This window comes from Nicotiana tomentosiformis, chromosome 2 (assembly GCF_000390325.3).
Source record: "Nicotiana tomentosiformis chromosome 2, ASM39032v3, whole genome shotgun sequence".
In the NCBI taxonomy this organism is placed as follows: domain Eukaryota; kingdom Viridiplantae; phylum Streptophyta; class Magnoliopsida; order Solanales; family Solanaceae; genus Nicotiana; species Nicotiana tomentosiformis.
In genome coordinates, this window is record NC_090813.1 from 114982691 (window position 1) to 115043638 (window position 60948).

Sequence of the window (60948 nt, forward strand, 5' to 3'; positions counted from 1 at the left end):
TTAATTCTAACGGATTATTTCTCAAAATGGGTAGAAGTAGGTGCCTTTAAACAGGTACGAGAAAAGAAATTTATGGATTTTATTTGGAGAAATATTATATATCGATTTGGAGTCTACAAAAGAGAACGTCTGTGACAGTGGCCCACAGTTCATAAGTGCAAATGTTACTGACTTTTTCCAAAGCTAGTAGATTAAACGAATCACTTATGAACCTTACCACCCAATGGCTAATGGGCAAGCCGAATCGACAAATAAGGTTATCATTGGCAACTTAAAAAAGTGATTGGAAGAATCAAAAGACAAATGGCTAGAAGTGCTACCTGGTGTGCTATGAACTTATCGAACAACGACAAAAACTAGTATGGGAGAAACCCTATTTTCACTTGTGTACGGAACAGAAGCTCTAATTCCGGTAGAGATAGGTGAACTAAGCATGAGGTACACACATACCGTTGAGGCATCAAATAAGGAAGAGCTATGAGTAAATTTGGATTTGACGAAATAAAGGAGGGAAGCAACATTATTTTGGATGGCTGCTCAAAAGTAGATGATTGAATGATACTATAACAGGAAGGCCAACTTGAGGTACTTCAAAATTGGGGACTTCGTCCTCAAAAAGGTATTTCGCTCAACAAAAGCGGCAAATGCAGGAAAGTTGAGTCCAAATTGGGAAAGCCCATATAGGGTTAGAGGCATTGCTAGAAAAAGAGCATACGAGTTGGAAACCATGGATGGCAAGGTGTTACCATCACATTGAAATGCAGTCCATTTGAAGAAGTATTACTTCTAAAAGAGGTTAATACCCACTGTCAGGTATTATACAAGTTTGATTTTATTTTGTTCATTTGAATTCTACTAACCATTTTAGATGATAGGAAAAAAGCTGGCCCGCACCAAATGATGATATTAGATCCGAAAGACACGTGGAAAACTAAATTATTCCCGGTGTAGGTTACAACATTTCTGGTGGCAAAAGTGTTATGCAATCATCATCTAAAAGATTATCTCTGAGTCCCGTATGTATTTCCCTTTGCAAGAAAAGGACCAAAAGTAAGGAGTTGATCCAGTGTTAGATATCTCATGCTTCAATGCTCTAACACTGGAGGGACTATGTATATAGAAGGATACGCAAGGAAAGAAGATGTATAACGAGAGAATAGTTCAGCCAGAATTAAAACCTTAAAGAAACCCTTGAAGAAAAAATGTCAAAGGCGTTCAAGCTCACAGAAAAGATATGCAGTAAAAAGGCCATAAATATTCCCACGAGCTTCTAGGTTAAGGCCATAAATTTAGACACGGGAAGATATAACGAATTTGTAAACCTGCTACAAAGAAAGTAGTTGTGAAAATATTGTACAAACTTATTTATTTGAAAGTTCAAAAAATGAAGCTTCCTCAAATTACTTGTTTCATATCTTTGCACCAATATAAAGATGAGACGTCATCTTCATCAGTGTAGTTAATATAAAAGGGCCATCTTTTATTTTAAAAAAAACCATGCATATTGAAGTCACGATCCACTAAAACATTTTAAATATAAGTATAAGCTCAAAAACTAAAAGAGCAAAAAGCATAATATGCAGCAAAGAGATATTTCAAAAAGAATAATATACAGCAAAGAAATATTTATATCATCACCCCAAAAACAGGGGCGGAAAAGTTTCCAAATATTATCCAAAAAACAAGAAAAGAATTACAACAAAAAATAAAAATAAACAACTTCAACAAAAGTCAAGAGGAAAAAAACTAGGGAGCATCATCCAAGGGAGAAGAAGGATTAACTTGAGAAGATGAGGGTTGAACATTAGCTTCACCAGGAGTAAGTCCATCACCATCACCTTTGAAACTTTCATCCTCGGGTGTAGAGAAGCTTTGACGCTGCTGAGTCTGTTCAATCATCTCTTTAGCCTTTGCAATTTCATCATTGAGGTCAAAACCCTCATGGCTAGCTTCAGTTAGAGTCTCGAAGCAAGTGTTCAAAAAGGCCCAACTAACATCAAGTGCTAACTTGTCTTCAAGGGCCTCGTAATCTTTCTTCCACTGCTTGATCTCAGATTTCAACTCTTCTTTTTTTGCTTCTAAGGCTTCATAAGCTACCTTTAATGGAGTAAGAGAACCCTCAAGGAACTGAATTTTGTCCGTAGAGGCAAGGAGGTCTTCTTGAGCCTGAGTGAGCATCTATACCAGATCACCCGCATACACCTCTTTTTTATTGAGGAGCTCTTTCAAACTCCTTATCTCTTCAATTGCCTTGGAGTGTTGTTCAGCAAAAGATGATTTTAATTTATCCTTGTCTTTTTTAACATTATTGGAAGAAGCTTTTAGAACCGCTAGTTCAACGGTGATCATTCCTAGTTATTGTTCTAAAGCTCCTTTCTCCTCAGCAAGAACGTCTTTCTCCAGTTGAAGGCCTTCAAATTGCTCTTTCCAATTATCAGCTTCGATGCATAACTCAATCACCTGCTGATCTGTCCAAGAAATGCTTCTCATATGCTCCGTACTGTCAAATTGATCTGTAAAAAGACAAAAGGGGAGTTATGAACGAGAAAAGAATGATAGAAAAATAAGTAAGTAAAGATATACCTTAAGGGAAGAATGGATGATGTCATTCATCAAGGTCAAAGAACTGTGACCTCAAATGTTTTCCTTTTCATGGGTCTAAGCAATGGTTTTAACCACACAGCAGCTTGACCTGACTTTATCAACAGATTCCCACCATCGGGGACTTTAATTAGAACTTTTTTCATACCCCGCCTGCCGCTAGAAGGCTCAGCTTCTTCATGAGGGGAAGCAACGGGGCAACCACTGGGGCGACTGTAGGCGGAGAAACAAGAGGATTAACAGTAGGTGTAAATGACGACAATGGATTAGAGGCAAGTGGCGGTTCTTCAGAAACAAGACCAAATTCTTCTTCACCCTCAAAACCTTGAGAGAGGGTTTTGAGATATCCAAATGGACATTCTCTGAGTCATCAACGAGACTAAAATGAATTGAACTTGAAGGGGAATCTTGAGAGACATGGGTTTCATTATCCGAAATCATGAGCCCTCTGACACGTTGTTTCCTCACTAAGGAACCTTCTTCGGTATCCTCTTCACCTTCGGACCCACATGCTTCAATAGTTTTCCTCTTGGAGGAAGATACACTTAAAATTTATTCTTGTACAGAGCTTACAGAAAGCCTCGCAGAGGGGACAGAAGCGGGGTTGATGCCACGAATGGCAAACCTTAATTAAAAAAAAGGGAAAAAGTATATGTATTAAAAGGAAGGAACAAGCAAAGAGGAAGGAAACCATATGAATAAAAAGTTAGCGCGAGTCTTCACTTTCCATCCAAATTTCTGTGAAAAAAATTTCCAGGATCTCTTATCCATGGGAGCAACAGTCAACATTTTTTTTACCCAAACACGGAAGTCAGGAATTTCTTCGAAAACTCCCATGGTTGCTGAAAAAATGAACATACATTCATATAAAGAAAATCAAGACATCAAGAAAATTAAAGAAAAGAGGAAAAACACTTACATGTAAAGTTTTATTTTTCAGGGAAATGCATGTTTTCATCACCCACTAATCTACTAGTGGGAGCACCAATAAATCGAGCATACCAACCACGGTCACAGTTATCCTCGGGGCTGACTAAAACCCTTTTACTTCTAGCCACGAGGGAAAAGACACCTTCACGAAACAGTTTTGGAGAATAAAGGTGGAGGAAGTGACGGAGAGTAAAAGGGGCGGAAACCAAACCCAACAAGTAGCGAAGGCAAGCAACTGCCCTCCACACGATGAGACCTATTTGACCAAGGCAGACATTGAAGTAGCGATAGGAATCAATAATCATAGGGTTAATGGGAGATTTAAACCCCAAACAAAAGAAGTGATTCTTTGATTAGTACCAGGAATCAATACTGGCAAATCCTCTTTCCATAACTTTCACGTCAAACTAAAGAAATAAGTCCTGAAGTAATCAAGCTCGGGTAATGTTCAGTGAGGTTAAGAGATCCTATAGAAGAAACCTATTTTTTATAGCTTCGCGGTCTGATATGAAAGAAAACTTTTGAGGGACAATCTCAGAAACTGTAGGCTCATGCATGGGTTCATTCTGATCCCTTCCCTTAGAAGAAGATCGAGGGGTTAAGGGAGCTTTAGCCCTAGAAGAAGTTGGTTGGCCAGTACTACTTTGAAGAGTAGAACTACGAGTAGACAATGAACCTAAACTACGAATTCTGCCACCTCTCCTACTCCTGGTAGGGGCAGTAGCAGGAGCAAGTTCATCAATAATTACCACTTTACGTGAGGCTGGTATTGAAGAAGACATCTTTAATGAAGGAAATACAGGTAAATGATGAAGACATACGAGGAAAGGTTAGGGAGATGAATGCAAGGAAGAAGGAAAAGATTTTCAAAATTAAGTATGATAAGGTATTTATAGGGGAAAGCAACTGTCATAAGAGTTGATCATTGTAAACTGTCATCATGGAACCGTCACTTTGTGACTGATGCAGCCGCAGAAAAATTCTAAAAAAGTGCTAAAAATCACAGAACCAATCATAGGGAAACATGTGTCTTGAGCATTAAATAGACATGACGTATGTTACATCGGTTCTGAAAAAGACAATATGTCACTCGAGAAATGACGGCAAGGAATTCCCACCATAAATTCTTACCACTTCCCGAATATTCAGTCGAGAATATTCAGAAAGTGGGGGGACTATCTGTATTGGTGAAAAAAAGGCATGACACGTGGACTACCATCAAGGTGACAGGCCACGACATATGTACTACCATCAAGGTGACAAGTGGAACTTCCAATTAAACGAATTAAATAATTCAAGAAGGCACGGGAGAAATACCCCCAGAGTTTCTCTAGGAAAGGAACCGACCCTGACAGCTGGAAAAGAAGGAATAAGAGCGGAATAGATAAAGACCATGAAGAGGGAAGATGCGCAAATCTGTTATAAATAAGAAAGGGAAATTGATATTAATCGTGGTTATAGAAAATCTTCAGTCATAAATGCTTCCGTTACAATTATATATGTTAATGGATAATTAAGGTAATTAATACCATAAACAAGCCCAAATTAAGTAAGCAAACCATTATAATTATGTACTCTTATATAAAGGCCTAGTCCTCATTTGTAATGGTATTTGATTTTTGATCAATATATGCAATTATTCTTTTACTTTATTCAAAAGGTTCCAACCGCAATTCTGGGAGAGAATATCAATTTGATTTGAGTTTTCTTTCCTTGTCAATTATTTGCATTATTTGTCTTATTCTTCAAATTACTAAGAAAGTGAAGTAATATTTGGTTATTAGTAACTCGATTTCTTTTTGATATTGATTTTGACCGAGAAATATATTTTTGAGTTAAACAAAGATAACCATATTTCTTGCATGCACGCAATATGAATAACTCTCAGTTACAACCCAAAATAATAATAACTGTCTATGGAATCTCTATGACACAAGGATAGAATAAATACATGGGACAAACCCCAACTAGAAATAACACGATTAACACGGTAGCTGACACGAAATAGAAGTGGTGCCTCATTATATACCTTGAAAAGAGAGTCATCCTAGTCTCATCCGCTCATCACATGTCACGTCTCATACTGAAAATATGTAAAGAAAGTGGGGCCTTGGAGAGGGACCTCTGCAGGCTGAATACACCACTATGGTAATCAATAAGTGCCATAGACTCTCTTTAACTCGAGTTCCTATGATAAGGCTTTATAAAATATAGTCAACCAATATTTTATATGAAGCAATAAACCATTGCACAAGTTCATACTCTTTATTATTTTAAATAAAAAGACTAGTAAAATGTAAATCATGATACAAACTTTTAAAATATTTATATCAACCCATGATTCTAATAAAATCATGCAAAACTATTTCAACTTTATTAAGTCATTGAAATCATTTTCGGCTCATTAGGCCTATACATAAAAAAATCATGTTTTACTTTTCACCAATACAAGAAGGTCAACTAGGTTATGTACCTAGCGAGAAGTATCATATACCCTAATTGCTCAGGTTGTTTCATCACAATGTCGTACGAATCGACTCAACCATACTATTAATAGCAGAATATAACATCTCTCAAGGAGGATACCCTATCGTAGTCTATACCACAAAGTGGCCATCTACGCCTACACCGGCATGTATAGTTTCATGATAACGAACAGGATATATTTGAAGCCAATCTCGATGAATAAAAGTAACTTCTAAAATATTTGATAGTCCAAAAATAGATTCATAGCCAAATTGCCTCAAAGTATCTGTTTTATCAAATCATGATGTTTATAGCCAACCAAAATCATTTGAATAAAATCAAATAAGATCCTTCTTCATGTCATATTATTCATGTCATATTAAGCAATTGACAAAATGAGATTTCAATCCTTAAAGATTTTGCAAGTGCTACTTCGAAATATAAAAAGTTTTGAAATATTATATTTCTCATTTTATAAAATAAAGGTAATAATAGAACTCAAACATTTAATCCCTTTATCATCAACATAAGTTTTTAACAAAACTTATAACATTTGCCTCAAGTGTCATTTGCTAACAAGTTTTTGAAAATAAGATTTTTGAAAACAACATGACACCACTTCATATACAACACGACTCAAAAATACATGGTGATATCCTTTCCCGCTTGTCCTTATGAGTACGACGGATATACATTTACGAACAATCTCATGTAACAAGTCAAAATATATGTTTAGAGAAAATTTCTCAAGTAGAGTAAATTTTAATCAACTTACCTTAAGTCCAATCTCCAAAATAGTACTATAAGGCTCCAATTCATTTAGAACTCTCAAACGTTGCCAACAAGCTAATATCTACATAACAACTCATATTCATCGATATGTTATGATAACACCAATTAAGTCAACTAAGTGTTCAACACTTAGGTCCAACTTTACAAGTCTAGTAAAAATCGATATTCCCACCATAGAAGTTGGTTCTTGAGTTTTTTTACTTTAAATCTCTCATTGTATACACAACAATACGATATTCAATAATTGAATTGCAATATCATTTAACTCATTTTCACCAAATCGACACTATTCACCGTCTCTATCTACTAGTCAATCTTATTCATAATACCCATTTCTAGGGTTCATCTCCTAACTCAACTAAACTATGATTTTTACTCCAAATCACCTTCTATATACTTATTTATACACGATAGATGAAAATTGAGTAGTGAGATTACCTCTTGAAGACAAATCTTGAAAATATCTATATGTGTGTTCTTGGAGGATTTGGAAGAATCTATTTTCATGGTTGAATCTTGTTACTAGTGATGTTAATCAACTTGAATTAACATAAAATTTGAATAAAAACTCACCTTGTATGATCTTAGTGAAGCCTTGGTCGAAATCCTCTTAAAGCCCTAAAGAACTCCCAAAATTTGACCCCAAATCATCTCTCCCCGACATAGGGGTTATTTAAAACCTTCCCAGGTGCGCTGTCGTGCATCTGGGTGCGCACTTGGGGCAGCCGACTTCTTCAGGTGCGCTCTCAGGTGCGCGGCAGCGCAGTCGTATGTGCATCGGACAATGCTTACTAAATTGGTCATAGATTTGTGAACAAAAGTCCAAATGATAAACAGTTTGAACCGTTGGAAACTAGATTTAAAGATCTTTCATTTGATAGGCTGAACTTAGTATAACTCATTATATACATGGATATATGGTCATTTGAAATTAGGTCATGTGCGACCTTGAGCGCCTCCTTCCTTGTAATAATTGCAACTTGTTCCAAACTACTTTTCCCCACTTCTAAATGTCCTTATAACCCTTCAAACCTTGTCCAACATATGCTAACATATCAAATGGATTTTATTCAGAGCTTTTGCCGTTGTTTGCATGCAATTGCTACGTTTAGCTCTTAATGACCTTCTAATGAGGCCTTCAACAATTGAGAATTTGGGGCGCTACACTATTGATAATAATTGAATCAAATAGTGATGAATAATTTAAGGACTCAATTAAAAATAGATTATTTCTAATATAAAATAGATTCTTATACTTAGCAAAAGAAAACTAACAATCAAACTAGATTATAAAGGCAAAGAACTAGATTATTATAATAGCAAAGAACTAGACTAATAGTGAAAACAATTAACATGTACCATAAAATTTAGAAACTTTGTATAAAAATATACATATATATAGGTGTAATAATAAATTTTAAATAGCTACTTCTATAGTCAGTTTGGTTTGGATTTTTTTCGATTTTTTTTATTAAAGTCAAAACCAAACCAAATTTGATCGATTTTTTAAATTTAAAAACAAAATCAAACCAAACCAAAAACGTATCGCTTTTTTTTGGTCGGTTTGGTTCGATTTTTCGGGGTTTTTATGAACACCCCAATATCTGACACTGCTTAGCAAAAAATGTGTGAATAATACTTTTCAAAAGATATGTATATATACACTATGCTCCCTCGAGGAAAACCTTTTGAGATCTTGGTACTAAGTATGTACTAATCAAACCCCTTCTGTTAGAGAAAAAAGTTATCCTTTACTCATCATTTGGAAGTTTTCCAGGAGCTTATGATTTCTTGGGTTACTTTACTCAAAACCTTAAAGGCAACAAGTATAACTATAACAAATTTGATTATTAGTGATAAATTATTTTGTCTAAAATTCATATTTTGTAACAGAAGACTTTTTGTGACAATTTGTTTTTATCAAACTTTTGTTCCTAAAACACTGTCACAAATAATCTGTAAAGATAATTTTATGTTTCATCGCTAAATAAAGTTATATTAACTACAAAATCTTTTTTTTTTGTCTTCAATTGCGTAGTACGTATGACGAACATGTTTGTGATAAAAACTGTAAAAAAAATTGTAGTTAAATTTACTGTGTCGTCGCTCAAAAGGTCTTTAATACCGACTAGTCTAATTATCACTAATTACAATTTTAATGATTGAAAAAGCTAATTGTCTTTAAAGCTATGTATAATTTGTAGTTAAAAGAATGTGATTATGTCACCAAAAGGTTATGCTTTACGTACAAAAGAAAATATTCGTCTCTAAATAGATAATTAGCGACAAATTCGTTAGTCCAAGAATGCAACAATTTCGTATTTGAAACTATTTTTGTCTCTCGACAAATAGTACTATTAGTGATAAGACTAATTTTTCATTATATGTGGTTTTAATTAGTGACAATTTCAATTGTCATCAAATATAAAGTTAATTGTAGTTAAATATGTTTATCTTATTAATCTGAAGGGCAGTTCTGGCAAAATGTTTTTTTGTCACTAAATGTATCAATTTGTGACGAATAAAAATGTAGCAGTATCATTTACATTCTGTGGATAAAAAGATATTTTTATGACGAAAATTTGATTTTCCTAAAATATATTATTATCTAAAGATTAAAAAACATTCTGACAAACTATGTATACATTTAACGCTTTGTAATCACATTATTCAAATCTGTAGTTAAATAGTTTGTTATTAATTACATGTCTATTCCAATTTCTTAAAATTAGCTTATGTAAATTTAAAACATCACGAAAATAAAAGAGGAACAAAATACCAAAATTCATACAAAATCATATACTACTACATCTATAATTATTCAAAGATAACATGTGAGTACAAACTCATTGAGTAAATAAAGTGAAATCATAAAAACATAATATGTCTAATTAAATGAAATACGTGAACAATGGTAAACTAAAAAAGACAAGTATATTTGTATACGGGTAAACTCGTGGTCAGCACACAAATGAAGTAGGAAGTATGAATGTATGAGATAAAGACTGAATCTCAGAATCTTTGAATCGAGGCTGGAACGGGGCGCTTTCCACCGGGCCTGGCAAGACAACACCCCCCGAACCCGAAACAAGCTCCAAGACCCTGAAAAGCACTACAAAAGGTTGCACACAACTAACAGAGACCGTGATATCCGCGCCTAATCGGATATCACCGCGCGGATCTCGCCCGATGTCGGTAGCGTATCAGTTATTGATGTATAAGGAGAATTTTTACTTTTTTTAAAATTGCACTAGGGGTAAAAGTCTCCTACTATATAAAGGGAAAGTTTCTTATTCAATAGACATATTGTAACACGCATATTAAGGCAATACAAACTTACTTCTCTATTTTCTAGCTATTGAAAGGTTCTTATTTTAATCATAGTTCTCCATACACATTTGGCTTCGAATCGAGTGTCCAGTCGAAGGCAAAACTATTGTTAAGCTTAAATCCGAGCCCGGACTCAACGTCACAACTGGTTTGATTATTTATCTTATCTTTAATTCGTTTATCTAACATTCTTGATTACTTATGTTGAATCAATCCACATATCCTTAAAATCACGTGCAAATTTAATTGTTATCCGTTTTAAGGGTAAACAGTTTGGCGCCCACCGTGGGGATAAGGATAATAGTGGTGGTTTAATACAATTTTTCATAACACACTCTATTTTACACTTGTTCTTTAAGGTCTCAATTTTAGGTCAACTTAAAAATGTCAAATTCTCAGTCTACTCACGTGAACGTTGAGGCTGAGTCTAGCCATCATGGCGAAAACAACAATCTGATGCGTAGCAATGTGGTGCCCCTGTTGATCCCAACAGAGTCCCAGTTGCAGACCCAGTCGATGCTAACTTGCAGGTGGCCATCAACGCCAACCTGCCCACCGACCCCGAGAATAGCGTTCGCGGAGGAACCCATCCAATGGCTCGAGAAGAGCCCGAAGGCGAAGGCGACAGGGACAGTCTACGATTAATCTTCGAAATGTTGCAGGTTCAACAAGCGGCAATAGTGCAGCTGCAAAATCAAAGCCACGCCCCCCATCAGAGTTGAGCCCGAACCGTCCCGGAAAAATACCCGAAAAAATGAGCAGATTACCGAAAGGCCGGGTGAAACTGAGTCCGGTTTCACTCCCAAAGTAATGAAAATTCTCGAAGCATTGACGAAATGGGTGGAATCAGGTGAAAAGAAAATTGAGGCAAACGAAAGGAAGGTAGAGACATATAATTCCCAGGTCGATCAAATCGAAGGAGCGCCCATAATATTGAAAGGCCCGGACTCCAAAATATTTGTCCAAAATCCTTTTTCTCCGAGCAAAGCATCGAATCTAATCTCGAAGAAGTTTTGTATGCCCGATATTCCAAAATATAACGGAACCACGAATCCAAATCAGCATGTGACCTCCTACACATGCGCCATCAAATGTAACGACTTGGAAGACGACGAAATTGAGTCAGTGTTATTAAAGAAGTTCGGGGAAACTCTGTCAAAAAGAGCGATGATATGGTACCACAACTTACCCTTAAATTCCACTGATTCATTTGCTATGCGCGCGTATGCTTTTGTAAATGCTCATGTCGGGGCCATCAAGGTCGAGACCAGAAAATTAGACCTTTTCAAGGTTAAGCAAAGAGACAACAATGTGCTCAGGGAGTTCGTGTCAAGGTTTCAAATGGAACGGATGGACTTGCCTCCAGTTGCGGAGGATTAGGCCGTTCAGGAATTCACTCAAGGACTTAACCCCCAAAGCTCCTTAGCTTCACAACAGCTAAAACAAAATTTGGTAGAGTACGCAGTGGTAACTTGGGCCGACGTCCACAATAAGTACCAGTCAAAAATTAGAGTCGAGGATGACCAACTCGGAGCCCCTTCTGGGTCTGTTTATCCCATTAGAATCGACAAAAGGCCTAAGAGAGTCGTCGATCATAAATCAAGGTCGGTCGGAGATCGGTATCAACCATATAGAGGACATCAAAGGGGAAACGAGCCCGGGCGTAACCCCACGAGGAACGAGAAGAGAAGCGACTGTGTGACCAATAGTTGAGGTCTGATGAGCAAGAATGGTTTTGACAGGCCGCTCGGGGGAAGGGAATCATCAAGATTATCAAAGTATAACTTCAATGTTGATGCAACTAGCATCGTATCGGCCAAGGGGCGCATCAAGGAAACCAAGTGGCCTTGACCATTGCAATCTGATACTACCCAGAGAGATCCTAAGCTGATATGTAAGAATCATAACACTCATTGCCACTATAACAACCCAACCTACCATTTTGAGCTCTAGCACGTCGTTAGGCAGTTTGAGGCCTTGAGTAGCTCCACTTCATGTATTACGACTCATACGTGTGGTCGAAATTTGGATTTTGGGAAGTCCGGAGATGATTCGGAAAAAGAATTCTAATTTCAGAATCTTTAAGTTGGAAGAATTGACTAAGGTTTGACTTTTGAACAAAACAACCTCAAAATCAGGATTTGAAGGTTCCAATAGGTTCGTATGATGATTTCAGACTTAGGCGCATGTTCGGGTTGAGTATCGGGTGATTCGAGAGCATTTCGGCGCTTATTGTGGTAGTTGGCATTGTGAAGATTTTAAGAATTTCTTAAGTTTGATTTGAAGTAGACATTGGTGTTATCAAAGTCCGTTTGGTATTCTGAGCCTTGGGATAGGTTCGTATTGAGATTTATGACTTGTACGCAAAGTTTGGCATCATTTCGGAATGTTTTGATAGGATTTGGTTGCGTTCGTCGAAGTTTGGAGGTTTGAGAATTTAAAGAAAGGTTTTGGACATCGATTCATAAGATTTTATGTTGTTGATGTGATCTTAGGTCTCGAGTAGGTCCTCCATGTATTTTGGGACTTGTCCGTATGTTCGGACGGGGTCCCGGGGGCCCCAGGCTAGAATCTGATTGAAATCGATAAATGTTGGATTTAGGTGATGTTGGAGCTGCTGAAGTTCTGGTGTCATCGCACCTGCGGTGGGTTTGGACATAGGTGTGGACACACAGGAGCGAGGGAGGTCATCGCAAAAGCGAAGAAGGCCAGCCAGGGGAAGGGTCACATGTGCGGAGTTTGGGCGCACAGAAGGCACCGCAGATGCAGAAGCTGGGCATTTGCTACTAAACCGCAGGTGCGGTCGTACGTCGCAGATGTGGGCTCATGTGAGCGGTCAGTGCTCCGCAGAAGCGTGACCGTAGGAGCGGATTTCGTTTGCAGAAGAGGATTTTCATGGGCTTAGAGAGAACCACACATGTGATGGATTTTTCCGTAGGTGCGGAGTCACAGGTGCGATAGTTTGGCCGTAGGTGCGAAGGTCGCTGGGCAGTGGAGTGATTTTAAATCCGAGACGTAGCCCATTTCTCTCACATTTGCATTTGGTAGGGCGATTTTTGGAGCTCTTGGAGGGAATATTTTCATCATGTATGTCAAGGTAAGTAGTTCCCACATATTGTAAGTTAAACACATGGTTTATATGTGGATTTGAACATGAAAATTTGTATAAATTTGGGATTTTGATAGAAAACCTAGAAATTGGCATTATTAGATTTTGACCACGAAATTTGGAATAAAGTATATATTTTAGTTCGTGGTGTTATGGGTAAAGTTTATCTTCAAACAATTTCGGAATCTGGGCACGTGGGCCTGAGGGTTGACTTTATTGACTGTTAGAGCGGAGTTGGAAATTGTTATAAATTGATTAATTATAAGCATTGGGGTATATTTTGATTGAATTGCACATTGTTTGACTAGTTTCGGATCGTTTGGCTTGAATTGAAGAGTTAAAGAGGCGTTGGAGCCGGTTATGGAACTTCGAAGCAAGGTAAGTATCCTGTCTAACCTTGTGAGGGGGAAACCACCCCCTAGGTAATATAATTGCTATGTGATATTAGTTGTGGGTTCTACGTATGCACGAGGTGATGAGAGTCCGTACGTAGCTAAATCATGTTTATGTACGGGTAGACTTAGGACCTTATCATGTAATATTTGAATTATTTGAACTCATTCTATTGCCTTAATTATTTGAACTTATAATTGAAATTGATTTAGAAATAAATATATGTATACTAGGCCGAGCCTTATCACCTTGAGTTATTGGTTAGTTATTTGAGAAACGGTAAAGATTATATTCACTTGTGCTCACGTACTATATTGTAAGCATGTGTCTCGTAATTTAGTAACTTCCTTCCCTTCTTATGGAGCAGGCCGAACGCCTCGGCAGTATAATAGATGCATTTATGGTTCATGCTGCTCGGCCCTAGAAAGTGTACATATTATTCTAGATCGGGCCGAACGACCTCGGCATAATCGTGTGTTATATCGTGGGTAGTCCAAACATTTACGAGATTATCTTTCCACTAATGCCCAGCATTTTATATGATACTTCTTATCCGTTTGTTACTAGTACTTGATGCATCTAAGCCGATGAGGTAGAATACAAGACTGAGAAATTCATACTTTAAAAGAAATATTTGGAAGACTAGGTAACTTACAGATTTACCCCATTATTGTTGGGTGCTTCACATATGCTTATGATTTATTATATTTCTTTGTTGGACCTCTAGTAAGTGTCGATGTCAACCTCTCATCACTAATTCTCCAGGGTTAGGCTAGATACTTACTGGGTACGCGTTGATTTACGTACTCATACTACACTTCTGCACTAAATGTGCAGGATCTGACATGTTCAATTGGTGGTCATTTTAGCGCACAGGCGCTGCTGCTGAGGAGACTTTATGGTAATCTACATTTCGGGCTACGTATCACAGCCCACAGAGTCTCTGTCATACTATTTCCTTTATCCTGTCTTACTTACTTTCCGGACAAAGGTTCTATTATTTCCGTACTCCCTAGTAAAGCTCATTCACTTGTGATACCGCGTTTTGGGGTGTTTTAGAATTTGTTATGGATTGTTTTACACTGATTCACTTTCACTTGTTATTTTAATAAAATTGTACGTAACTGCGATTTATTTTTATGCACTGACTTTGTTATCCAAGAAAGATTTATGACTTTTTTTAAAATGAAAAATTAAGTGTTGGCTTGCCTAATGGCGATGTTCGGCGCCATAACGACTTATAGTGGATTTTCGGTCATGACAACTTGGAATCATAGCTCTAGATTCACTTGGGTCTCACGAGTCATGAGCATGTCCAGTAGAGTCTTGCGGGTTTGTACAGAGATGTCTGTACTTATCTTCGAGAGGCTACAGGGCTGTTAGGAGCACTTCCCTTCTTAATTCCTCGTCGTGCGATTTGATTCCTTTGAGGCTTATGCCTTTATTTCCTTTCTTCTCAATCTTATGCGACATGGAGCGCTTGTTGTCAATTGAGAAATGAGGAGTTATAGTGGTACTGCAGATGTGGTGCAGGATATTTTTCCCTACGTACTCAAGCGAGTTATTATCGTCGTCTTATGGAAGGGGTTCTTTCGTTTCATGCACTGTATCAGCATTGCATATAGTTTTAAGGCTACGCATAGATTGCTATGATGTTCATGCATTATTATCGTATAGTTTTGGTGTAATGGTAGGGTGCTTGTCTATGTGTCGAGGCAGTGAATGACTGGGAAGGAGGATTTCTCAATGCATGGTTTAGGGATTCGGCATTAAATTCCAGGGGGAAAGACAATCGGTGTATGGATGTTTAGGCCTTGGTTGATGGAGTAACGAGACTTGATATTTTGGGCGTGGTGGAATCCCCATTTGTGATGTGGTGTCGTCGTCCTGTTTGAACGCATTAAGGTTCGCCGATGTTATAGTCTTCTTCGATTTGCCTTCGGGGCATGGTGTTGTGAAATGGTGCATGAGAAGCGGTTGTCAAAGATAGCAGAGTGTAGCAGTTTCGTAATCTAATCGGTGTTTCTAATGTTGATGGCTGAAGAAGGATGATCTTCTAGGAGGTTTAGAGTTGGTAGCAATTTATTAGTTCAGGTGCTACAGGTATGGATTTGATTTGGGGCAACATTTGGGCAGCGAAGTATGAGGAGGGATATGGCGGAAGGTGTCTCGCGGTGGTTGAATTACTAGCCAGTCAAGTATGAAAAGCAAAGGTCGAGAAGTTTATTAAAAGAGATGGTTTAAGCGAAGTGAGAGTGGCAGAGTAGCACATGGAATCTGTGGTAGGACATCCACGTGTCTTGAGAAAAGTTTAGATCAATTTGGGGAATCGTGGTGGGAAGTGACTAGGCCCACAGATTTGTTTTATTTAAGATGGAAGCTACTACACTGAGGAAGATTGAGTATGGCAAAGAGAAGTTTTCTTGAAATGAAGAGGGGTGTGAAAACTTGATTACTGTTTTTGGATGCGACGTGACTTCTAGTTTGGAACGTATTGTCGGACGTTCAGTTGATGTCAATGGAGAATGAACAGACTTGTACGCCTGGTGGATGAGTGCACTGTCGTTGGAAGATGTCGGCATGGAATTCCACAGGTGGGTTATCTCCTGTGAGAAAGTTAGCGATTGTGTGATGTTGATGAAGTTTCTAAGAAGAGTTCTACTTACTACCTAACGGGGATCGGGGGTGCAATTGCGGATGATAATTCAGAATGTTTTATGAAAAGCTTAACAAAAGATTTCGAGAAATTTGGCGGTTTAACAGTGCGAGATCATGTTAATTGAGAAGGATGAATCATTGTGGGCTCTACATTATGTGATGGTAGCTTAAAGATAAGTGGGGGAACCCACCGTCTATGATTGGATCGCGTGGTTGTTTGCTTGTGCAGTTTTTGGTTATCAGTGCATCGGTAGACTATTTATGACTAAGAAAAGAAAACATCAGGGGTAATTCGGTCAAAGAACTTGATAGATGTTTACTATATTTGGCCTTATCAATTCATGTTCAGGTTTTTGAATGGGAAGACTCAGAGTTTATACTTCTTGTGGATGTGATGTACAAGAAAAAGAATTCAGCTGGTTGCTTCTTTAAGAGGGTGTTCATGTGCTAACAAAGCATTGGAGTTTGATTATATCTGGGACCAGGTCAGAGTAGGTGACTCTCAATAGTGGGTTTAATGGGTTCAAGGATGTAGGCACAGTGTCTAAGAATTTTTGGTTCGTTGTGTGTCTGAAGACTGGGATTTTGTAGCAGAGTGTGAAGAATACTCGGGGAATTTTCTATATTATCATCAGGTCTGCGGAGTAGTATTGGAGGAATTGAATAAATAGCTTTGGATTCGCGGAAGGTCTTTCAGAATGGGTATACCAGTTGGAGATGCTATTATGCGCATAAGAGGGTATAAGATAGTTCATGAGTATTAAGACGATGTGGTCGCATGATTCGGGTCACTCGGGATGAGTGTTGATCGAGTTCGTTATGTTATGAATGGAGCTATTATTATTTCTAAGCCAAGTCAAGAGTAAATTGGAAGAAGTTGTTTCAGTAAGTAAGGGTTTGAATCAGCGTTATTGTGGCAATGATCAGTCCCTTCGGTATGTAAGCTATACAGGTGATTCGTAGTTGTACGTGAGGCTTGACAACCATCGTAATTTGATCGATTTGGAGGTATTTGATTATAATGTCCTTGTTATGTGTAGATGTGTCCCGGGAGAGTTATGACGGTTTAGACCACAACTTGAGATTTGTATTTTCTGTGGTTATGGGAATTCGGTTGTGTGTTGCCATCATTCCTCTGAAATGTGTGGAGTGAAAGGGGTTCTAGACTATGAAGTATTTATTCTATTGGTGGTTAAGTAATTATGATGAAATTCTTGAAATCTTGTGTAGCGGCATGACAGGTGCAGCGAGCGGCATGGGAATTGGAAGTTGAGGATCAAGGTTACGATTCGGCGTTGACAAGAATGTCACTAGCTCGGATGAGCAGGGAAAATTTTCAAATGTTTAGAGGAAGCTAGCACTATCTTAGTGTGACCTGAGAATGGTGTCCGGGGTGAGAGGAAACGTGTATTGACTTGCAGATTCTTGGTTGGCTTTACAGAATTAGTACGGTTGGTGGTGTGGAGGTGCAAACTTTGCTACCTGGTGTGGAAGGTCGTCAGAGCGTATCCCACAGGGAAATTTATATAAGTGTGACATGTTAGTCACCTAATGGTTAAGGATTGAAACCAAGTATGGAGATTTTAGTAATGTCGCTAATGTGAGAATTTATGCCTGAAAGGCGCTCTATTCCTTTGGTTGTGGACTGTGAGAGTTTGTACCGGATTGGACGACTGTTCGTGTGTGTTATGAATAGGGTTATTGGGGATCCTTGGAAGGTTATTAGCCTAGTATTAGATAAGTTGAATCGGCGTGAGGTCCGTTAGTATATTTACATCAGATGTGTTCATTCATCATAGCATTGCTTACGGAGGAGTCTTCGGGCGTTGAATGTTATTCCCATCGTCAACTATTTCATGTAATACTCTATTGTTCCATGTGGGTTGGGAGACGGCTTGATTATGCGCACAAGTGTTGTGTTCCCGTGTAGCTTTTGGTACTATATGAGCAGGATGGCTCTCGAGCTATCCGTCTCCCAGGGTTGTATTTTTGCACTTTGTGTGCTAGTGGTTGATATTCGGGTATTTCGAAGGTATAAGAATTATGGCTTGATGGGTATTTCCTTATTTACTGTTATGTGTGGATCAGGTGGCACGTCGTCGTGGGTATGTTATTTGGATCGGGTTGCACGTCGCAATGGTATTTTGTTGTTTGGATCGGGTTTCACACTACAACGATATCATGAGTGGATAGGGTTGCACGCTGCAACGGTATTTTTTATTTCGATCGTGTTGCACGCCGCAACAGTATCATGTGTGGATCGGGTTGCACGCTGCATCAGCGAGATGTTGAGTACGGTTCCCTATATCTATTCTTGTGCATGTTATTTCTCATTATCTAGGAAAGTTTCATAGCATCTTTTTGGTTGTTTTAATCGTTATGCGGGCTGGGTAGTTATTTTCCACAGTTCGTTCTTCTTTATGTGTCATATTCGAGTTGTAGCTTGTTGGCACTTCGATGGTGTTGTATGAGATTTTAGACGATGTGTGAGCTAGCTTATTGCCCGAGCAGCTTGTACTGGGTGAGACGATAATATTGGACCTGGGGTCATTTCGATCGGATTTATGTAGGGTATATTAAAGAGAAAAATATCGTTATTCAATTCACAATGAGGTAATGATCCTTGTTAGGAGGAGAGACTCCATGATTTGTTGATTTGGCAGGTGGTTATGAGTTTCTATACATCTCTTCCGTCGTGGAAGTAGCGCGAGAGTTGGAACAGGGCTTATATGTGTTTTGAGGTATACTATGAGCTTTGGGCCGGGTCAGTGAACTTGCAGTTGTTGTGCTTCGAAGAGGTTGCCTTGATAAAATGAGTTATGCGGTGTGTTGCGTGATGTCAGCATGGGTACACGATCATGTTTTGGTACAGTGAGTACTGATCGATACGGTGTTCGTATGTTGCAATCAGGTCTTGTAGAGAAATTCGGAGGTTGGAATTTGGTTCTAAGGCTTATTGACCAAATAGACAGGAGAATCTTCAGTCTGGCTCGAGCTAATGTGCTCAACTGGGTTGTGGTGGCACGGGTAGGTGCACGAGGTGTCGAACAGTGATTTTAAAAAACTCCGGAGTAATTCTTGACACGTTCGAGGATGAACATATGTTTAAGTGGGGGAGGATGTAACGACCTGACTGGTCACTTTGAGATCTAGTACGTCGTTTGGAAGTTTAAGGCCTTGAGTATCTCCACTTCATGTATTACGACTTGTACGTGTGGTCGGAATTTGGATTTTGGGAAGTCCGGAGTTGATTCAGAAGAAATATTCTAATTTCGAAATCTTAAGCTGAAAGAATTGACTAAGGTTTGACTTTTGAGCAAATGGCCTCGGAATCGGGATTTGAAGGTTCCAATATATTCGTATGTTTATTTCGGACTTGGGCGCATGTTTGGTTTGAGTATCGGGTGATCCGGGAGCAGTTTAGTGTTTATTGTGGAAGTTGGTATTTTGAAGGCTTTAAGAATTTCTTAAGTTTGATTTGAAGTGGACTTTGGTGTTATCGAAGTCCATTTGGGATTCTGAGCCTTGGGATAGGTGCGTATTGTGATTTATGACTTATATGCAAAGTTTGGCGTCATTTCGGAATATTTTGATAGGATTCAGACGCGTTCGTCGAAGTTGGGAGGTTTAAGAATTTACAGAAAGGTTTTGGCCATTGATTCATAATATTTTATGTTGTTGATATGATCTTAGGCCTCGAGTAGGTTCACCATGTGTTTTGAGACTTGTTGGTGTGTTCGGACGAGGTCCTGGGGGCCCCAAGCTTGAATCAGATTGAAATCGAATAAATGTTGGATTTAGGTGATTGCTGGAGCTGCTGAAGTTCTGGTGTCATCGCACCTGCGGTGGGTTTGGCCACATGTGCGGACATGCAAGAGCGAGGGAGGTCATCGTAGAAGATAAGAAGGCCATCTAGGGGAAGGGTCGCAGGTGCGGAGTTTGGGCGCGCAGATGGGGTAGTGGGGTGCTTTTAAATCCGAGACTTAGCCCATTTCTCTCACATTTTTTTTGGTTGGGCTATTTTTGGAGCTCTTGGAGAGAAGATTTTCATCATCTATGTTAAGGTAAGTAATTGCCACATATTGTGAGTTAAATACATGGTTTATATGTGGATTTGAACAAGAAAATTTGTAGAAATTTGGGATTTTGGTAGAAAACCTAGAAATTTGTATGTTGAATTTTGACCACGAAATTGAATACAGAATTTGTAATAAAGTATATATTTGAGTTCGTGGTGATATGGGTAAAGTTTATCTTCAAATATTTTGGAATCCGGGCACGTAGACCCTAGGGTTGACTTTATTGACTTTTAGAGCGGAGTTGGAAATTGTTATAAATTGATTAATTATTAGCATTGGAGTATATTGTGATTGAATTGCACATTGTTTGACTAGTTTCAGATCGTTTGGCTTGAATTGAAGAGTTAAAGAGGCGCTGGAGATGGTTATGGAACTTCGGAGCAAGGTAAGTCTCCTTTCTAACCTTGTGAGGGGGAAACTACCCCCTAGGTGATGTAATTGCTATGTGATACTAGTTGTAGGTGCTACGTACGCATGTGGTGATGAGAGTCCGTACGTAACTAAAGCATGTTTATGTCCGGGCAGACTTAGGACCTTATCATGTAATATTTGAATTATTTGAACACATTCTGCTGCCTTAATTATTTGAACTTATAATTGAAATTGATTTAGAAGCAAAATATATGTAAACTAGACCAAGCCTTATCACCTTGAGTTAATTGTTAGTTATTTGAGAAACTGTAAAGATTATATTCACTTGTGCTCATGTACTGTATTGTAAGCGCGTGTATCGGAATTCAGTAACTTCGTTCCCTTCTTGTAGAGCAGGCCGAACGCCTCGACAGTATCATATATGCATTTATGATTCGTGCCGCTCGACCCTTGAAAGTGTACACATTATTCCGGATCAGGCCGAACGACCTCGGTATAATCGTGCATTATATTGCGGGTAGTCCGAACATTTACGAGATTATCTTTCCATTAATGCTCGGTATTTTTTATGATACTTCTTATCCGTTTGCTACTGGTACTTGATGCATCTGAGCCGATGAGGTAGAATACAAGACTGAGAAATTCATAATTTAAAAAATATATTTGGAAGACTAAGTAACTTACAGATTTACCCCATTATTGCTCGGTGCTTCATCTCTGCTTATGATTTATTATATTACTTTGTTGGACCTCTAGTAAGTGTCTATGTCAACCCCTCTTCACTACTTCTCCGGAGTTAGGCTAGATACTTACTGGGTACGCGTTGATTTACGTACTCATGCTACACTTCAGCACTAAATGTGCATGATCTGACAGGTTCAATTGGTGGTCATTTTGACGCGCAGGCGCTGCTGCCGAGGAGACTTTATGGTGAGCTGCATTTCAGGCTACGTATCGCAGCTCACAGAGTCTTTGTCGTACTATTTACTTTATCCTATCTTATTTACTTTCCGGACAAAGGTTGTATTATTTTCGTACTCCTTAGTAAAGGCTCATGCACTTGTGACATCGTGTTTTGGGGGTATTTTAGAATTTGTTATGGATTGTTTTACACTGATTCACTTCCACTTATTATTTTAACGAAATTGTACATAACTACGATTTATTTTAATGCTCACTTTGTTATCCAAGAAAGATTTATGATTTTTTTAAATGATAAAATCAAAAAAATTAAGTATTGGCTTGCCTAACGACGATGCTGAGCGCATTACGGCCTATAGTGGATTTTGGGTCATAATATCCATAGGACCGAGGACTGCTAACAATTGAGAGAAGAAGTTGCCCAGTTGTTTAATAATGCACGCCTCCGAGAGTTTCTGAGTGATCGAGCCAAAAACCACTTCAGGAACAGGGACTCCAACAAATAGACCGACCAAGAGGAACCTCAGCACAACATCAACATGATCATTGGAGGGTCGATATTCCCAGGAGCCAATGATAAATCACACGAAAGTATCCACGGCGAGGGAAAAACGCACCCGAGATTACATCCCGGAGGGAACGATTTCGTTCAGCGACGAGGATGACGAGGGCATCATACAATATTATAATGATGCGCTGGTGATATTCGTACTTATCAATAAATCTCGAGTTAAACGTGTGTTGATTGATCCAGGCAGCTTGGCTAACATCATCAGATCGAGGGTCGTTGAGCAGCTGGGGTTACAAGATCAAATAGTACCGGTGGTCCGGGTGTTGAACGGATTTAACATGGCCTGCGAAACTACTAAAGGATAAATAATCCTACCAGTGAATACCACTGGGACGATTCAAGATACAAAAATCTACATGATCGAAGGGAACATGTGGTATAACGCCTTATTTGGAAGGCTATGGGTTCATAGCATGAGGGCATTACCCTCAACATTACACCAGGCACTGAATTTCCCTATGCCAGGAGGAATCAAGACGGTCTACGGAGAGAAGCCGGCCGCAAAAGAAATATTCACAATCGACGAGGTGATCCCAGTGCCTGTGGTCTCGACATCAAATAACACGGAGCCGACCAGGAAGGAAGAAATTAAATTGCAATCACCGATATCGGCCCCATCGAACCAGAAGAGCGAGGAGGATAATTACGAAGTTCCTAGGTCGTTCACTACTCCGGATGATTTCCATGCCACCAAATCGACGGTTGAGGAGCTAGAGCAAGTCATATTGATCGAACACTTACCCGGTCGGAAGGTATACCTAGGCACGAGGTTAACTCCCGAGCTCAGGAAAAAACTCATTGAATTCTTATAGCTAACATAAATTCTTTCGCTTGGTTCCATCTTGACATGACAGGGATCCCGCCGGTGGTAACCACTCATAAGTTGAGTTTGGACCCAAAGTTCCATCTAGGCTAAGCAGAAAAAGAGACTGTAGTTCGAGGTCAAGCACACATTCATCAAGGATAAGGTATCTAAACTCCTTAAAATAGGATCTATTTGGGAAGTTAAGTACCCGGACTGGTTAGCCAACGTAGTGGTAGTACCTACGAAAGGAAATAAGCTAATAATGTGTGTGGATTATAAAGATTTGAACAAGACATGCCCTAAGGATTCTTTTCCTTTACCTAACATCAATCGGATGATCGAAGCAACGGTCGGGCACTAGATACTTAGTTTTCTCGATGCCTATTTCGGGTACAACCAAATTCGGATGGACCCGAGCGATAAAAAAAACTTCCTTTATCACTAAATCTGGCACCTATTGTTATAACGTAATGCCATTCGGATTAAAGAACATCGGTACCACCTATCAACGCCTACTAAATCGGATGTTCGAAGAACATATTGGAAAATCAATGGAAGTTTATATTGATGACATGTCAGTCAAATCCCTGCGAGTAGAGGACCATTTGAAACATTTGTAGGAAACCTTCGACATATTGAAGAGATACAATATGAAGTTGAACTCAAAAAAGTGTGCATTCGAGGTCGGATCCGAAAAGTTCCTCGGGTTCATGGTATCCAATTGATGGATCGAGATCAATCCCGACAAAATCAAAGTGATAGAAGACATCACCATGGTGCAAAATGTCAAGTCTGTTTAGAGGATGATCGGGCGTATATCCACCCTGGTCTGGTTCATATCAAGGTCCTTGGACAAACGCCATCGGTTCTTCTCATTGTTAAAGAAGAAGAATAATGTTTCCTGGACCCCGGAATGCCAAGAAGCTTTGCAAGAACTCAAACGCTACCTCTCGAGTCCTTACCTACTCCACACTCCGAAGGTGGATGAACAGTTGTACCTTTACTTGGCGGTTTCCGAGGTGGAGGTAAGTGGTGTCTTAGTCCGGGAATAGAAAGGTACACAATTTTCTATTTACTATGTTAGTAGAACTCTAGGAGAGACCGAAACAAGGTATCCTCACTTGGAAAAATTGGCGTTGGGTTTGCTAAGCGCCTCCAGAAACTTAAGATCATACTTTAAGTGTCACCTCATATGTGTCGTAACCTCTTACCCACTAAGGAACATCATGCGCAAGCCCGAGCTCTCGGGTCGGTTAGCCAAAATGGGGTGTCAAAATCAGCAGGTACGATATCGAGTATCGACCCCAAACCGCCATAAAATCTCAAATTTTGGCCGACTTCATGACCGACTATATGCCGACCTTAGTGCCCGAAGTTGAAAGAGAATTATTGTTAGCCTCGGGTACCACCTGGGGAATTTGGACCCTTTTTACGGACAGTGCCTCGAACGCAAAAGGGGTTCGGGCTCGGCATCGTGCTAAAACCTCTTACGGGGAATGTAGTTAGGCACTCTATTAGAACTGTGAAATTGAATAACAATGAGGCCGAGCATGAGGCCATGATTGCAGGTCTTGAATTTGCTAAAAGCCTTAGGGCCGAGGTGGTCGAATCTAAGTGCGATTCCCTCCTCGTGGTAAATCAAGTCAATGGGACGTTCAAAGTTAAAGAGGAACGAATGCGAAGGTATTTAGACAAGTTACAGGTAATGCTACATCAATTCAAGGAATGGACCCTACAACATGTTCCCCGAATCAAAACAGCGAGGCAGATGCTGTGACTAACTTGGGGTCATCGGTTGATGACGATGAATTCAGGTCGGAAACAATCATACAACTCATGAAGTCGGTGATAGAAGAAAGCCACACCCAAGTAAAATCAACGAGTTTAACCTGGGATTGGAGGAAAAAGTACATAGACTACTTGAAAACTGTAAAATTGCCCTCGAATCCCAAAGAATCAAGAGCCATGCATACCAAGGCTGCCAGATTTAGCTTGGTCGAAGAGACATTGTTCAGGAGAACGTTCGATGGCCCGTTAACCAGATATTTGGAGCCGGGAGATACCGAGTACGCCAGAGAGAAGTTCACGAAGACACTTGCTGAAACCATTCGAGGGCAGAATCTTTGGTTCGGAAATTAATCAGGGCCGGCTATTATTAGACCAAAATGGAGAAAGATGTGAAGGAATTCGTACGAAAATGCGACGAGTGTTAGAGACACACACCGATGATCCATCAATCGGGAGAGCTACTCCACTCGGTCCTGTCCCCCGTGGCCATTTATGAAATGGGGAATGGACATCATCGGTCCCCTACCATGGGCACCCGGTAAAGCTCAATTCACGCTATTCATGACTGATTATTTTTCCAAATGGGTCGAGGCTCAAGCATTCGAAAAGGTCCAGGAGAAAGAAGTCATTGACTTTATCTGAGACCACATAATATGTCAATTTGGGATACCGGACGAAGTCGTGTGCGATAGGAAGCAATTCATCGGCATCAAGGTAAATAAATTTTTTGAAGATCACAAGATTAAGAAGATACTATCAACACCTTACTACCCTAGTGGGAACGGACAGGCAGAATCAACAAATAAGACCATACATCAAAACATAAAAAAGAGGTTGACCAATTCCAAAGGGAAATGGAAGGAAATCTTTCCCGAAGTTCTATGGGCATATCGTACAACCTCAAAGTTTAGTACCGGGACCACTCCGTTTTTGTTGGTCTACGAGGCCGAAGCCTTGATACTAGTTGAGGTGGGAAAGTCGAGCCTCAGATTCCAATATGCGACCGAAGAGTCAAATGGCAAGGCCATGGTCACTAGCCTAGAACTATTGGATAAAAGGCGTGAGGCAGATTTAGTCAGTTGGCCGCCCAAAAACAACTCATAGAAAGATACTACAATCGAAGAGCCAACCTCTGACATTTAAAGCGGTACTACTGCTAAGGTATGATCTCAACTACTCTTTATTCATGTTATGAATCGGACTAACACTTGTAGGCAACAGCCAAGGATGGAAGTGGCTATTAGGTATGAAAGCACGCGTTGCACTTTTTTCCCTTGAACCGGTTTTGTCCTAAAATGGGTTTTTCGGCAAGCTTTTTAACAAGGCAACAGTAAACCGTGCTAACTTAGATTCGAAGGTTGGTCTTAGACCGGAGTCACTAATCAATCACTTCATGTCAACTGTATCCGATCTCTCTCAAGCTCGACCCCGAATACTGGGGACCATTACCCTCGGACTAAGGATCAAGGATTTTTAGCAAGGAAAGAAGAAAAACTTTGTATACTAGAAGCTAAGGCTTGGTGGTTAGGATTTACTGTAAGGACCAAATGGTCATATGAATCGTGCCCGCATAGTCCACTCAAGCCATGATACAAGTTTTTATGCGCTTAACGTCATGTACTTTACACACTGAAAAATGAAAGAAAGTTTTGCCTTGCTATTTACACATTTTCTTGCCTCTTAAATTCAAGATCCTAAGAGCCCACGGGCTACCCCTACTCGTGGACTATCAATCCCAAGGGCTAACCCTATTCGGGGACTGTCTTTCGAAGAATGTTCAGAAAACCCGGGCTACCAAATCCCGGAGGTACCAAACCTATGAGACGGTGCCCAAATACGAAAGGCTATGGCCACCCTAAAAATAGCTCAGAGACGTCCGAAGCTCTTAATCAGAAAGTAAGGCCTTTATAAGAAATCGAAACCTACTAAGAGGTTACCCTCTTCAAAAACATCATCTAAAAAATTGCTTAAGGATCTTGAAAAAACCTCCGGTCACACCGTGTTTTCAAAGCCTCGAGAAAATAAAGTTGTATCGAGGTCATGCCCTGTTCGAACCTCTCAAAAACAAATGCCATATAACTACATTTGATTCTATGCTAAGGCATTAGAAACATTACATGAATAGAAATTATGAAAAGATGCTGGAAAAGAAAAGGTACGATATTGCCAGAAAGGGAAACTTTTCATATATATATTCTGGAGTATATTTACAAAGGCCCAATATAAACAGCCTCAAAATAAACAAAAAACAATATATGTAAATGAGACAAAAAGTTTTAAAAAAAAGTACTAAGGCATCTACGCCTAGTCTCCACCGGGGTCCAACTCGTCGCCAGAGCCGTCGGAACCTTCAGATCCCTCCGAGCCCTCGGAACCCTCAGAGCCTTCAACACTTTCAGGCTTGTAAAGCTTATTCAATTTGGCCTCAGACTTTTTGGCCTCCTCAATCTCAGCTGACAGGCAAAAACCTCGGTGTGGATCTCTTCGAGGGTCTCTCTTCGGGATAGCCACTTCATGTATTCGGCCTATGCCTTCAGGCGGTCCTCGGCTGCCTCCACATTGGCCTTTTATTGGGCCACCATTTCTTTGGCATCGGCATAGGTTGAATCTAACTTGGACTTCACTACCTCGTATTCTCTACCGAGGGCATCCCGCTCTGTGACAATCGAGCTCATCTATGCTCGAAGATCGTCATTCAGCTAAGACCACTTGTCTTCTTTGTCCTTCGCCACCCGGAGTTGGTTCTAAACATATGCCAGCTCTGCCTTAGCGGTTTCCCTCTCTGAAGCCAGCAGGTCCATTTTGCTTTTCCACCCGTCTGCCATAGCTTGGACCTCGCTCATCTCGGCTCGGAGTTGGTCGATCAAGTCGATCTTCGATTGGACCTGCGAGGTTATTTTGTTAGCCACCATGACTAGCTCCTCATTTTTAACTTCAAAGACCTTTACCTTTTCGACCAGATCGGCATATTCCCGCTTCAGGGTTGAAGCTTCGTTCTGAGCCCTATCCAACTCGGCCTGAAGATCCTTGACGGCCCCGTCCTATTACTCACTGAGAAGCTTGTACATGTCCTTCTTCTGAACCTGTTCCTTGAGCTCGAACTCGAGCTGGTTGATTTTGAATCGGTACTGGAGGAAGCTCTCGTTGTGAATAACCGAGGCCTGCAAAGCAACAAAAATAGTAAGAGATATTGAAACCTAAGTGGAATTCATGAGGGAGTATTGATGCATTACCCCGTTCACCTCATGTTGCATCTCATTGAAGAGACTTAATGCGCCCGCCTCGTTCATCTTAGCCTGGTCCTCCTCGGTCACCAGGCATCAGAGGTAGCTAGCTATGCCTACTGGAGCAGATACAACCCGAGCATCCTCCGAGACTGTAAAAATGACTGGTGGCGGGTGTCTACACTCAGAGCAGGAAACTGCTTCACTAGTTTTAGGCTCAAACTCGGCCCACTAACCTTCGAAGGCGCGTCCTTCTTCGGTATCTACAGGTCGCCTAGCCAGGAAATATCTTCCAAAGTGGACATGTCCACACCATTAAAGAAGGAGTGGAGAGGATCGTCCGCACCGTGAACTCCTTAACTTGACTTTTCCTTTCCTACTTGGGCCTCTTCAAGCATGGACTCGGTGTAGGAGAGTGTCTCGATGATGTCTATCACACCGGTCGCCTCCTTCGGAACAAAAGCGGCTTCTCGGGAGGTCTCAGCCCCCGTCTCCATCTCGGCCTCTTGAGTCGGAAGAAGATCGGCCACATGGCTGTTTTCCTCGATTGCTGACTGCTCCTCGGTACGGGTCGATCTGTGAGCGACAAAGATGTCATCTTCTTCGGACTCATCCCTTAGCCGGCAAAGCAAGTCAGAATCTGTCACGACCCAAAGTACATCTGGTCATGATGACACATAACCCAACCCGCTAGGTAAGCCAACTAACAACTATCCAATTTAATTAGATTGATTGAGAGAAGAAATGATAATACAACTGCTTTTATACGAGGATTTCCCAAGGACTGATCGTACAAATCATGAGCTTCTAAGATTTAGATTTTTACAAAACTGAATTGAAATAATTACAACATCTGTTTGAAATGTAAATGAATAGAATTCGAATCCAATGCTACCAAGGACAAATGATAGCCATAACTGGAACACAGGTATATCTTCAAATCCATCTCCCGCCATACGCAGCAACATCAACATCCAACATCTGCACGCAAGGTGCAGAAGTATAGTATGAGTACAACCGACCACATGTACTCAATAAGTAAAAAACTTAATCTTAGGTTGAAAGTAGTGACGAGCTGGGGCAAGGGTGAGAGTCCAACTCCAATAACCAACAGCAGTTCATAACAATCATAATAAAAAATAGTGCCAGAAAATAACCTAGAGGTATGATGCTCAACTCACTCATAACTACGGGAAAATAGGCATGTTTTTCAAATAAAATAGTAAAACCCAAATCTTTTACCGAAAGCACCAAAATATAAGTAAGTTTGTAAAACAGTGATTTCCTTTCCAAAACTTTTCAACAAATAAATATTTCATTATCAAATGGCATGAGGAAAGTACATCTTTATGCCTACATATCAATATGTTTGAGAAGTCATGAATGAAGTGATATCGTACAACATGAGGAAAATGCATCTCTATGCATGTATGTCAAGTATGCATATCGAATGCAATACAACATAGTGAATAACCATATGCATGCTCTCAGAGTATCAATCCACTCAGTCTTCCCAATCGCTCGTCACTCGTGATCGACACTCGCACTCACACTCAATAGGTACATGCGCCCACTGTGGATGTGCAGACTCCGGAGGGGAAATTCCAGCTCAAGCTCTATAATAAGCCAATCACGGCATGAATCAAATAAACATTTTGCGGCATGTATCCCGATCCCATAAATATCCTCACAATCAGGCCCTCGGCCTCACTCACTCATCAATCTCTCCAGTCTCTCGGGATCACAGGAATTATGATAATCATCCCAAACAATGATGATATGATATATAAATAAAGGAAAACAGAGACTGAGATACGGTATGCAAATAATAGTTGTGACTGAGTATAAATTTCAAACTAAGCAATTAATTCAACATGTAACACGACCTTTGTGGGTCCAAAGAGTGTCAACATGTGGCCTAAGCAAGATTTCTAACATAGATCACAACTCAATTGCTCTAGCACGTAGAGATTTCATGGTTACATATAAGATTAGGTAATTACGCAGTATCATAGAAATAACTGAATCACAATTCACACGGTGCACGCCCACATGCCCGTCACCTAGCAAATGCGTCACCTCAATATCAAATACATATCACGTATATTCAGGGGTTCATACCCTCATCACCAAGGTTAGAAGTGTTACTTACCTCGAACTAGCCAAATCCAATATCGAGCAAGCCAAACGATACTCCAAAAATGCCATCCCGCGCGTACCAACCTCCAAATGACTCGAAACTAGCCAAAAGCAACTCAAATACATCAAATAATGCCTAAGGAAATAATTTCAATGATAAAGGTCGAATCTTTAATCAAAAGCCCAAAGTCAACCAAAAAGTCAAACCCAGGCCCGCGCCTCAGAACCCGACAATCAAAAGCCCAAAGTCAACCATACAAGTTTCACTCAAATCCGACTACGAATCGATGTTCAAAACTCAAAAAAAAATACTCTATGAAACTTTAGACGAAATCCCCTAATTTCTCTCTTGAAATCCTGGATTAAATGCCAAAAACGAAGATAGATTCATGAAATCAAACCGAAACCAAGTAGAGAACACTTACCCCAATCCATGTGATGAAAGTTGTCTAAAAAATCGCTAAATCCTGAGGTCCCCAACTATAAATATGGATAAATGGATCAAATGTCCGAAATTGGACATTAATTCCACTGCCCAGGCTTCCTTCTTCGTGATCGCGAACATCCTTTCGCGATCGCGATGAACAAATTCTTCAACAGCGATTTTCAAACTCTTCCCAGACAGCCTCTAGTATAAGGGTCATAATTTTTTCTACAAAACTCCAAATCACAAATGGTTTGATTTTATGAACACGAGATATCAAGGTCTACAACTTTCAATTTTGGGTCACCTCCAAATTCCTTATAGATTGCAAGATATAAGTTTCCAAAGTCAGCCTTGTACAGCAGAAATTTCTCCTATGCGATCGCGAAAAGGCTTTCGCGATCACGATTCTCAAGACCCCAAGCTGCATTTTTCTCTTCGCGAACGCGATCAAAAGTCCGCGATAGCGATGCACACCTATGTAGCTAAAAATCAGCAAATAAAAATGGCCTAAACAAAAGATCTGAAACCACCCCGAAACTCACCCGAGCCCTTAGGGCTCCACTCCAAACATCCATACAAGTGTAGAAATATTATGTGAACTTGCTCACGTGATCAAATCACCAAAATAACACCCCTGAAACCATGAATCGTACATCAACACGCATGAAATTTGAAGGGAGAACTCAAGAACTTCTAGAATTGCAACCAAGCGTCTGAATGCTATCAAACCGACTACGAACGACCCCAAATTTTGCAGGCAAGTTCCAAATCATAACGCATACCTACTCGATGTTTCAAATCTCACTTAACAACATCAAAATTATAAATCGCACCTCAAATCGACTTAATGAAGTTAATGAACTTTCAAAATTCAAAACTAACGGCGAACAAGCCTAAACACCTCGAATTGATCTCAAATTTGGTACACAAGTCATAAATGACATAACGGACCGACTATAACTTCCAAAATCGAAATACAACCCCGATATCAATAAATTCAAACCACGGTCAAACCTATGAACATTTCCAAACTTTTAAAATTCCAACTTTCGCCAATTAGTGCCGAAACCTTCTAGAATTATCCAAATGCAAATCTAGGCATACGCCCGAGTCCAAAATTACCATTTGGACCTAACAGAATCATTAAAACTCCGATCTGAGGTTGAATACTAAAAAGTCAAACTTGGTCAACTCTTCCAACTGAAAGCTTCAACTATGAAATTCATTCTTCCAAACTAATTCTGAAACACCTGAAAACCAACGCCGATGATTCACACACGTCATAATACATCATATGAAGCTACTCAAGACTTCAAATAACTGAACGAAATACAAATTCTCAAAATACCCGGTCGTGTCGTTATAGAATCCGGCACCCGGGAGTTGGTGTTCTTCTTGGGCTTACAAGCCCGAGAAGCCGCCCTCTTTTTTGGCTTCACCTCGGGACCCGAGGAGCCCGAAGACTCTCTTTTCCTCTTTTTCTTCTCCCGCGTGGCAGCCCCGGGCTATCCCGTAATGGAGGGATCAACAGGTAAGGGCGCACCCTCGTCCCCTTCCAGTGGCCTAAGTTCGGTGGTCTTAGGCAAACCTGCGAAGAAAAAAGAAAAAGTCAATGTTACGTAAGTTTGGGGGCGTAATAGTAAACTATTTTATGATGAGGCTTACCGTGAGAACGGGCCTCCCATCGGCCCTTCGAAAGCTTGTGCCACAAGCACTCGAAGTATGATATTTGTTTGCAGATGCCTTAGATCCACTCCTTGAGCCGGGGGACCGCATTGGAACCCGAACAATAGCTGCACGACCACAAATACTGATGGTGAGAAAGGAAACAAGGGAGACTTGACACTTAAGGAAGGGCTACACTTACGAGATGCATTCCACTTCTCAGGAAATGGCAAGAACTAGGGAGGGATCAAATCTTCAATTTTCACCTGAACACAGCGCCCCTGCCAGCCTTGGTCTCGAACCTCGTCGATGCTCGAAAAGGGAGCCTTGCTAGCCCGGCAAGTGAGCTTGATTAGTCCCTCTCAAAATATTTGGGGACTGTACAGACTGAGTAGGTGGTCGAGGAGATTCAGTGTTGTTCACAAAAAAGCGTAGGAGGATCACGATCCTCCAAAGAGACGGGTGGATTTGCCCAAGGCACACCTCGTATCTCTTGTAAAAGGCCAAAACTACTGGGTTTATTGGGGCCAACATGGAGGGTTAAGTGTAAAAACTTAAATATCCCTCCACATGAGTAGTAGTATCGTCCTCAGGCCCGGGGACTACCACGTCCTTACCTCCCCATTTACAGTCCTCTCGGACTATGGGAAGGGTATCTTCCGTAAGGGAGCATATATATCTCGATTCCCCTTTACCTCGGTCTTGTTTGGATGAGGCCTTCTCGACTTTGAAGTCGTCTACGATTGAACAGCCCCCCGGGAATGAAGATTTTCATGGATGGCTCTGGGGCCACTTCGATAGCACCCACTTCGGGAGCAACCACCTTAGGAGCAGTCATCTGAAGAGCAACCACCTCGGGAATGGCCGCCTCGGTACTTGTGGACTGGTGGGAAGATGAAGAGGTAGCCTGTTGAGGAACTAATTTGGAAGTCTTAGCCATTGTGATCTGGAAAATAAGAAGATTTGAAGGGAAAATATGAAGGTTTGAAGGAAAGATATGAAGGTTTGAAGGAAAAAGTATGAATGTTTAAAGGTAGGATGAAGATCTGGATAGAAACCTAAGAACAATTATGAAGATTTGAAGATCAAAGGTAAAAGGATGAAGATTTGAAAGAGTTGATAGCCGCTAGAGAGTTCGAAGATAAAAGTTAGGATCGGAAAGTGGAAGAAGTACAAAAGGTCGAAGCTTTTATAGGATAAAATATAATCAATACGCGACGTTTCACATTCGGAGGCGACCAGCTGATGATTGACACATGTCCGAAGTTAAAACCACATGACTGATGGGATGTTTCAGCTTATTCGTCATCTCGGTTGTAACGTACGAAGGAAGGAACCGAGGCTCATCTATCGTTTCCCATTATTTCGGCCAACCTATTCTCCAATAAACGAGGGGACTATCTGTATATGGGTAAACTCAGGGTCAACATATACCCTGAGTTCTCGGTGAGTCAAATGAAGTAAAAAGTATGAATGTATGAGATAGAGACTGAATCTGAGAACTCTTTGAATCGAGGTTGGAACGGGGTGCTTGCCACCGGGCCTAGCAAGACAATACCCCCCCAAACCTGGAACAAGCTCCAAGACCCCGAAAACCTTTACTAACGGTTGCACACAACTAACAGAGGGCTGTGATATCTGCGCCCAATCGGATATCACGGTGTAGATCTCGCCCGATATCGGTAGTGTATCAACGATTGATGTACAAGGAGGATTTTTACCTTTTTAGAATTGTACTAGGGGTAAAATTCCTCTACTATATAAAGGGGAAGTTTCATATTCAATAGACACATTGTAACATGTATATTAATGAGTGGTGATTTTACCACTCATCTTATTCTCTTTTCCTTAGTTTTTGTGACCTTTAATTATAAAATAAAGTGATTTATGGTGTGCATTGCTAGATTTTCAGATAAATGAAGTCTCGAAGAGAATTGAAATTAAATGAAGAGGATTCGTGCAAAAAAAGTGAAAGAAGTACAAAAATCTCCAGTGCAATCGCATCTGTGCAAAACCATCCGCATATGATGTCTCGCATCTGCGAGAAATGGTCCGCATCTGTGAAATATGACTTGCAAGATAGAAATCGCTTCTACGACCACTAATCCGCTTATGCGGTTGAGGTCCGCATTTGCGAAACCGCTTCTGCGATGACATATCTGCTTCTGCGGAATAGCTATTTTCACCAAATACCGCATCTGTGTGCATAAATTCCGCATCTGCGGAGCCGCACCTGTAATGATTCTTCCGCAGGTGCGGCCAACGGGCTTCAGCTCTGGACAGATTTGGCAATTCATATTTTTCCTATCCCAAACGCACAAATACACGACCTAACTTATTGGAAACACATCTTTTGGCTTATTTTCAGTTTCTTGACTAGAGAACACAAGTTTTGGAGCTAGGGTTCTTGCACACATATTGGGTCTTGAAGATTTGAAGCCTTTGGTTGAGAAATGTTTACCAATTTATGTTCATTTCTTCATTTCCTTGCTTTGTATTGTATATCTAAGTGTGTAGTATTTTTTTCAATACTTGAATCTTGTTTATGGGAATATTCGTATTTAAAGTATGTATTAAATATCTTGTTGTGCTTATGTATTGAGCGATTTTTATTTATTATGAAGTGAGTTATTATTTCTTTAATTATTCTTGTTCTTTAATGTTTCCAAAGGGATTAGCTAACCCTAGGACTCGCCCATTTACTTTGAATTAATTTTGGGAAAAATAATTTGGGGTTGGGAAAGATTAATTAACAAGAACTTGAGGCGTTAACCCTCACTTTATAGATTCTACCTAGGGATAGGATTGAACTACCTGTAGCCATATTCGGGTGTGCTTAATCTCTTAATTATTTTAGGGATAATTTAATTAGGAAGTCTTGTTAGTCTTCGGAAGAAGCTAATATAGAATTATTACCTGAGGCTAATTAACATAAACTCGCTCATATTTGTAAAATCGTGAAATACACTGGATCGTTACTTGAGTGTAATTCCCAATGCATTAATGCTTGTAGCCATTGATTATTTTACTTGCTTTCTAGGTTAGTTTATATTTTTTGCATTTAGACATAAATATTTTCTCAAAACTCTTTTTAGTGTTTGGCTTAGCATAATAAGTGATAACTCTCTTACACGCCTAATCGCATATATATTGTTCTATGTGGGATTCGACCCCGACTCATAGTTGGATAAATTATATTGCATGGACCGTGTCCATTTACTCTTTAATAGTGGATTTGGACGTCATCACATATCAAGGCAATACAAACTTATTTCTCTATTTTCTAGCTATTGAAAGGTTCTAATTTTAATTATAGTTCTCCATACACATTTGGCTTCGAATCGAGGGTCCAGTCAAGGGCAACACTACTGTTAAGCTTAAATCCGATCCTGGACACAACGTCACAACACTACTGTTAAGCTGAATCAATTCACATATTCTTAAAACCGTGTACAAATTTAATTGTTATCCGTTTTAAGAGTAAACAATGTTGCTTCTTCATGTGCCAATGCAACGTCCCTTATCTACGAATTCTAATTCGTCGCTATTGAAACAACATATTTTTTGTGACAAAAACTATTTGTGTCCAAAGTTTAACTAATTCTAAGACAAATAATGGTTCGTCACTAATTGAGTACATTATTAGTGACAAAATAATTTGTCATCGATAACTTCAAATTTGTGGCTAATATTACTCAATAAATGACGCCAACTCATTTTTTGGTGGGAAACTTTACTGGACAACTTTGCTACGAAATTTTTAGTTTCGTCACAAAAAGTATGTGATTCATGTATTTAAAAGATGAATTAAATTTTTATCACGAACAATGAGCAATTAGAACGAATTTTATACCGTAGTTAAATTTAACATTTATTGTAGTGACAGCCCAACAAGATATCACTGAACCACGAAAATTTCTAAACACCACTAAACTCAAGTAGGTGCGCCATTATCTGTTCATGTATTTTGTACTAACAACTTTGACATGCAAAGACAAATTAGAAGTACTTCTTGCCTTTCTTGTCTCTAGTTAGTTAATTTTCAATCATTTGTTATATTGTGTCGTCTTTCTACGTAAACGTAAGATGTACCTTTTCCCATATCTGCATTCCAAGTTTCCAACTCGCGCAGCTTTGATTTCAAGCTGTTTCGTAGTACTCTTTTTTGTATTGTTTAGGTAGTTGATGAGACTAATATTTGTGAGGGATAAAACTAGCCTTTTTACTTATAGACAAAAAAAACATTGCTTGAATTAAAGGGCTCATACAAATAGTACTATGGCGATATATGCGATATATCTTATTCTAAAGCAAAGAAATTGGCCGTGCACTTGGACTTCAATTTCAAAGACAGTGAATTCCTTTCTATACTACATCAGACATACATTGAGGATACATTATTAGCTAATTATCTCACAATCCGAACTTCCTAATTCACCAACCTACAGTTCTTTCTGATCTCTCCATCTTGTCCTGTTAACACACCTAAGTTGGTCAACTTCACCATAGATGCTGCAAACGCTTTGGAAAATAGATATGGATATTTGCTGTAAGTTGACACCATTGAAGCAGTATTATTATCATTCATTAAAGCTTGGTCTGACTGAAGAAGCCCAGAATTGTTCATCAGATTCTTGAAATATACATTATCAAACTTGTTGATTGTAACTGCATCTAAAGGGGCCAAGTTGGAATCTGAATCACTTTGGTTGGGACATACGCTTCGCAGATTGCCTAGTAATGATGAATCCAGTGTCGGGTCAGGATTTCCAGATCCATCAAAATCAAATAGCCTTTGCTTGAAGGTGAAACATTGAGCAAATCCAATGGTGTGTGAACCTGCATCAAATCATGTATGGATGATCAACTATGCAAACGACTAATTAATTTTTGTTGAGAACCAATTTCCCAATTAATCACATGTCATAACGGCATTTTGAAATTTGACATTTCTATCATTTGTATTTTTCGAGCAATTCATTCATAGTGCAAATACTTTAATTTGACGAAGAATAGATTTCTGACGAACTTTTCTAAATGTGTAAGGTTCAAAACTTTAGTATGAAAAAAATAGTTTTATGATTTTACTATTATAATGAATAAAATTAAGTGATCACAAGTGAAATTAACCCGAAGGGATGTTTTATTAGGATTTTAGTCGATCTATAAAAGGAAAAGTTGCATCTTGGTATAGGTTTAGTACCTGATAGCACCACAACATCTTTTACGTCAAGACCCTTTGAAACAAATTTTGCAGTAATGTTTTCTAAGGGCTCGAAAGGTGATGGAATCTGAGCATTAGCTGCACTTTGACTTGCGGTAAGACTATCTCGACGACCCAACGACACTGACCAATATGGGCCTCCAGTCTGAAAACATTCGTTTAAATTAAACAAGAAGATCAATTTTTAGTAGTATATACTAACAATTTGACAAAAGTATGTTTAGGCAATGAATCTGAAAGCCTTTTGATACGAAAAATCTTACGAGATAGATAGCTTCTCTAGCTGCTAGAGTCAGTATATCAGCACATGAAACTGTAGACGGGCAAGCTTTCTCCACGTTAGCTTTTATTGTATCAATGACTTCAAATCCTCTGGCTGAGTTTCGATTAGCAGATGCATTCTTCTCTCCTGTGAATGTACTAGTATCGTCGAGTAGTACAGACCCGTCGCATCCCTAGACAACATAAACATTTTTAAAAGAAGTAAGCAATCAGATCATTGGCATTAGCTATGTACTTAGGTTAGTGCATAAAATTAGAAACGAGTTCATATTTTACATTAACAAAACAGTCATGGAAGTGCAAGCGCAAAAGAGAGGCAGCCATTCTGGTTTCATTAGAAATAGCAGACCAGATGCCATATCTAACGATTTTAGTGAGGTTGGGACAGGTGGCGTCGTAATATTTGTAATCAAGTTGCCCATACACAAAAGAACTGAGAAAGATGAAGCAAATCAAAGAGTTAGTTAAAGGCATATGGCTTTTCGTGTTCATGATTGCAGATGCAGTAAATAGTAAGTAGTACTCTTTTTTTCACTATAAGTCTATAACATCAGGAGTTAGTAGGAGCCGCTATTTATAAGCAAACAAAATCTCATGGTCAGTAAAGAGTACAGAATGGCAGGGCCACTAAGAATTAATTAACATGTCTGTTTCAGTTAAGTTTGGTGTTAATCCATCATTCGTTAAAAAGTTATCAGCTGCTCTATACTAAAATAAAGTAGTACATATGCCTTTTGAAACTCAGCAAACTGAAGATAAAAAATAATGCCCAAGTTGACTTACCCTACTTCTGCATGGAAACAGGAATCAGAGCTGTATTTGCACTAATTTTTGTTAATTTCCTACTCCCTCCGGTCCTTTTTATTTGCCGTTTAATATTTTGACATACCATTAAGAAAATCATTTAGTTAGCATTAATCATAGAGGTATCGACTAAATTATCCTCCACTCTTTCTTAAATTAATGACCCTTGTAGTAATAAGGCTGGAATTAGAAAAGATAATTGATGTCTTCTTCGTTTGTTAAAGGTGACAAATATTTTGGACCAATTTGTATTGATAAAGTGACATATAAAAAAGGATCGGAAGGTAAACTGTGCAATGGAGATTTTAAATTAAGCTTATTCTGTTCGTAAACTGAAAGTAGAAACTGAAAGTACCAGCATAAGTGCCTATCTGAGAGGACTTCAATAAATTTCTTTCGCTTGAAAAGAAACAAAAACAAAAAGATGGGAGAAGAAACTAAAAGGGCAAAAAATCAAACGTGTTAATAAATTACTTGTGCACATTATAGAATTCGTAGCAGCCCTTGCACTAAGCTAGCTAGTGGAAGGAGTGACGGATGCCAGCAATAAGGAGGTGTTAGTGCCCAAGTGATCAACTATTGCACAATCTACACTACTTTAATTTACTGGGATTCGAATTGTTTAAAACTAGTATATTTCCCTAGACTACTTCTGTCCAGATTCTTGGTATTATCCATTTTAACTCAACTTGGATCATTTATGCATAAATTAATTGGTGTTGCGTGACATGTATTGCACTATGAGAAATAACAAGCTAAGCATATATATTGTATACTGATAACAAGGAAGAAAGAGTACTGCATCATATTGCTGTCATGTATACTGATATATATCGACTTTTTATACCAAAAAAAGGAAAAAGAAAAAAGGCAAGTTTTGACCTCACTTGTTTTGGTTTTGATGATTGATAAAGAAATACATGCATGGACCATGTCTTTTTACACCCAAAAAAGGAAAAAGAAAAAAGGCAAGTTTTGACCTCACTGGTTTTGGTTTTGATGATTGATAAAGGAATACATGCATGAACCAGGTCCATGGACAGTGTACACAGGTCGCGGTCAGATTTAAATACAAGGCATGCACGTGAAGGGGATAAGTGTTGTTTACCCTTAAAAATGGATAACAATTGAATTTATACGCGGTTTTAAGGATATGTGGGTTAATTCAATACAAGTGATCAATGACGTTAGATTAAGCAAATAAAAGACGTAATAAATGGCCAAACCAATGATAAGGATGATCCCGAGAACGGTTAATCCCAGGCCCGAGGACGCCGTTACTACCCACATTGAGGGGCACTTAAGTGTTTACACTTACCCCTTCACACTAGGCCCGGTGGACCCGATCGTTTTGGACTTTTGCAAGAGGTACGAGGTGTGCCTCTGGCAAATTCATCCGTCATTGCGGAGGATCGTGATCCTCCTCCGCTACTTCGTGAACAAGACTGAGTCTCGTCGGTTCACGATCGACCACCTGCTCCGGTTATACAGTCCTCAAATATTCCGATGGGGATTAATCAAGCTTACTCGCAAGGCCAACAAGGCCCTTTTTTGAGTATCGACGAAGACCGAGACCGGGGCTGGCAGGGACGCTTTGTCCGAGTGAAAATCGAAGATTTGATCCCTCCCGAATATATGCCATTCCCTGAGAAGTGGTTCAATCTCCCGTTAAACATCAAAATTCCTTTTTTTCAATGTCTTTCTTCTCATTCATATTTGTGGTTGTGTAGTCGTCGCCCGGGTTTCGAATGCGGTACCCTAGCTAAAGGAATGGATCAAGGGCATCTGTATTCAGATGTCGTACTTTGAGCGCACATGGCGCGGACTCTCGAAGGGCCTACGGGAGGCATGTTCTCATGGTAAGGCCTCTTTCTAAATAGCCAATACCACGTTTCTACCTTTTATTACACTAAATCTTGTTCCCTTTTGTTATTGCATGTTTGCCTAAGATAACTGAACTTAGGCCTTCGAAAGGGGATGAGGATATGTCCAGATCCATTGATCCCTCCATTACTGCCACGGAGGGAAAGAAGAAAAGGAATATAAAAAATCTGGGCTCCCCGGGCTGCGAGGTAAAAAAAATAAAGAAATGGATGCGCCGCAAGCCCAAGATCCCGAGCGCCAGATTCTGACACTCTTATCCATCTTAGGGATGAGCCATAGGATGAACCTATTTTTGTTACCCATGGGAAGACTTATCCCGGGGATTCGGAGGCATTCGAGGGGGAGACTCGTGAGATCAACCCCCCTCTAGCTCAAAAGACCGACGTGGATACTCGGGGTGAAACTCCATAGGATACTGGCTCTACTCCAAAGGAAACGCCCAGTGTAATTGAGATCTCGGGGATTCCCTCCTACACTAAGTCCATGCTCGAGGAGTCCCAAGCGATAAAGGGGAAGTCTAATGAGGGGGTCCATGGTGCGGACGATCCCCTTCACTTCTTTTTCGACGGTGTGGACTCGTCTGCTTTGGAATACTTGTACGGGCTGGGTGACCTGGAAGTTTCGAAGAAGGACACATCCTCAAAAAATGGCGGGCCGAGCTCGAACCCTAAGTTGATCAATCAGTTCCCTACTTCGAGTGTGGACCCCGATCTTAAGAGATCAATTATACTGATCGTCCCGGAGGATGCCTGGTTTTTTGTCTGCTCCTGTGGGGGTAGCTAGCTACCTCTGATGCCTGGTTACCGAGGAGGATCATGAAAAAATAAATGAGATGAACGTGCCATTCCTTTTCAATGAGGCGCAGCTGGCCCTGAATCGGGTAACACATCGTTTCTTTCCATCGATCTATTGTTAGATGTGTTTGATGTTTCTCACATTTTTTGCCCTTTTGGAGGCCTCAGTACTTTACCACGAGAGTTTCCTTCGGTACCGGGTTGAGGTCAATCAACGCGAGCTCGAGATCAAGGAGCTTGCCCAAAAAAGGGACATGTACAAGCTTCTTAGCGAGCAGCAAGAGGGGGTCGCCAAGAACCTCCAAGCCGAGCTGGATGCAGCTCATAAAGAGGCATCAGCCTTAAGGCAGGAGCACGCCGACTTGGTGGAAAAGTTAAAGGTTTTTGAAGTTAGAAACGAGGGTCCGGTTGTAGAGGCTAAAAACAATACTTCGCAGGCCCAACGGAAGATTGACCAACTCTGCAAGGAGATGGACGAGATCCAAGTAATGGCCAATGGGTGGAAAATCAAGATGGACTTGTTGGCCTCAGAGAAGGATACCACCCATGCCAAGCTATCTTCGGTGGAAGTTCAGCTTCGGGTGGGGAAGGAGAAGGTTGATACACGAGCATAGAAAAATGAGGATCTCTGAGCACAACTGGGCTCGGCCATCGCTGAATGAGATGCCCTTGGTAAGGAGCTCAAAATAACGAGGTCCAGGTTGGAGATAACCTCGACCGATGTTGGCGAGATGGTGGCCCAATACAAGGCCGATGTTGAAGTAGCCGAGTCCCACCCTAAGACCATTGCTGAGTACGTGAGGCGTCTATCCCTAAGGGAGAGCCTCGAAGAAATCCATGCTCGAGGCTTCGACCTATCTACCGAGATCGAGGAGGCAAAATGACTTGAGGTCGAGGCCAAGAAGCTAGCTGAACCCCAAGGTGAAGAGGGCTACGAGGGCGCTGGAGAATTCGAAGGCCCCGACGGTTCTGGTGACGAGTCAGGCTTCGGTGAAGATCGGGCATTCATGCCTTTATTTTTTGTTTTTGTATCCTGTAAAAATATTCCGGAATATATAAATTGTTTCCCATTTGGAAATTTTAAAGTCTATTATCTTAGCACCTTTTTACAATTGTGAATATTTCTAATGCCTTAGCACAAAATCAAACATAGTAATAAGTCGGTTTTTGGAGGTCCGAACAAAACCTGTCCTGAATGCAATTTTGTTCAAAACTTGTGAAAACTCGGAATGACCGGTGATGTTTTAACTTCAATACCACACAGAGGGGGTGATTTGTGTGATGTCCAATTTTTCGCTTAAACTGATTATGGAAGGACCTGGTTCTTCTAAGTGTTTCTTAAGCTACTATTACTGAAATAGTAAATACGGAAAGTAAAGAATGCAAGTATTTTACGTGGAAAACACCTGGCTCAAAAGGGGAAACAATCACAACCTACTTCTTAGTAGAATTTTCCCAAACTCTCCACTAAATCACTGAGCCAAAAACTGCATTTACAAAATACTTTTGTAAACCTAGGATTAACTCTAATCTCGTTGTGGAAACCAGCCTCTAACTGCTGCGACAACTTCAAGTTAACTCTAACTTGGATACTCTAAGTACCTATTATAATTGCCTCTAGATAAAGCTGAAAGGTACAATATGAAAACACCTACTACAATTGAAATAGAATAAAAGACAGACACTTGGAACTGGTTCTTCTATCGGGTTCATGTAGCTTCAGGTTTGCACACTTGAATCACACACGAATTGCTTGAAAAATGCCTTGCTATTTTGCTCTCAATTCACGTTTAACTTATGCTTGTGTGCATCCCTATAGAATGAGAACATACTGCAATATATAGAGTTAGTAGATAAAGAAATAACTAGAGTTCTAATGCGACTCTTCCTTGGTGGAAGAGTTCTAGTTGATCTCAACTTCTAACTCCTCTCTTATCTTGGATAGTGTTCTCTTTGAGTAAGGAGTCCTCCTTATCAATTATGCAATCTTTTCGATCAAGAGATATCAATTATACAAAGTTAAGCTTATCTCCTTCATGTGCATCCCACATGCTCGAATCTACCCGTGTCTACGTACACAAGGGATGGACCTAGTTCATGCCTGAGCTTCCTTTGTCAATCTTCAAAACTAACATTCACTTGGGCCAACAAATTTCCCCTTTTTGATGATGACAAACCCAGTGCTTTTCATAAGCTTAGGCCTTGTTTCAACTTAGCTCAACATCAACACAATGTTAAAAACATGTTTCCTTTTAATCACTTATCATCAAGGACCCGGTACATTAGGTTATAAACATCACTGTTCAAAGTGTAAAGCACAATCTTTTTTTCCCCTTTTGGCATCATCAAAAAGTTGCATAAATAAGTAAGATAACCAGATTTTAAAACTTACTCATGGCCACTGGGGCTACTTCAAAAGCAATCAATGGTTAATCATCATAGATCAAGCTAAGAATTTTAACCATCAAAGAAATATAAACAAACAGTTAGAGCAAAAGACAATGAATTTCGTTGATGATTGATAAGATTCTACCACAAAGCATAAGAAGAAATAAAAACACTGGAAACATGAGCAAAAGAAACAAAAAATCCCGAACTGGGTCACTGGTTGATCTACACTAGGCTAGGAGGCTTAAGGCTAGGAAGAGCTAGGTGCTTGGTTTTTGGCTTGGAGAAGTTTTAGCATATCTTGAAGAATGCCATCATTCTTTTCCTTTTCTCTTGCCAGCTCAGTTCTGAGAGCATCTCTCTCAGTCTCCACTTCTGCCAACCTCTTCTTCAGCCTCTCAATCTCAGCATCCTTAGCCCCACTTTCTTGCACCGAGGCTCGCACCTTGCTACTCACTCGTACCTTCTTGAATGAACCAGGTTCTTTAGGAGTGGCATATACTTCGTAGTCACAAGCAATCAGATTATTTTCCCCACATTGATCCTTGCTTGTACCAACCTCCCACTTCTTCATTGGTACCTTGAAATATGCAAGAACAACTGTGAGAATGAAGCCATAGGGAATGGCATGAGTCTTGGTGCCATTTAGAACCCTATAAAGATGGTGGATTATAAATCCATGCCAATTAATCTGCCTCCCACTGTATAAACACTCCATAAAGACCAAGTCCATGAAGTTTGCAATGTTCCTCCTTTCCTGCCTTGGCAGAACATATTTGTTGACAAATTCGAACAACACCTTGTAGAGTGGCTTCATCTCACTCTTGTACACAACCTTGGGCCCAACTTCCTCCTCATTGTCAATGAATTTTCTAGTAATGGTAAGGGTGGTAGGAATATTTCCTAGGCTTGGCCACTTAAGCTTTGTATAGTCATTGTACCCCTCAGTAGGTACACCCAAAATTTCTCCTAACTCCTTCACATCGAAAGAGACTTGCACTCCTTTCACTATACTAGTAACCCTTCCATCTTTCACCTCACCATTTGCCATAAACTAAATAATTTCATTCCTGGCTAACTTACCATCCATCTGAAGGACCATGTCCTTCCAGCCTTGCAACTCCAACTTCTCTAAAAGCAACACCATTCATTGCTCCTCCAAGTCCCTGAGGAGTCTGCCCTTCAAAATTGGCGTTTTGCCAAACTTGGCCATCTTGTCTTTCTCAGTGTCAGAATCATCTTCTTCCTCTCCACTCCATTCCTTTTCTTCAACATTTTTCACTTGTTTTGACTTCACAGCAGACCTTATTCTTTTTGCCAAGGTGGATGGTTCAGCAGACTTTGACTCTGAAATAGACTTCTTAGTGGAAGTCTTGGCGTTCTTGGCTTTGGGAGTCAGAACCTCCACTTCTTCATTCGCATCTTCATCTCGAAGGACCAGGTGCATTTCATCAATGTCAACATGCTCATCCACCTTCTTCTTTCCCTTAGCAACTCCTTTTCTTCTACTTTCTTCTAAGGCTTTCTGCAGTTCTGTTTCATTCTGCTTTAGCTGACTTCTTGTGGCTCTTCCTCTTGTGGGAGGAATTTCAACAGTAATAGAAGGGGAAGCCTTCCTTTTTCTTGTTAGCCCTAGCAATTCCAGGGGTTTTAGCCTTTGAACTTCCTTTTTTTTGGATTATAACTCTCAGTCACTCTTTTCAGTAGGTCTGTGAGGGTTTCCTGTTCAGATGAAATAGGTTCATCTCTATTTTCCCAAGTTGAACCAACCCTTCAGCATATTTGCCATACCCACTTCCCCCTTTTATTTTTTTACACTATCCTCTACTTCAGCAAATATTTCTCCCCAAACAACCATTGCACCTGTGTCTTTGGTTAAACTAATAGGAGTGGATGAAGAATCAACCACTCTTTTATCCTTTCCCCTCACAACACTCCTAACTCCATTGCTCTCTTTTTCTTTTCCCTTTTTTTATTTTTACCACGAACTTCTCCAGACTCTATAGTTTCAACACTTGCTATAGACCCTACCAGCACAAACCTATTTTCCAAATTTGTATCAACTTCAGAAATTGTCTCAGGAGTAGCTTTAGGGCCAGAAGATACCTGTTCAGTTTCAGAAGAAACTGTTTCTTCCCCCTCAATAGCAGAATTAAATAAGTCTTCAGATTTCTGAGGTTCTTGGACCTGGCTATCCTTCAATTGTTTATCTAATTTCTTGGATAATGCGCTCCCTGTTACAGTCTTATGAGCAAGCATCTTAGTTCTTCCTTTCTTAGACAGAGGTGTGGTTGAAGGTATGATAGATGGTGTGGGTGTGATTTCCCTGGGTGGGGATAAAGGATTTTCAGGAGTGTTAGCCATTTTTGTGCTTATGTATGGGAGATAAGAGAATTGGATTGTGTTTGGAAGATGAGAGAAGATGGAGAGTATTTGACGTCTTAAAAAAGATGGAGTGAAGAAAACAATAATGATGATCAATTTAAAGAGAAGTAATTAATGGGTTAACAATAGCTTTTCATACTTTTAGAAGTCTAATCAAACTGAATTTCAGTTTTGAAAAGACTTTAGAGTGTATCTCTAGAATCTAGGTACTTCAATTCTGTTAGGAGTCTTTTGAACGGAACTGGTTCACTTGCAACGGATAAGTCCAAAAGAGTTTGGAATTAAGTAGGACTCTACTCATGATCCAAATATTATTATTTTAAATTATGAAGAGTGTAGAAAACATACCAAGCAATCTTGATGAACCAGGTTCTTCACTGAGAATTATCTTGTGCAAGTCTAACTTTTCCAAAATAGAAAAAATATCATTAGAGATTAATGAATCATGTTAGCACATGGCACAAGAGTATACTATTGAAAGTATGAGACTAAGCAAAATCTAATCTAATTATATACAAAATTTACAAACTTTCTAACCAATTTGTTTTTTATTTTTTAAAAAAAAAAATTCATTGTGAAATTTTTAACTAGTCCTTTTAGGTGATCTTACTTATCCCTAATTCTAACATGTTCCTTTTAAAGTGATCTACACTTAGAGCTTTTGTAAAGATGTCAGTAGCACAAAATTTCACAGTTATCAAACTCTTTTCATAGTTATCCCTCAAAAAGTGATGCCTAACATCTATGTTTGTAGTTCTCTTGTGATGAACCGGGTTATTGGTCATACTAATAGCACTAGTGTTATCACAAAAAATGGGGATACAACCAACATCAATTCCAAAGTCCATTAATTGTTGTTTGATCCACAACAATTGACCATAACATGAAGCAGCAGAAACATACTCAGCTTCACCAGTAGATAGGGCCACTGAATTTTGCTTTTTGGTATCCCAAGACACAAGACATGAGCCAAGAAAGTGTGTCATACATGAGGTGCTCTTTCTATCCACAAGAAAACGTGCATAATCAGCATCAACATATCCCACTAGATTAAAATTACTACCTTTTGGATATCATAGACAAAGATCAGTGGTGCCTTTTAGATATCTCAAAATTCTCTTGACAACAGTCAAGTGAGACTCCTTTGGATTTGCCTGAAATCTTGCACAAAGGTCTACACTGAAAACAATGTCAGGTATACTAGCAGTGAGATACAACAATGAGCCAATCATTCCCCTATACAACTTCTAATCAATAGATGAACCAGGTTCATCTATATCCAACTTTGTAGCTGTTGCAATAAGAGTGTCAATTTCTTTGGAATCTTCTATTTTAAACCTTTTAAGCAACTCTTTTACATACTTCTGTTGATGGATCATAATTCTATTTGAATTTTATTTAATTGGTAAGACTAAAAATAAATTAAGCTCACCCATCATGCTCATTTCAAATTCACTTCCCATTAGTTTAGCAAATTATTTACTTAACTTATCAGTAGTTGCTCCAAAGATTATATCATCAACATATATTTGAACTACCAAGAGATCTTTACCTTTTTATTTCAAGAACAAATTATTATCAATTTTACCTCTCTTGTAATCATGCTCAAGCAAAAACTTTGATAATCTTTCATACCATGCTCTTGGAGCCTGCTTGAGCCCATAAAGTGCTTTGACAAGTTTGTACACATGATCAGGACTCGCGTTGCTTTCAAACCCCGGAGGTTGCTTGACAAACACTTCTTCCTTTAGATAGCCATTGAGGAAGGCACTCTTGACATCCATCTGGTAAAGGGCGAAATCCGTGTAAGCAACAAGGGTTATGAGGAATCTTACTTCTTCCAACCTTGCAACTGGAGCAAAGGTTCCATCATAGTCTATGCCCTTATCTTGTCTATATCCTTGAACCACCAATCTTTCCTTGTTCCTTGTAACTGTTCCATCTTTATCAATTTTGTTTCTAAAGACCCATTTTGTGCCAATTATTGATATGTCCTTAGGTCTTGACACCAGATGCCAAACTTGACTCATTTCAAATTGGTTGAGTTCATCTTGCATTGCATTTACCCAGTCTGCATCCTGCAAAGCCTCAGCAATATTTTTAGGTTCAATAAGAGATAAGAAAGCATCAAAAGCACAAAGATCTGGTTTTGATTCCAAAGGTTGGGTCAGTAATTATGTTCTCAATGGGATGAGAACTTTGATAATTGTAAGATTTCACAACCAACTGGTTTCCCCTTGATGTTCCTTCAATGTTTTGTTGTTGTGGAACATGTTCCATTGAGGTTTGGGGATCATTTCCTCTTTGTTCTCTTCCCATTGTCATGTTGCTCTGGGTGGAAGAAGCTGTTCAATCACCTGCTCCTTCTTCTAGTGCAGCTTCAGCCTGGGCTGTGGCTTCATTTAAATTTCTTACTAGCCCAATTGCCTCATCATCATGTTCCTGTCTCTTAGAAAGAATGTTAGTTTCATCAAAAACCACATGAACACTTTATTCAACACACATAGTTCTTTTGCTATACACCTTATAAGCTTTGCTATGTGAAGAATATCCCAAGAATACTCCCTCATCACTTCTGGGATCAAACTTGCCTAGGGAGTCTTTACCATTGTTGTGCACAAAGAACTTGCATCCAAATGCCCTAAGATGGGATATATTTGGTTTTCTCCCTTTAAGTAACTCATAGGGAGTTTTCTCTACAAGATGTCTAGTTATGCACCTATTTATGATGTAGCATGCAGTATTTACAGCTTCTGCCCAGAAGTTATGTGGTAGTTTACTAGAAAGAAGCATAGTCCTAGCCATATCTTCAAGTGTCATATTCTTTCTTTCAACTACTCCATTTTTCTGTGGAGTCCTAGGAGCAGGGAAATTATGATCTATGCCATGCTCATCACAAAATTCAGCAAATTTAGCAATCTCAAATTCAGTGCCATGATCAGACCTAATTGATGCAAGTTGATTACCTAGTTGTTTCTGAGTTTTTCTAACAAAAGAAGTGAACATGTCAAATGCTTCATCTTGATATGTTAAAAACAATGTCCAAGTAAACCTAGAGTAATCACCAACAAGCACCATTATATATCTTTTATCACATCTGTTTAATGTTCTCATTGGACCATAGAGATCCATATGGACCAGTTCCATCGTCCTAGTGGTGCTTACTACTTTCTTGCATTTAAAAGAGGATCTTACATGCTTCCCCCTTGCACAAGCCTCACACACTTTGTCTTACTTGAACTAGATGTTAGGAAACCCTATCACCAGGTCCTTGGAGACTAATTTGTTGAGCTGACTCAGACTTGCATGTCCAAGTCTCTTATGCCAAATGAGGGGATCATTGTCCAACACACTTAAGCAAATGAGTTTATTTTTTGAAAGTGTGGATAGATCTACAATATATATGAGTTCATTTTCTGAAAGTGTGGATAGATCTATAATATATATATTGTTCACTCTTTTTTCCTGCAAAACAATCTTGTCAGTGGTAAGATTAATCACAAAATATTTGGTAGAGGTGAATGCTACCAAGTTACCTCTATCACACAGTTGTGATACACTGATTAGACTGTATTTTAGGCCATCTATCAAGTAGACATTCTCAATAGAGTGAGAATCAGTCTTACCTACCATTCTAACCCCAATGATCTCACCTTTATTCTTATTTCCAAAGGAAACATTACCTCTTTTGAGGTCCTCAAGTGAAAGGAACTCGTTCTTGCTTCCTGTCTTGTGCTTTGAGTAGCCACTATCCATGTACCATATTTGGCTGCTCCCCTTCACTTGGACCTGCAAAAGGAAATCAGGGGTTAGACTTAGGAACCCAAACTAGTTTGGGTCCTTTTCTATAGGCAAAAGGATGAATTAGATTCTTTTTAGCCCAACTTGGTAGCCTATTATTACCTTGAACAAATTCTTTGTTCTTTTGGATTGCCTTTTCTTTTGCATTGCATTCACTTTTATAGTGACCTGTTTTACCATAGTGAGTACAAATCTTGTTCTCAGGAAGTGTAAGGTACTTGCTTTTAGGATCCCATTTAGGTGGAATATTTCCAAAGTCAAGTCCTTTTTTATTACTACTATGATGTTCATGTAGCCATGAAAGTGCATCAGAGGACCTGTTCCATTTACAAGTTCTGTCTAGTTCATGCTTGACTTTGCCTAGATCCTCTTTCACAATTCTAACTTGCTCATCCTTCTTATACAACTCATCTTTTAGTTTACCTACATTTTCTTCTAGAGTGAGTTGTGTGCAATCGGTTGTCTTCTTACTTGTTCCTTATTTCAGTTTTAGGTTTTCAGATCTAAGTTCTAGGACATTTGATTCAAATGCATGACCATGGTTATTTAATGCAGTATTTTCACTTATAGTCTCACTAACCCTAAGTTCTAGGTTCTTACACTTTGCTTTCAAAATCACACATTCCTTAGACAGTTGTTCGTTTTCATTGTTTACATCCTCAGATTCATCAATGAAATCTAGGAGTAATTCAGATAGATATTTTTTAGACAAAAATTTAATCTTGTCTTTGAGATGAATTACACATACCTCAGATTCCTCATTAGATTCTCCAATGGCCATAAGTGTTTGTTCATCTCCATCTTCATCATCTGAGCTTTCATCTGAGATTTCTCCCCAAGTAGCAATCATAGCCTTTGTTGATCTTTTGTTCTTCTTGGGTTGAACCTATTCCTTCTTCTTGTTTCTTCGTTCAGCTCTTTCCTTCTTCCATTCAATTTCCCATTGAGGGCAGTTCTTGATGTGATAATTAGTCTTACCACACTTGTAGCATCCCTCATTGGTTTGCCTTTCATGAGCCTTTGATTTTCTATAGCTTCCATTTCTTGAAGGAGCCTTTCCTCTCTTTAGGTACTTCTTGAAGTCCTTTGTGATCATAGTCATTTCATCATCTTCTAGATCAGAACCTTTAGTGATTCTGAGTGTCGGGCTCTTTTCCTTCTTGGGTACATCCATCTTTATGGTTTTCCTTCTAAGTTCATAAACAGTGAGATTTCCAATTAGCTCATCCAACTTAAGAGTGGCAATGTTCTTTGATTCCTGAATGGCAGTGATTTTGCTCTCCCAAGTAACTGGCAGAACCCTTGTCAAAATCTTCTCAACTCTATCTTCTTCAGAAATAATCCTTCCAAGAGACTTAAGTTTATTTGTCAGTGTGGTGAACCTTGTATATATCTCTTGGATGGTTTCCCCTTCCTTCATGATGAAATTCTCATATTGAGAATATAGTAGTGTTCTTATGGACCTCTTTACTTGAGGTGTTCCTTCATGGGCCACTTGCAAAGTGTCCCAGATTTGCTTAGCAGTGGTACAACTTTGGATTCTACTGTACTCATCTGGACTGAGTCCACAAATACGCCATTTCGTGGCTTTAGTATTCTTCTCCCATTTCCTCAAGTCATCAGCAGTGTAGTCAGCTCTTGTCTTTGCCACCTCTTATCCTTCGACATTTATCTTCATGGTAGCCAGTGGGCCATCTGTGACAATATCTCATAGCTCATAGTCTTCTCCTATGATGTGATTTCTCATCCTGTTTTTCCACCAAGCGTAATACTGGTCGTTGAAGAGTGGTGGCCTAACAGTGGATTGCCCTTCCCAGTTTCCAGGTGGTGCACTCATCTTGATCTTCTCCTAAAGTGTTAGCCTCTTCAAGGATAACCTACTCTGATATCAATTGATGTTTTAACTTCAATACCACACAATAGGGGGTGATTTGTGTGGTGTCCAATGTTTCGCTTAAACTGATTATGAAAGGTCCTGGTTCTTTTAATTGTTACTTAACCTACTATTGTTGAAATAGTAAATGCGGAAAGTAAAGAACACAAGTATTTTACGTGAAAAACACCTGGATCAAAAGGTGAAAAACCCACGATCTACTTCTCAGTAAGATTTTTCCAAACTCTCCACTAAATCACTGAGCCAAAAATTGCATTTACAAAACACTTTTGTAAACCTAGGATTAACTCTAATCCTGTTATGGCAACCAGCCTCTAACTGTTGCGACAACTTCAAGTTAACTCTAACTTGAATACTCTAAGTACCTATTACAATTTGACTCTAGATAAAGCTTAAAGGTACAATATGAAAACACCTACTATAATTGAACTAGAATAAAATATAGACACTTGGAACTGGTTCTTCTATCTGGTTCATGTAGCTTCAGGTTTGCACACTTGAATCACACACGAATTGCTTGTAAAATGCCTTGCTATTTTGCTCTCATTTCACGTTTAACTTCTACTTTTGTGCATCCCTGTAGAATGAGAACATCCTGCAATATATAGAGTTAGTAGATGAAGAAATAACTAGAGTCCTAATGCTACTCTTCCTTGGTGGAAGAGTTCTAGTTGATCTCAACTTCTAACTCCTCCCTTATCTTGGATAGTGTTCTCTTTGACTAAGAAGTCCTTCTCCTTATCAATTATGCAACCTTTTCAATCAGGAGATATCAATTATACCAAGTTAAGCTTATCTCATTCACGTCCATCCCGCATTGCTCGAATTTGCCTATGTCTATGTACATAAGGGATGGACTTGGTTCATGCCTGAGCTTCCTTTGTCAATCTTCAAAACTAACCTTCACTTGGGCCAACAACCGAAAATTTCCCTAAGATATTTGCGTAAATATTTTTAGACTATGCCTTTGTCGAGGGTAACCTTTGAACAGGTTTAGAATTTTGTTGAAGGCTTTATGTTTTTTATTACAGACTTCGAACGTCTCCGAACTGTTTTTAGGGTAGTCGTAGCCTTTTAGGTTTAATCACTACCTAATAGGTCTTGTGCCTCTGGGTTTCGATAATCCGAGCCGTCCGAACTTATTTTGGACGACAGTCCCCGAGTGGGGGTAGCCCTTTGGTCTCGGATAGGGGTGACCCTTATGCTCAATAGTCTCCGGGTAGGAATAACCCTTAGGCTCGATACTTTTTAAGAAGAAAAAGCGTGTATTAGCAAGGTAAACACTTTCTTTCATTTATGTGTGTAATGTACAAGATTGTAAGCGTGTAAAAGATCGTATTATGGCTAAGGTGGTCTACGTGGGCACGATTCACTTGACGGTTTGGCCCTTACAATAAATCCTAACCACCAAGCCTAGACTGTTTAAGCACAAAGTTTCCTTCCTTCCTTGCTAATAAGCTCGACCTGAGGGTGATGGCCCCCAATATTCGAGGTCCATCTTGAGAGGGCTCATATACTATTGATGAGACTCCGATTTAAAACCAGTCTTCGATTCTAAGTTAGCATGATTTACTGGTGACTCGTTAAAAACCTTGTCGAAAACTCATTTGGGACAAAACCATTTCAATGGAAAAAGAGTGCAGTGCGTGCTTTCAGACCTAGTAGTCACATTCCTCTTTGGTTGTTGACGGTAGGTGTTAGTCCGATTATAATATATTTCTATCTGTTGTATTAGTGCTTTGGCACCGTAGACCAACAAAAATAGAGTGGCCCTGGTACTAGATTTTGAGGTCGTTTGGTATGTCCACAAGACTTCTAGCAGAATTTCTTTCCATTTCCCTTTGGCATCGGTCAACCTTTTCTTAAGGTTTTGAAGTATGGTCTTGTTCGTATACTCCTCCTGTCCGTTTCCACTAGGATGATAGGGTTTTGACAAGATCTTTTTTATCTTATGGTCCTCGAAACATTTGCTTACCTTGATGTCGATGAACTTCTTCCCTTTATCACACACTATCTCGGTCGGTATTCTAAACCTGCATATTATGTGGTCCTAAATAAAGTCGATGACTTCTTTTTCCCGGACCTTCTCGAATGCTTGAGCTTTGACTCACTTAGAAAAATAGCCAGTCATAAACAATATAACTTGAGCCTTACCGGGTGCTCATGGCAGGGGACCGACAATGTCCATTCCCCATTTCATTAATGGCCAAGGTGACAGGACCGAATGTAATAGCTTTCCGGGTTGATGGATCATTGGTGCATGCCTCTGATAGTCGTCGCATCTTCATACAAAGTCCTTTGAATATTTCTCCATGTCTATCCAGTAATGTCGGCTCTGATTATATTATGAACCAAAGATTCTACCCCCGATTGGTTTCCGCAGGTGCCTTCGTGAACTGTCCTCAAAACATATTCGGTGTCCCCCGGCCCCAAGCATATGGCGAGTGGGCCATTGAACATTCTTCTGAACATAGTACCTTTGGATAGGCTAAACCTGGCTACCTTCATGCGTAGAGCTCTCTATTCTTTAGGATCTGAGGGCAGCGTCCCAGTCTTCAAGCAGTCTATATATGTTTCCTCAAGTCCTAAGTTAAACTTGTGGAGTATATTTCAGCATGGCCTTCTTCCACTACCGATTTTATGAGATGTACGACCATTCCTGAGCTGAATTCGTCATCATCAATCAATGACCCCAAGTTATCCAGAGCATCAGCTTCACTATTTTGATCCCGGGGTACATGCTATAAGATTAATTCCTTGAATCGATGCAGCGTTACTAGTAATTTGTCCAAGTACCTTCGTATTCGTTCCTTTTTCACTTTGAATGTCCCATTGACTTGATTACCACAAGAAGGGAGTCGCACTTAGCATCGACCACTTTGGCCCCCAAGCTTTTAGACAATTCGAGACCTGCAATCATGGCCTTATACTCGGCCTCATTGTTAGTCAATTTCACAGTTCTAATAGATTGCCTAATTACGTTACTTGTAGGCAGCTTCAACACAATGCCGAGTCCGGACCCCTTTGCGTTAGAGACACTATCTGTAAAGAGTGTCCAGATTCTCGAGGAAATCCCTGAGGTTAACGATAAAACCTTTTCAACTTCGGTCATTAAGGCCAGCGTGAAGTCGGCCACAAAATCTGCCAAAATTTGAGATTTGATGGCAGTCCGGGGTCGATATTCGATATCGTACCCGCTAATTCCTACGACCCATTTAGCCAATCGGCCTAATAGTTCGGGTGTGTGCATTAGTGTCCTTAGTGGGTAAGAAGTTATGACACATATGGGATGGCATTGAAAATATGGCTTTAACTTTCTGGAGGCGCTTAACAAAGCGAGCGCCAATTTCTCTAGGTGAGGGTATCCCGTTTCGGCCTCGTCTTGAGTCCTGCTAACATAATCGATAGAAAATTGTGTACCTTCCTCTCCCGGACTAAGACTCCACTTACCGCTATCCTGAATACCGCTAATTATAGGTACAATTGCTCGTCTACCTTCGGAGTATGGAGCAAGAATGGACCCAAAAGGTACCGTTTGAGTTTTTCCAAAGCTTGCTGGCACTCCGGGGTCCATGAAAAATTATTCTTCCTCTTCAATAATGAGAAGGAACGATGGCTCTTATCGGAAGACCTCGATATGAATCGGCCCAGGGCGGCTATGCGCCCGGTTAGCCTCTTAACAGCCTTGATATTGTCCACCACGGCGATATTTTCTATAGCTTTGATTTTATCGGGATTGATTTCGATCCCTCGGTTGGACACTATGAATCCAAGGAACTTTACGGATCTGACCCTGAATGCGCATTTCTCCAGGTTCAGCTTCATTTTATATTTCTCCAGTATGTTGAAGGTTTCATGTAAATGTTTCAAATGGTCTTCTGCAAACAGGGACTTAACTAATATGTCATCAATGTAAACTTCCATTGATTTTCCTATTTGTTATTCGAACATCTGGTTTACTAGGCGTTGATAAGTAACAGCATCATTTTTTTAGTCTGAACGACATTATTTTATAACGATAGGTGCCGAATTTAGTGATAAAAGAAGTTTTTTCTTGATTGCTCGGGTCCATTCGAATTTGGTTGTACTCGGAATAGGCGTCGAGAAAGATGAGTATCTCGTGCTTGGTCGTTGCAAAGGAAAAGAATTCTTGGGACACGCCTTGTTCAAGTCTTTATAATCTACGCACATTCTTAATTTATTTCCCTTTTTAGGCACTACTACTACGTTAGCCAACCAATCTGGGTACTTAATTTCACGAATGGAACCTATTCTAAGGACTTTAGATACCTCGTCCTTGATGAATGCATGCTTGACTTTGGACTGAGGCCTCATTTTCTGCTTAATCGGGTGGACCTTCGGATCCAAGTTTAGCTTATGAGTGGTTACTTCGGACGGGATCCCTGACATATCTAGATGGGACCAAGAAAAATAATCCACGTTAGCAATAAGAAATTTAATGAGCTTTTTACTGAGCTCGGGAATTAACCTCGTGCCCAGGTATACCTTTCGATCGGTCAAGTGTTCGATCAATATGACTTTCTCCAGCTCCTCAACCATCGATTTTGTGGCATCAGAATCGTCAGGGGAGATGAACGACCTAAGAACTCCTTAATCATCATACAGGCTTGCTTCTTGCTTCTTGCTTCTCCGGTTCGGTCGGGGCCGGTGTCGGTGATTGCTATTTAATTTCTTCATTCTCAACCGACTTCGGGTTCCTTGATGTCGAGAGTGCGGATATCGGGATCACCTCATTGATCGCGAATATTTCTTTTGCAGCCGGCTATTCTCCGTAAACCGTCTTGATCCCTCCCGGTGTGGGGAACTTCAATGCCTGGTGTAGTGTTGAGGGTATTTCCCTCATGTTGTGAATCCATGGCCTTCCGAATAGAGCATTTATCTCATATCCCCTTCGATCATGTAGAACTTTGTTTCCTGAATGGTTTCGGTGATGTTCACTGGCAGGGTTATCTCCCTTTTAGTAGTTTCACAAACCAAGTTAAATCTGTTTAAAACCCGTACTACAGGCACTACTTGGACTTGTAGACCGAGCTGCTCTACAACCCTCGATCTGATGATATTGGCCGAGCAACCTGGATCAATTAACACACGCTTAACTCGAGATTTATTTATGAGTATAGATATTACCAGTGCATCATTATGCGGTTGCACGATTCCTTCAGCATCCTCATCGTTGAAAGAGATGGTCCCCTCTAACATGTAATCTCGGGTTCGTTTTTCCTTTGTGATGGACACCTTAGTGCGTTTCAGCATTGGCCCCTGAGGGACGTCGACTCCACCAACGATCATGTTGATAACGTGCTGAGGTTCCTCTTGCTCAGTCTATTTGTTGGAGTCCCTATTCCTGAAGTATTTTTGGCTCGATCACTCAGAAATTCTCGGAGGTGCCCGTTATTAAATAATTGGACCACTTCTTCTCTTAGTTGTCGACAGTCTTCGATCCTATGGTAGTGATTTCCATGATATTTACACATCAGAGATCTAAAATAAGAAATAGGAAAAAGGAATATGTTCATTATAAAAAGAACTACAACAAAGGGCCATCCAAAAAAATGGTTGTTGCTTAGGAAGACAACTCAGATGAGGACATTGACGATGATCATGATGCTAAACGAGCTCTTATAGCAATTCGAGAATCTGAAGATGAACCTGATGAAGAATCTGAGATAAGTTTTTTGCACCTAAAGAATAAAATTAAATTCCTTTTTAAATATAGACTATCAGAACTATTGCTAAATTTAATTGATGAATCTAAGAATATAAGTTCTGAAAAAGAATAGTTGTCAAAATAGTGTAACTTCTTAAAAGAAGAATGTAAAAACCTGAAAATAAAGGCTTGTAATATTGAAAAGGAATATACCGTTTTGAAGAACGAGGTTCATGCCCTTGATACATTGTCTTAGAACTTAGATCTGAAAATATAAAGTTAAAGTTAGGGATATGAAAAGAGATAGTCAGTGATATATAACTCAACCTAGAAGAAGATTTAAGGAATAGTTAAAGATGAGCTATACAAAAGGGAAGAAAATATAAGAGTTTTGAAAGAGGACTTGACTAAGGTTAAACATGAACTAGATAGAACATGTAAATGGAACAGGTCCTCTGATGTACTTTCATGGCTACAAGAACACCGTAGTAGCAATAGAAAGGGACTTGGCTTTAGAAACTCTGCACCCAAATGGGATCCCAAAAATAAATACCTAATACTTCCTAAGAATTTTCACTCACTGGTAACACTGGAAAGAGAGAGCATCCAAAAATAATATATGGAAAGAGGTTTCTCAAAACACATGATAGGAAATAAGAAAAAGGTTCCTTTCACTTGTGGCCTTTAAAGGAGGTATTGTCTCCTTTGGAAATGGAAAGAAAATCTTGCAAGGAAGAAGAATGAAAAATATATATTCGTGGATCTGTCCACACTCTTAGATAATGAACTCACTTGCTTGAGTGCCATGGACAGTGATCCCCTCCTTTGGCATAAGAGACTTGGACATGCTAGTCTAAGTCAACTCAATAAACTAGTCTATAAGGACTTGGTGATAGGACTGCCTAACATTAAATTCAAGGAAGATATTGTGAGGATTGTGCAATGGCGAAGAAGGTAAGATCTTTTTTTCAAAAGTAAGAAAATGGCGAGTACTACCAGGTCGATGGAACTGGTCCATATAGATCTATGTGGGCCAATGGGGACAATGCACAGAAGTGGTAAGAGATATGTTATTGTGCTTGTTGATAATTACTCTAGCTTTACTTGGACACTATTTTTAACATCTAAAAATGAAGAATTTGACTTTTTCACTTAATTTGTTAGAAAAACTCAAAAACAACTAGGTAATCAACTTGCATCAATTAGGTTTGATTATGGCACTGAGCTTGAGAATGCTAAGTTTTCTGAACTATGTGATGAGCGTGGCATAGATCATAATTTTTCTGCTCCTAGAACTCCACAACAAAATAGAGTAATTGAAAAAAAGAATAGAACATTGGAGGAAATGGCTAGGACCATGTTACTTGCTAGTAAATTACCTCATAGATTTCTGTACAGAAGTTGTGAACCCGGCATGCTACATCATAAATAGGTACATGACTAAACTTTTTATTGAGAAAACTCCCTATGAGTTACTTAAAGAAAAAAAGCCAAATATATCCCATCTTAGGGCATTTGGATGAAAGTGTCTTGTTCACAATAATGAAAAGATTCCCTAGGAAAGTTTGATCTCAGAAGTGATGAGGGAGTATTCTTGGGATATTCTTCACATAGTAACACATATAAGGTATACAACAAAAAAACTATGTGTGTAGAAGAAAATGTACATATTATTTTTTATGAAACTAACATTCTTTCTGAGAAGAAGGAACAAGATGATGAAGAGATTGGTCTGATAAGAAATTCAAATGGTGAAACCACAGTCCAGCCTAAAGTTACAGCACAAGAAATAACGGGTGATGGAACAGGTCCTTCCACCTATTGCAACCTAACTGGGGGAACTAACCAGCAAGGAACTGATCCTCAAACTTTGAGGAAAATTGTCCATGAACCTATTCCTCAGCAACAAAACCAGGAAGGAACATCCAAAGAAATTGACACTCCTATTGCAACATCCACAAAATTGGATTTGAATGAACCAGGTTCATCTATTGGTCAGAAAATGTATAGGGGAATGATTGGCTCTTTGTTCTATCGCACTGCTAGTAGACTTGATATTGTTTTTAGTGTAGGACTTTGTGCCAGTTTTTAGGCAAATCCAAAATAGACTCACTTGAAGGCAGTTAAGAGGATCTTGAGATACTTAAAAGGCACAACTGATCTTTGCCTATGGTATCCAAAAGATAGTAATTTTAATTTAGTGGGATATGTTGATGTTGATTGTGAAGGTTTTCTAGTGGATAGAAAAATCACTTCAGGTATGACACATTTTCTTGGCTCATGTCTTGTATCTCGGGCCACCAAAAATGTAAAATTATGTGGCCTTATCTATTGCTGAAGCTGAGTATGTGGATGATGCCTTATGTTGTGCTCAATTGTTGTGGATTAAGCAGCAATTAATGGACTTTGAAATTGATGTAGGTTGTATCCCTATCTGGTGTGACAATACGAGTGCAATCAGTATGACTAAGAACCCAGTTCATCACAGAAGAACTAAGCACATAGTTATTGGGCATCATTTTCTGAGGGATAATTTTGAGAAGAATTTAATCACTATGGAATTTTGTGCTACTGATAAGAAAATTGCTGACATTTTCACAAACTTTTTGAATAAGGGTCACTTTGAAAGGAACGGGTTATAATTAGGGATGATTAAGATCACCTAAAAGAAATCGATTTTAACTCAATGATTGGTTAGATAATTTGTGAATTCTGAAATAAATTTGATTAAATATTGCTCAGTCTCATACTTTTATTAGTATACTCTTGTGTCATGTACTAAAATGTCTCACTGATGTCTAATGATATTATCCTTATTTTCTTTGAAAAGAATCAGTCTTACACAAGAGAACTTTCAGTGAAGAACCCGATTCATCGTCTGAAAAGAGTCTCACTTTATCCCAAACTCCTTTTGAACCAATTAGTTACAAATGAACCAGTTTTACCAAGAGACCCACGTGCCATAATTGCCGATATATTTGGGGAAGAGTCCAACACCTCTTCAAACTGACTCCCAATGTGATTAAACTTCAAACCTCCAAAATTTGTCATTATACACTCAACATTTCCCTTTTTAAATTGATCGACCCTACCCTCTTTTCTCATCTCTCATTTTCTAAAGATCAAAATTGCTAAACCCTAAACATCTCTCGAAATTCTTCATCTACCAACACTGATCAAATGGCAAACTTATCTGAAAAATCCAAGAACACTGAGAACCCTTCTTCACCACCCAAAGAACTTTCACCCACACCTTCAACCACCCAAACCCCCAAGAAAGGGCATGTCAAGATGTTTGCACGAAAAATAGTGGCTAGTAGAGAACAAGCAAATAAATTGAATGATATGCTACATGGTAGTCAAGCAGAACGACCATAAAATTATGATGATTCTTTTCGTTCTGCGACTGAGAGAGAAGAACCAATTTCATATGAAACTAAATAGGTAATTTATGGGTTTAAATCTTCTATTGTTGGGTCTGAAAGCCAAGAAAATCGTTAAAATAGCCTTGTGTTGGTTGGTTCAGTTGCTGGCATAGAAATAGGAAATGTTGG

At 39.5% G+C, this 60948-nt stretch overlaps 2 protein-coding genes across 2 annotated transcripts; one reads left to right on the forward strand and one right to left on the reverse strand.

Moving 5' to 3' along the window:
• Positions 1-36547: 36547 nt before the first annotated feature.
• LOC104084693 (peroxidase 10-like) lies at positions 36548-38323 on the reverse strand. The gene is made up of 4 exons (XM_009588614.4): positions 38053-38323; positions 37758-37949; positions 37474-37639; positions 36548-37109 (listed from the first exon to the last, which is right to left on the reverse strand). Exons 1-4 carry the CDS (start codon positions 38266-38268, stop codon positions 36700-36702), a joined length of 984 nt encoding a protein of 327 aa, XP_009586909.1. The 5' UTR covers positions 38269-38323; the 3' UTR covers positions 36548-36699.
• Positions 38324-58376: 20053 nt separating this feature from the next.
• On the forward strand, positions 58377-59486 carry LOC138905446 (uncharacterized). The gene is made up of 4 exons (XM_070193970.1): positions 58377-58452; positions 58579-58764; positions 58954-59021; positions 59103-59486. The coding sequence occupies exons 1-4, from the start codon at positions 58377-58379 to the stop codon at positions 59484-59486; spliced, it is 714 nt and encodes a 237-aa protein (XP_070050071.1).
• The last annotated feature ends 1462 nt before the right edge of the window (positions 59487-60948 follow it).

Bases quoted from the DNA above. Each gene is read 5' to 3' on its own strand.
- LOC104084693 (XM_009588614.4), bottom strand. From the start codon at position 38,268: ATGAACACGAAAAGCCATATGCCTTTAACTAACTCTTTGATTTGCTTC. The intron at 37,950-38,052 runs GTAAAATATGAA...TATGTTGTCTAG, and splicing joins TCCATGACTGTTTTGTTAAT to GGATGCGACGGGTCTGTACT. The intron at 37,110-37,473 runs GTACTAAACCTA...GATTTGATGCAG, and splicing joins AGATGTTGTGGTGCTATCAG to GTTCACACACCATTGGATTT.
- LOC138905446 (XM_070193970.1), top strand. From the start codon at position 58,377: ATGGCGAGTACTACCAGGTCGATGGAACTGGTCCATATAGATCTATGT. The intron at 58,453-58,578 runs GTAAGAGATATG...AAAAACAACTAG, and splicing joins GGGGACAATGCACAGAAGTG to GTAATCAACTTGCATCAATT. The intron at 58,765-58,953 runs GTAAATTACCTC...AAGATTCCCTAG, and splicing joins TAGGACCATGTTACTTGCTA to GAAAGTTTGATCTCAGAAGT.